The following is a 67,709-nucleotide window of genomic DNA, read 5'->3' as shown; positions in this document are numbered from 1 at the left end:
TAGGGTTATTATCTTCTTGAATGAATGTTAGTAGTTTGTATCTTTCAAGGAATTTGTCCATTACACTTAAGTTTTTAGATTTGTTGGCATAAAATTGTCCACAATAGTCCCTTATAAGTTGTGATTTTTACCGTATGTAAAATATCCTTCAATAAAGCGGAAAGAATAAAATGTTTTAAAAATCTTTTTCTTATTCTCTTATGCCTGTAAAAGCTGTAGTGAAATTCCTCTTTCATTCCTGATAATGGTGATTTGTGTGCTTTTTCTTATTTTTTTTTTCTGTTTGTTTTCTATTTCTATTCTAATCTTTCTGTTTTCTGTTTCATTAATGTCTGCTCTTTCTTCACTATTCCCTCTTTTCTGCTTACTTTGGCTTTAGTTTCTCCTTTTTCTAATTCTGGTTTGAGACATTTCATCTCTTATATAATTATTAAATGCTACACATTTCCCTTTAAACATTGCTTAGTGGCTTAAAATAACAATGAGTGGATTGAATTCCTTAGTTTCAACTTGAATTCATAAAAGAAAATTTCACTTCTTCTTTGTACTCCTCCACAACTTTCCAAGGTGCCACCTGATGGGAGATACTGGGAGGGAATATGCAAACTTGGAGACAGGAGCTGAGGTGCATGGCAGATGGATGGTGGATGGATAAATGGGATAGAGAGATAAAGTAAGATATAGGAGGGGCTTTACAACCATTATAATGTCTCCTGAACTGGAGAACAGGATTAACTCAACTCTGCTGTGGTTAAAAAAGAAGTCTGCTTCTTGCATTAGGCTGAGGTGGTGTAAGTCTGGGGAGAGGAAATCCCAGGGCAAAATACCTCTAAAATCAAAACCAGTCAAAGGGAGAAATAAAGTTCAAAATCTGTTTTCTGCTTACAAACTGCAGTCCAGGCCCTTCTCTCTTTCCTGCTCCAGCAGAAGCAAAACTGGCCCTCTGCTCCCTTCTCAGGTACAGACAAGCCCTCCTTGCCCAGGTCATTACCCATTCATATGGAGATGAACTTCTTTCCACCCCTGAGGAAAGATGCAGATGCACTAAAGCCACACTTCTTACCACCTCTGAACGCCTGTGGTATGCACATGTACTAAAGCCAGGCGAGATATTCTGGAAATGTTACAGTTTCACTCACAGGCAGTAAACAACATCAGAGGACTGTGACTGAAAACAAGAGTATCTCCCACATCCTGTGGCCTCAGGATAGCTGTGGTGTCCTCTTCACTCAAGGACCCAGTGAGATGGGGACCTTGAGTGCAGTCAGAGTAGGGTGAGGACCTCTGGAAAAAGCAAGCAATAAAAGCCTCTCCCTGGTTCTCCTACCTTGACTGTTTGCTAAGTTCATTCTTCGACTCCGCAAACAAGAACCCCGGCATCATCTTTGGGGGCTTGTCCGAGACAACTTTGGAGGTGAGTATCGGCATCCGAGCCTGCCTTTTCTCTCACTGTCCTTACAGAAGGAAGCTGTCTGTGGCACACAGCACACAGCATCGGGCGCTCGTCAGCCACTTACATGGGACTAGCCCGGCTGCTGATCTCAGAGTCTCAAGTGACAGGCTCCCCTGCGTCTCCCTCAGTGGATCCCCCGTCTCCCATGGGAGCCGGGAAAGTCAGCTGAGTGGAGGCCAGGATATGCCTTCAGAGGCGTCTCCTCGGGTGCGAGGGACTGAGGAAAGCTGTGGGCAACTGCAAGAGTCTAGAGTGACGCCACACTTCAGCGGCTTCTCAAAGGCCCGCGTGTCTGGAATCAGACCCCGACAGCCCGACTGGGTGTCCGTGAGGAGTGTCTCTGTCTGTCTCTGACTCCCAGCCTGCTTCTTCAGGCCGCCCTGGCCTCAGTGAGGCAGGGGGCGTCCCTAACTCCCCTCTAACTTCATCAATCTCACGGAACCCGATGCTCACCACCGCAAGGTAGGAGATCCACGCTTCGCTTTTATTCCTGACTTAATGCTGTGCTTTTTGTCTCATAAAATGTGTCTGGGCGCCCGTTAGCCACTTAAAAGATGATTAGTGTTGGCTACCAGTCTTAAGTCTCAGGTGAAAGGTCTCCCGGTGTCTGCCCCTCCTTGGTCCCCCGCCTCCAGACGGGAATGTTGGGGAGAGGCTGAGCCGATTTCCTACTTTCCTCTCCTAATCTGCGGACTCCGAGAGCAGACCAGACTAGTGGACAGTGGCCCTGGATCTCAGCTCCGGCTGATTGATGCAGTGGCGCTGAGTGAACCTCGGCTAGGCTGCTGCCTATGCGGGAGTCGCAGGTGACACCTGACCTCTTGTCTCACAGATCAGATTTCTTACAGTGGGTGAGGGGCTAAATAATTCCCAGGCAGTGGCAGAAACTGGTGTTTAAAAGTATAGACACCCCCTAAATGTCCGTGGCAACCACCACATTTTATCTCTGGCCTTGGAAAAAGTTCCTCTGCTCCTCATTCAAAGCAGTCCTCTTAGGCTTGCGCCACTTTCTCCTGTGTGATGTGAATGAGGTCTGTGAAGTAATCAGACTGAACCCTGAGCCCAACATGTAAATGGCTCTGTTCTATTGACCTCCCTTCCTTAGAGACAGCCGTCCTGGGGCTATGGCATTTCCCTACCTGCAGCCCCAGGGAAGCGAAACAGGCTTGTGACTCTGACCAAGGCTCTGGCAGCCAGAGGTCACACAGTCCCTGCGCTTATGGGACAGGCAGGGGGCTCTCAAGGAATGATCCCGAGTGTTCTATGCTAAAGCCCATGCAGAGAAACTAGGGTCTGGATCAGGACTCCCAGAAGGCGTAAAGTAGGAGCACACTGGTGAGGTCCCCACTAGATCCAGGGCTCTGAAGCAGCAGCTCTTGCTGAGCGGGAAGGCAAGAGGGGAACCAAGGCAAGGTGCGGGCCACGCTGGTAAGGAGTGGTTAACTCCAGTAGGCCCGGCAGAGGGGGAGACTGACCACTGTCACCCAGGCTCCAAGGCGAGGGGACGCCCTCGCAGAAAAGGCCGACCAGGAGCTGGACACCCGTCTTTCTCTCTCTCTCCCAGGTGGGAGCTTCCTCTTCAACGTTGAAGCCGGACACACTTCTGGCATGCATTCTGAGGAACTGGGAGCAATTTGATCCCCAGACCCTGAACAAGTGCTTTATCTTCTGCACACAAGCCCGGCCTCAGTACAAACTCTCTGATTAGAGAGGCTCGGCCCCTGAGAGAAGTATGCAATAGAATAAGGTTATGCAGCTGAATTTATTTTGCCACAGGGAAGGAAAATAGTCAAAAGTCCCATGGACTACTGCAATATGGGACTAGTTTTCTAAATTTTTTTGTGTGAAAATCTATTATACTTATTGGGTTCATTGTCTTCAAAAATTGGGAGGTTTTTAAACTAGACTCCCTGAAACGGAAGAAATTTATCTTCTGCAATACAGCCTGACTTAAATAACTGGTGCTAGGATTGTACTTGCATTTCATTTCCAGTCCCCTGGACACACACAGTCCCTATCAGTTCAGAGCATTCATTGGCCCTGTTAGTCTGGGGCCATCTAGACCTTAACCCAGTTATGTAAACTGCTCGCCCTTAGAGTGTATTCTTGGGAACTGTTAATCAAGTAAACTAAAAAGAAAGAAGGCAATTGGATATTAGTAACTCAAATCTTTGTATCAGTTTATCTGTCTGTATATGTTCTTTTATGAAAAGTATTGCTAACTGTAGTCATTACATCTCAATCTGTATGTTTGTGTGTCTAAGCGTGTGAATGGAAAATATACCTCCAGATGGTATTAATAAAAATTGATTTACAGACAAGTGCTTATAAAAATTGGGTATTCTAAAACTTCCAGAAATTCTAATAGAAGATATTAAGCATTAATGCTAATTTAAGTAAAACTGAAATGGTATGTCCTTAAGGTTATCAGCTGCCTAAGTTTACCTAAGGTCATTTAAGTTGATGTTATCTTTTAAATCTTTCAAGAATAAAATGCTTAGACACTTGACTTTGTCTAATGTTTGGTAAAAGTGTTGTAAGTAATCCAGCATAGTTGTTAGGAATGAGTAAACTAAGTAAGTGTAGCAAGTGAACACCTTAATAATCGTGTGTTACGCTGTGTTACAGTGTGTATACCTACCTACAGCCTGAGAATTTTTGTAGTAACCTAAAATCTGAACATTTTGCTAAGTTAAGGAGACATATTTTGTGCTTAGTGAGACTGTGCTGCAAAGCACACGGTTCCAGAAATTACAAAATGCGTTCATAAATTTGTCAATCTAAAGAATGCTAGTGTGACAGTTTACAATAGCCTGCTTCTGTGTTCACTGAAAATTAAAGTTCCAAATGGCTTTAATTTCTAATTAAAACTACTTGAAATAATAAAGAAAACATTTCTGCATGCTAAAGAATGTGTCTTTTGATAAAAGAAAGTAACTTTGTTCTAAAGTACAGCTGTTTATTTAAAGAGGGAGAACTCTGTAAAAAAATGGTAGAAAGTTTGTGGAAGAATCGATATGGTCATGCTGTGTAAAATTCGAGCAAATGAGTCTTGATATCAAGTACACAGAAAATTAGAATTTTGTTTTCAGTTAAAAGGACAACATTTTCTTAAATTGTTAGTCTGCTTTTAATGTTGAAAGATTGCAAAAGGTTTTCTAATTGTTTTATCAAAGCAGTTTCTCATGCTTAAAGTCTCAATGAGTTGTCTGAGTATTTAAAAAAATGAGATCTTAACATTAAAAGGACTAAAAGCTAAACTTTGCTAACAACTGTAACCTTCTGTATTTGCCTTTGAGGTATTCTGTTGTCATTCTGGTTAAATGGGTAAGTATTGCTTCATGGCAACCCATAATCCTATTTAAGCAAGTGCCAAAGAAACTTTCTTCTGACAACTTCCCAAAATCAAATTCAAAAAGGTGCTTTTACCTCTAGTTAATTCTGATATTTTCCAGAAGGCCCCTGGAACATGTCAGAGGAATTTTTTCTCATTGGGGGAAGTATTGGTCTAATTTGGCTTATTTATCTGATATATATTTACCTGCTTAATTACCTGGAAAGCACTGTCAAAGGGAATGATGCTAAACTTTGTTACTAAATGTTTTGTTACAGAAATATCCAAATTTCCTTATGTCAACTGTCTTGCAGTAAGCTCTCATCAGATCTTTAACCACTGTCATTTGTAAGTCTTTCCTCATTTATAGTCACTGTTTAATTACTCCTAAACTAGTAAAGAACTAGATTTCAGCAGAACAGGTATTGTTTACATAGGATTAAGTAAACTAAGGAAGATGATTTTGTGGCTTTTTGTTTCAAATGTTGCTGATAAAGTGTTTAAGCTTTTTCTCTTAAGCTGACAACAGTTTAGTAAATGACAATACCTTTATAAGCAGAATTGAAACTGATCTTTCTCTCTACCTGATCCCTCCAGAATTTAAAAATTCTCAGTGACTATTTTTATATTTCATGGCGGTATGTTTATTTGCATAAGTTCAATAAGAACCTGCTTTCCTTGTAAGAGGACCAATTAAAATCACTGGTTATACTACCAAGGCTTTGACTGGAACGTCATACCTGAGAGACACGTGTGTAAACTCAGATATGAACAGACAGCTTTAAGGAACTAAGGTTGACTTTATAAAGCCAACAAAGCCCCTTGGAAGAACTGGCCTGGTACCTTGCTTACAGGGTTCCCAGCAGCCTAACCAGGTGAATAAGGAAGGTCACTTCCTGGCAGGTGCAGGAACCTCAGGATGTCTTGGAGACCTTGAGAAGAGAGGAATTCACCCAAATCTACAGGTACTGCAGGCAAAACCTGATGGCAAGTCTGGCTTGGTTTTCTGGCCTCGAGAGGGCTTTAAAAGTCCAATCTGAAATTCCTTATCAAAAGTTCCAGCAAAGCACATTTAAAAGAGTCTATGTAATCAATTGTTCTTCTTGCTGCACTTTATGCAAATTATAAAGCTAAGTGTTAATTATTTTCTTAATTTGATTACTTCTAAGAAAAATGAGGGTGATTTTAGAGAAAAGTTTTGTTTCAATAATGCAGCCTTATCTATAGTAAATCCTAATACTAGTCATTGGGACATAGACTAGATCCAGAATTGTAGTTTCTTCAAAATATCTATGATTCTCCAGGTGTTTTAGTTTTCTCCCATCATTTCAATTAAAGTTTGACTATTTCTAGTCCTCATATTCAGCCATGCATTCTTAATCTCGTCAAGTTGATCCAAAATGGGAAATCCAACTCCAGATGTTGCTACTTAACCTAATAACACGACTTGTTCTATCTTGCCTAGAAGCCATAAAACTGCAAATAGTAATAAAAATGGAACCCAAGATGGAAGCGCCCACTTCCCAAGGCCTCTCGACCCATCAGTGATGGAGACCTAGCTGCACCCCTCACTGCGCCCCATCTCAGCATGAAGCAGTCAGAGTGGTCGTCGCCCCCTTTCCCTCGCAGGAGCTATGGTCTCCATCTGTAGAGGGGGATGTGAGACAGGGACCGTGGGTGTAGTCAGAGTAGAGTGAGGGCCTCCGGAAAAAGCAAGGCAGGATATTTACAGTCAGAGCAATGTAACAATGTAAAGTCCCTATCGAAACTCTGGTGAGTATTATGCAAAGTCAAGGTCACACTAATTCTCTAGGGTAAAGATCCCAGACTAGGAATATAGACATCTTCAGTGAGATCAGTTAAAGCTCAAAAGGCAGGGAGCAACTTGGCCTGGAATGTTTGAGTGTGCTGCAAATGAAGAAGGGTATCTCAGCATAACCTGTGACTTCACTGTAAACAGCCCTGGCAAACGGACAACCCAGCCCACCTTAGGGGCAGGGCAGGTGGTACAAGTCCACACCCTAAGCCCTCAGTTCCCCAAAAATCCTCAATCACCTTATAAATCCCCTAGACAACGCACCACGCCGGGCTCTCTTGTCCCCTCCTGGCGTGAGCCAGCAGCTCTGTCCTCCCACTGTATCTCTAAATGAAAGCCTCTCCCTGGCTCTCCTACCTTGGGTGTTTGTTAAGTTCATTCTTCGACTCGGCAAGCAGGAACCCCGGCATCAGCAGGATGAGGGTGCAGACCGTTTGGAGACGTGATGTTCTCACGGAAGAGAGGTGAAGGGCGGTGGCAGATCCATCCGGTGGCCGTTTAGAGGCGGCCTTCTTGCTTCCTCCCACATTCCATTAGCCAAAGCCACAGGCCATTGCCTGGGGCCGGTCGTGGGGATGGAGGGGTGGCGCTTAGGATGGAAGGGTGGAGCTTAGGACTGTCAGCCCTGGTCCGTTGAGGGAGTGTTTTTCCTGACCCCAGGGGCCCTGACACCGCCTTACTTGGCACTGCAGTTCCCTCTGAGAAGACTGATCCTTCAAGCAGGGGCGTTCAGGCAGCGCACCTTGGGCCATTTCTGTCTCAGTAGCCACACATCCCCTCTTAAGGGGGCCCTTTGTGCTTTTTCTGCATTCAACCTCTTAGTCCCGCTTCACATGGGAAGTCTCACTTTGAGACGCCAGCCTTGGGACCTGCCAGGCTGAGAAACAGGATAAACAGGGGAGCCAAACGTACGGGAAGTCCACCCCACAGTGCCCGCAGTGCTTCACCCAAAGCCCGGCCACCAGGTGCCCTGGATGTTCATAGGGCCAGGTTTTACTCAGACATCTATCCTTTCACCAAGTAGCCCAGGTAACTCAGCAACAGGGACCCTCCTGCTAGTTCACAAGCTACTTGGGAGCTTCCTGGGTATAATCTGAAGCCAGGCCCCAAACCCGGAGGGCAGGGAGAGACCGAAGAAAGGGCAGGCCACTCCGGGTGGGTAGGTGGCAGGTGTGATAAGCAGGAGAACTTACAGTAGAGGCTTGTCCTGGGCCCGCCCACCAGATCTTAAAGTTCATTAGAGGCCTTGACTGGGTTCCGCCATGTGTATCATCCAGACGTCTCAGCACCACATCACCGTGTCAAGGCTTGTCCTTGGGGCCGCCTCTGCAGCAGGGAAGGCAAGAGGAGCCCACCTTCCAAGGATGCGGAGAGTTTGGGGAGCTCTGATCGCCTACGTCCAGTTCTCTGGTCAAGCTGTGGCCACCTCCTCTTGGTGACCTCCTCTCACACTCTACCAGCTATAGAGGTGTCTCTGATTAGCCTGAACCAGGCAGCAGTCAAGGACCAGGAGGTGAATAGTTCAGCCTTTGCAGGCCACATGGTCTCCATTATACAGGCTCAGCTGCAGGCAGTCCACTGTTTGAAGCCCCCTGTGGGCTGCCTCTCCCTGGAGCCCATGCCCTCCAGAGGTCCCTCCACTCTCCAAGGTGGGCCTGCGAGACTGACTGCTGGGGGCCCAGGCTAAGCCAGTCCGCACATGGGGCTTGCCAGCCAATGTCAGTGCTTAAACCCAAAATGCCACCCCCATCAGCAGGGGCCCATGGGGCACTCCTGAAGGGCATAGAGCTGGGGCTGGAGTGAAGCTGGCCCTTCAGCCACAGGGACTGACGTCTATCCCTGTCCCCCACCTTCTTGAGCAGTTTGTTGGATGAGATGACACACTTCCTTTCTCTTTAAGGCAGTTCGTGCTGACTCCTGCTCCTGTCGTGGCTGCTCCGCGCAGGACTTGGCCACAGCAGTGAGCACCCGGGTGGCCAGGCGCTGACGCACCCCTGCCCACCCCAGCAGCTCCCCAGGCACCTCTAGCTGCCTCTCTGAGGCTGCCCCATGCAGCATGACAGTGCTCACATCCCATGAGAGTGCTGGTGGCAGTCCCAGGCAGGAAAACCGCCTCTCCATGCTCAGGGGCAGGGTGAAGTGGGGAGGCCCCCCCGGCACCTGAGCAGCTCCCTGCACAGAAGCAGAGGGGACATGAGCACAAGTCTAAGGCCGAGGCCAGCTCAGCTCCAGCTGCTGTCTCCAGGGGGCGAGCTTGGACTCAGGGGTGCCAGGGGTGTGGGAGACCACGCGGCCTTGGAGAGTGACATGCCTGTCCACGGGCCATGTCCCGCTGGAGGGCCTGGTGGTCAGAACTGGCCTTGTAGGGGTCACAGCCGACGTTTAAATAACCACAATGGTGGATGTTATGTCAACTTGGCTGGGCCATCGGGTGCCGAGATATTTGACTAAATATTATTTCTGGGTGGGTCATGGAGGTGCTTCCAGATGAAATTAGCATTTGAATGGGGGACTCAGTAAAGCAGATGCCCACCCCCAGTGTGGGTGGCCCTGTCCAACCCTCTGAGGGCCCCAACAGCACTAACGGTGGAGGAAGGGAGAGCTCAGACCTCCGTCTCCTGCATGGATGCCCGGGCCTCTGGCGTGCCTGCAGCAGACCATGGGGCTTCCCAGCCTCCAGAACGGCCTGAGCCGATTCCTTAAAATAAACCTCCTCCTCTCTCTGCACTTCTGGTCTGATTCTCCAGAGAGCCCTGACCAGTGCAGCTGAACTCTGGTGTGCTGACAATGCTCTTACCCTGCAGGTTATAGAAAGCTGCTCAAAGGGCTGAAGTGAGGCAGGCTCCAGCTCCATCCCCCCAAGTTCTCAGGCTCTCCCTTCCTCTGCGCTGGGCTCGGCTCTCATACTTGCTTTCCCAGGACGGCTGGCCAGAGGGCAGCCGCTGAGCAAGGCAGAGGGTAAAGCTGTCACCTGCCCGTGTGGGCCAGGAGTTGCTGAGAGATCATTCGCGGGGCTCGGGTCTGGCCCCAACCAGTTGCAGGCCAGGAGAACAAGGTGCGTCTGGCTTAGAGCAGGCCAACCACCGTCCACAGGCCGAACCTAGCTGACTGCCTATTAGTCTCCTAGGGCTGCCCTGGCCAGGCACACTAGACAACAGAAGTTTGCTGCCCATCAGTTCCGGAGGTCAGAAGTCCAAGCTCAAGGGCTCTGAGGGGGAACCTGTTCCAGCTCCCGTGGTGCCGGGCAGTCCTCGGCGTTCCTGGGCTTGTAGATGCATCCGGTCTAAGAGCTCCAGTCCCTGCTCCAGCCCCAAGGGCCTTCTCCTCTACCTCTTCTCACAAAGATGCCAGCTATCGGAAGTAGGGCCCACCTAGTCCAGTATGGCTTCTTCTTAAATAGGTTACATCTGCAAAGACTTCATTTCCAAATAAGTTCGCATTCCAGATTTCAGGTTAAAAAGACAACAGGCAGCCTTATTCACCACAGCCTTCCTTGTTACAGTTTTATACAGACCAGACAAACCGCCGTGGTGCGGAGGGGGTGCCTGCTCCTATTTCCCTGCCCCCCTGCGAGCTCCGTGAGACCCTCTAGCCACCCCACAGAGGACGAGTGCTGCCCGGCTGGCAGTCACAGCCATTGATTCTTTTTTAGACCGAGCAAGGTAAAATTAAAATTCTGTAAACTGGAGGGACTCCATCTCTTCCGCCCTCTTCCCCTGGACTTGGGTCAGGTCGGTAACAGCCTGGGTAAGTGAGGGGTGGTCCCGGCTCTGGCCCAGGAAAGCAGGCAGTGTCAGCAGGGCCACCAACACACGAGGCCACACCTTCTGGAGCGTTGTCAGCACGAAGGGCCTCTCCATCAGCTCCCACCTGCTCAGAACTGGGGCAAAGAACTGGGCACCATTTCTTTCCCTCAGAAACATCCTAAATGTCCACGAAGAGGACATAAATCACACAAGCATGGAACCTCCTTATTGTGGAATCCTGCAAAGCCACCAGAAACGGTGACAGGCTGATGACAAGAAGACGCGTCCGGCAGTCCCGAAGGGCTCGTCCACATATGCAGAGAGGGGTCTTCCATCACCAGCAGACGCGAAGCTCTGGGATGGAACCAGCAGCCACCCGCGGACTCGTCACGCCTGGGCCTTCAAGGCGGGCGAGGCTGGGCTCTGGCCCGAGCTCCAGAAATGTACGTGGTTGTGTGCTACATCTAACATGTTCCATCTCAGTTGAGGACGTGCGTCCTATTGGGAGGTGAAACGCTGGGAGCGCTGTGTCCGATTCCCCTGTGGCCCCTGGACTTGCCTCCGTGCCCCCGGACCCTCCACTCTGCCCCGGCCACCTCCACCCGGCCCACCCGGCACCGACCGATCTCTTGCCAGGGGAAGCCACACTCCCCCTCCTGACTAGCTTTTCCCGCCACTTCCCGTTATGGATGAAACGTCTCCCCAGGGCGTGGGCATCTGGGTTTCTGAATCTGGGAGTGGCCCCTGAAGGTGTGGGGGCCCATGGCACAAACTTGGGCCAGTGGGAAGCAGGAGATGGGAGGGAGCAGAGAAAATTCCCACCCTGGCCCCCTCCCTCCATTGCTGCTCTGAGGGGTGGCTAAGAAGGCACATGGGCCCAAACCAGGCTCGGGGAGCTCCAGGTCCTCCCCAGCCCCACCAGCGGCCTGGGATTGTATCTCCCTTATGAAGTGTTCACACGTGAGCCATGCCCCAGGCTCTGTTTACTAGGGCATCCAGGAATATCAGTTACCTTTTGCTACATGACAAAATGCCCCATAACTTAGTGGCTTAAGCAATTTCATTTGCTCATGATTCTGTGGGCTATTCATTTGGGTTGGGCTCAGCTGGGCAGTTCTTCTGCCAGGTCACTTTGCACAAGGTCAGCTGGCAACGGGCCTGGGGTGTGCAGTCCGGATGGCAACGGGCCTGGGGTGTGCAGTCTGGATGGTCACTCGTGAGTCTGGCAGCTGGGCCAGTCCCTGGCTGGGGGGTCTAGGAGACTTCAGCGCTCCACGAAGCCCCTCTTCTCCCCTCCCCCCCTGCCTGTAGCTGGAGGCAGCCTCACCAGGGACATTCAGCCACAAACCCCCCAAATTGCCCCTGGGGGCACCACATATCCTGCTGGGATGGGACCACGGATGCCCAGGTCTCATCAGAAGGAACGTGAGCTCTGTGCCCTGGCCCTGCTTCTGCCCTTCATGCTCCTGGTGGCAGCTCCTTGGGCCACATGGCACTGACCCTCTGACTGCGTCCCCAACAGAGGCATGTGGTCCCAGAGTTTGCAGGTCCCCTCACTGCATGCTGGGGCCTCGGCACATCAGGACCTAAGTGTCCTATGGACATGGTGATCACAAAATATGAGCAAGCAGGTTCTAGCTTCCCCTGGATGCCATTCCCCAAACACGGAACTCAGACCTAATAGTGTTCGTACCCCAAGTTTCAGCTCCCCTACCAGGTCAGCACAGACCCCAAACAGGTGGCTGCATCACCACCCCATCCTCTAATCCAGGGAGCAGTGACCTCCGTGGCCTGTTGTCCCTGGGACCTCACTGTGCGCATGCCACAGTCTGTCACCATTTCTGTCCCGAACAACAGGGCAAGAACCTTGTTGGGAGAAACACGACAGGGCCTGGAGGCGCTGAGAGGCTGTGCCGGAGTCAGGCAGCCGGGGGGTGGGGTGCGGAGGAGAGCCCGGGGCTGTGGGTGCTGCCCACCGGGGCCAGCGTCTGAAGGGTCTCCCCACCGGCCCAGCTCCCACACTAGCACTTGACCTTTCACAGAGGAGACGCAGCAGTTAATACCCCTCCTGTCTCCTTCCAGTGAAATCCATCTTAGGGATGCACCAGGTCCTAAAGGATGTGTCCCTTTCTCTGCAGAGCAAATTTAATGAGATTTCGGAATGTGAACTCTGATTTTTTCACCCTTTCATCTCATGACTGGTTAATTTTAAATTCAGTGCATAATGCTCCTTGTGAAATTGTACCCTCTACACAGTTTGGGACAAGAAACTAGAATTCTCTTCATGTAATAGCTATTTGAGACATAGTCCTATAAATGGCTCGCAGGATGTGCTTGCTAATTTTAAAATTCCACTCATGATGAAGTAAAATTAACAGGAACGTAGCAAAGGAGCAACCCCATCTCTCCTCAAACATCCCCTGGGTTCACCTGTGGAGAAGTTACCCATCGTAGCTGATAGGCCCTTGAACACAGGTGTAGGTCACATGCACACTCACAGGTGAACCTCCCAGGTGTCACAAGTATACTACACAGGTGTGCCTCGCAGGTGTTTCACAGGTGTGCCTCAGAACCAAAATTCAGACATACCTCACAGGCACATCTCAAAGGGGTAGCTCATAGGTATAACCCACTGCCCCACCTCGGGTACATGTAAGTGGTAGACCTCACAGGTGCATCTCTCTAACTGTGCCAAGAGTCCACCCCTTTGGGGCCACTCAGGGGCCCCAGCGGGTGTACCAGGGAATGAGATGATGGGAGGAGCTGACACAGAAGGTGTTGGTGAGCAGTCTCCCCCACCCCACAGGGGAGGTGGTTGGGGCATTTACATGCCACCCCACTAGCCAAGGCTCCTCCAGGGTGGTTGGTGATTCCTGGCCAAGCACTGCAGGCTCCGGGGAGGGGAGACCCACAGGGGGAGGGAGCAGGTGCACAGGGCCTGTGCTGAGGGAGGGCTGCGGGGCTGCCCCTCACTCTGGGCACCCTCAGCTCCGGCCATCACCTGTGCTAGCGCCCCACCTCCTCTGCTGCCCGCCCACTGCACCAGCCCCTGAGCGTGGTGGCCTCTGAGCCCACGGCCCTGCCACCCCCACCGCTGTGACCTCCTGCAGCTTCCAGAGTGGGTGTGTGCCTCGCTCAAGGCCCTCGCCTGCCCTATTTCCTCAGCCCTGCTGCAGGGGTCACTGGCAGGAGTGGGGAGCAGAAGCAGGGAGGTGGGCCCCAGCGGAGTGAGCTTGGGGAGTGTTCCCCACGGGCCCCTCTCCTAGGCCTCCCGGCCAGATGGCTGCCTCATCCGAGGCCCCATCCCCATCACACACAGGCCTCATTGGGACTCAGCTCGGCATCTGGAGACAATGCTCTGGAAGCTGTCTGGGCTGAATTCAGAGCAGCATGACCCACAGCATTGGCCCCAAATCCTCCCTCCACTCGCATCTCATTCTCCCTGGCCCCCCTTCAGAACTCACTATTTTTAGGAAAAGTGGGAGATCTCACTGGGGACAGATGCCTGCGCCCAGCCAGCTGGGCCTGTTGTGGCCGGCACTGCGTCAGGGCGCCTACCCAGAGCCACACCGAAGGGCTCTGAACACCAGACTCGTGCTGAGAAACTCGCCTGAGCACAGAGGCGGTTCACGTCATGTGTGCACACACACGCATGCTCATGCACAGGTGCGCACACAGTTTTGCCCGTGTCCTGGGTAAAAGTAAAGTGACAACATAGACACAGGCAACATGGGGGCAGGGAGGAGACACAGAGACCTAGGGTGTCCCCTGGGCCTGCGGTTCCTGGTCCTTGGCTCGGAGGGGCCCCCGATCCTTCTGACTAAGTTCTGCCCCTGCCTCTGGCAGGGCCGCCAGCACTGCAGCCTGGCTGTGGCTTCAGAAGGTGCAGCCAGGCGCCCAGCCGGCCTCTGCTGAGCAGTGTTGCCTGGTAGGTAGGAACTAGGCCAAGGAGAGAGATGCCTGGCGGAGGTCCACCAAGGAACCTCTGAGGGCACAAGCTCTTAGCAGAAATGCATCTGTGCCCTTGTGCAAGCCCCACCTGTGGTCCCACTTCTATGCTGGGGGCTGGGCCACCTTGCTCATGTCTCCCCACTTCCCTCCATGGGGATGGGGCCAAGAAGCTGTACCCACCGACCTTCAACACACTAGGGTATAGCCCTTCCCTGCCCAGGGCTGGGTCGCATCTCCTCCCCGGCACACCCAAGCCCTGGTCTGGGTACCAGAAGATCTGGGGCTGCTGTTAAACCATTCCAAATCTTTGGGCAGCCCCCGAAGCAGAAAGGGTCATGGATTTTGTGGGATTACCACCTCCAGGGGGCTGGGTGTGAAGGCCTGACCCACCGGAAGCCAAGTGCCTGCCCCCAGCTGCCCAGGACCCCTGCCATGGGCAGGAGCCCCCCAGCTGTTACCCAGCTGCCCCCTTTCCAGGGGGTGCACTTCTCCAGCATTGGCAAGTCCAGGATCTAAGGCATGGGTGGGTCGCCTGGCATCCTTCCAGGACTTGGTAATCGTCACTAAGAAAGGCTTTGCTGATGACAGTGTTTTCTGGGAGCCGTGTGTGCCTGGAGACACACAGCTTCTCAAGACAGGCAGGGGGACACCATGAGCCTCAGCGAGGGGCAGGTGCACAGGTTCCTGGAAGAGAACCCCAGCTTTACAGACTGGTACTTTGGGAAGAAGCTGAGCCCCGAGAATGTGGCCAGCGCCTGTGAGGAGAGGCCCCCCGTGGACTGCACCAGCTTCCGGGAGCTGTGCCAGGTGGAGGAGAGCGTGGCGCTGTTTGAGCTGGTGCAGGACATGCAGGAGAGCGTGAACATGGAGCGGGTGGTCTTCAAGATACTGCGGCGCCTCTGCACCATCGTGCGTGCTGACCGCTGCAGCCTCTTCATGTACCGCCAGCGCAACGGCGTGGCTGAGCTGGCCACGCGCCTCTTCAGCGTGCAGCCTGGCACCGTCCTGGAGGACTGCCTGGTGCCTCCCGACCATGAGATCGTCTTCCCCCTGGACATTGGGGTTGTGGGCCACGTAGCTCAGACCAAGAAAACGGCCAATGTCCGGGATGTGACTGAGGTGGGTGAGGACCCCACGGGCGCCATGGGGCAGGCCATCCCCAGGGTCTGTGAGGACACCCAGCCTTCAGGAAGGAGGCCCAAGGGCCGGCCGGGGTGCACAGGAAGGAGCCCTGAGGTGCCTGGGAGGGTGGCCTGGGTCCCTGAATGGAGGACAGACAGGAAGAGGCCAAAGGCCCGGATGGAGGAGCTGATGGAGCTGAGCGTCAAGCTTGCAACCCCACAGGAGACCATGATGCTGGCCAGGGTGGGCAAGCTAGGGTGTTCAGGGAGCTGGGGCTGGTGGGGCAGGGCGGCGGGGCAGGCAGCGTGTGGAGCTGAGATTCAGGAGGAGAGAAGGGGCCGGGAGCGCAGCAGCCCTGCTGGGCGTGGGGCCTGCACGGGAGCGTCCCCCCTGCCCCCCAAAGACCAGTGGAGAACAGGACACGGGTTTGGGGGAAGGTGAGGTCGGCCTGGGAGGCACTGAGTTTGAGGTGCCTGGTGAACGTGTGTGAGGGTGGGGTCTCCCACAGCGATGTCCAAACGAGGGGCTCCCAAGGAAAGGAGCCACAGCCTGTGGCAGGAGGGGGTGCCAGCCAGCAGCCCCCTCCTCTCCCTGCCTGCCAGAGGCCGGAGCCCCTTCTGCTTCCCATGCAGGAATCTAGAGAGGCTCACCCACTGGGCGGGCCTCCCCCGGCACAGCCACGGCCCCTCATCCTGGAGACGCACGGGCTTGTGTGCAGACCCCTTGGGCCCCTGGCCCCTGGGGAGGAAGCAGCAAGGCTGCAATCCTCTTAAACGCACCTGCCCCAAACAAGCCTCAGTCCCCCGGCCTGAATATAGTAAATCTCTGGGATTAGCTTCATCTTTACTTCCTTTTTAAGAAGTGGGTCACCCATGAACTGGAATATCAGGAGCATGAATTACCAGGAAGAGAAGAATCCTGGCAGTTGCGGCCTGCACTGCGCACCTCCCCCAGCCCTGGCCCCTCCTGGCCCCTCCCCACGCCTCGCTGTCACCTGACTTGACCTGTGCCTTGCTGAGGGTCTGCTTCCGCAGCATGGCTGTCCTGGGCCCCCCACAGGGTGGTCCCTCCCTGGCCTGGGCTTCTCCCTTCCGGCCGCCCTCAGGACGGCCTCCTCCGGTGTCTCCCCAGTTGCCCAGCACCGCTGGACGCCTCCTCAGTGGGCCAGGGACATGGCACCAGCCCCGAGCCTCAGGGCGGCCCTAGACCTTGTTCATCTCAGACCCAGCGGGACGGAGACCAGAGTCAGAACCAGCCAAGAGGCGAGTCCCTGTCAAGCCCCCAGGAAGCCCTAACATTGCCAGGAGCCAGGCTCCCAGGCTCACGCTCGCTTTGCAGAGGGGGAGCCAAGGCAGACAGAGTTTGTTCCTCCTGGAGGGCCGAGCAGCGAGGGCCTGCGGGGCAGAGAATCCTTGCACGTGGAGATGGGCATGACCATGACCCTGCCCCACTGAGGCCCCCAAAGCTCAGAGGGCTCACAGCCAGACCACCAGGCAGAAGGCCCTGGCAGGCAGGGAGGGGATGTGGCTCATCCACAGCCACGATTTGCTGGGCAGGACAGACCCAGGTCCTGGCTCTTTGGTGGTCTCTGCCTTCCCCACTCAAAGAACTGTGGGCCCTGAAACACCTCGTCATAAGGGTCCTGCATTGCCCAGGAATCGTAGCAGCCCTTTATGGGGTTGGAGGGAGCAGAGCTGGCATCGGGGCATGGCTGTGCAGAGGTGTTCTGGGGTGCAAGGGGCCTCAGACCAGGGAGAGGGCCCAAGGCTGGCAGCCACGTGGAGCACAGATGGGCCAGAAGGCAGGCGGAGACCCAGGCCTAGGGTGAGAGACCATGTGGGCGCCTAGGAGGAGCCACCGGGCTTGGAAACCCAGCGGGGTGCCAGAGCGACACAAGGGTCACCCTCGTGGGTGGTGGGTGCAAATCCCAGAAACAGGGGCACAGAGGCAGCGTGCATGGGAAGGGGATGCTGGGTGCAGCAGGCCTGAGGCTGCTCCCACTCCAGTGCCTAAGGCTGTCAGCGCCTCCCAGGCTGTGGGCGAGAGTCCCGGGGAGACAGCAGAGCAGAGGCTGTGCGGGAGGCAGGGGCAGGGCGTGGGGACGAGGAATGCAGTGCCACCCACAGCTCAGAGGACCCTCAGGGCTTGTGGCTGGTCCTGAGGTGCAGGGGACCCCTGGGCTCCAGCTGGGGGTCACCCATCCTTCAGCCAACACTCACCTTTTGGGGAGGAGATACGGACACTGGCCCAAGGGCAGCTGAAGTCCAGTATCCTGGACTAGGGACCCAGGTAGTGGCAGTTATGGGACAACCCAGGTTGTCCACCACCCAGGGGGCTGCAGGGCAGGGAGGAGCCTGTGAGGACGCAGCAGAGACTGTGGGTTGAGAGCATGGGTTGCCAGCTCCTAAGTGGGTGGGGGGCACTAAGCCAGACTGGAGCCCTGAGGCAGGCCACTGGCTGCCTGGCTCCAGATGCATGGGGCAGGACCACCTGGTGCCAGCACTGGTCTGGGCAGTGGCCTTTGTAGAGCTCAGTGCCAACAGGGTGGGGTGTCAGGGCTCAAGGCCTCCTTCCCCCTTGCCCTCAGTGCCCCCACTTCAGCACCTTTGCCGATGAGCTGACTGCCTACGAAACAAGGAATATCCTGGCCACTCCGGTTATGAACGGCAAGGACGTCGTGGCTGTAATCATGGCCGTGAACAAGCTCGACGGCCCATATTTCACAAGTGAAGACGAAGATGTGAGTGCCGGGGAGCCCCTGGCGTGCCCCCGTGTGCATGCGGGCTGCCTCTGTCCCTTCGTCTTCCCAGGCCCTGTGGGGGGCATGTCTGCTGTTGTCTGTGTGTCCTTCCTCGGCTCAGCTCTGCAAGCTCGTCTCCACGTCTGTTTCTTCTTTGCTTCCCTGTGCACCTTCACGTACACGTGTCTGTGTGTGCAAGTCGCAGGCCCGCCCATGCTGTGATCTGTCCTGCGGGGGGGCCTCCCTCCAGCTGCTGGGTACCTCTCCCAAAAGTGCGAACTGGGCATGCTTCTGAAAGGATTTTAACTCCTGATGTCACAACTCCTGTTGCAGGTTTTCTTGAAGTACCTGAATTTTGGCACATTAAACCTGAAGATCTACCACTTAAGCTACCTACACAACTGTGAGACGCGCCGAGGCCAGGTACAGCCACGCAGCCCTCTGAGAGCGCAGGGTGGGGCTCATCTCCAGCTGGGTGCATCCAGCACCCCCTGCCCTGGTCTCTCTGGACAAAGATGGGCGGTGGCCCAGGGCTGGCGGCTCCAGGGAGGAGGTCCGCGGCCTTCATATTTCTGGGGTGTGACGCCGTGAGTGAGCAGACCTGCAGGCAGGGAGTCAGCACGGAGCTGTCCTGCCTCATGGGCCAGTCCCCCTGGGGGTGGAGCCTGGGCCTGTCACTCTCTGCCCCCCTGGTGGTCATGTGGGTGTGAGCACCTCTGTCCCCCACCCCCAACCACCTTTGGAAGGAGCTGGAGTCAGTTACCAATGGACAGTGGGCCAAAGGGCCCCACTGCTCAAAGGCTGGCCCCTGCAGGGCTTCCAGGCCTGGAATCTGCCAGGGGGGCTGTGTGAGGGCCTGGCGGGAGCACGGGAGTGGTCGCTGTGGGAATGTGTGCAGAGCTGGTGGGGCACCTGGGGACGGGACGCCTCTGCCTCGAGTGCCCGGGCCCAGGAGCCCTGCGTGAGCGGCGAGGGCACTGAGAGGGTGGGCAGAAGGGCAGCTGCCGTCACTCTGGGCCTGGGGCTAGGGAAACTGCGCAAGACACGGCCTTTGGGGTAAGCCTCAAAGAATACTGAGGGTGACCTAGTCACCCCACACCATCCCCACTTTCTGTTCTGTCAGCAATGCTGTCTGCGTCTGGTCACCCTCTGTAAAGCTGCTGAAAGTGACGAAGGGTCCTGTGCTTATCTGGCATCCAGAGAGAGGGGCTGAGCTTGGGGGCCCCTTCCTGAGCCCTGGGCTGCACGAGGGTGGCCTGGTCAGACAGGCCAGGGGCTGCCCCAGGCCAGCCCCACTGATGGGCGGCTGTGATCAGCCGTCCAGGAAGGACACCCGCCAGCAGCCAGGGCCTGTGCGACTGAGGCCACAGCCTGGGGCTGGGAGGGGAGGGCCAGCCCTCCTGTGCTGGTGGTGTGAGCCAGGCAGAAGGGCTGTGGGAGGACCCCAGGGGAGAAGCAAGAGGGTGCCCCACGCGGAGGGAAGGCGTGGCAAGGGCCTGAGGCTGGAGGACCCACTCAGCCCCAGCAGGGCTGCCCCGGGAGGGCGGCAGGCCCGACCTGTGCGTGGAGAGGCCTTGTGGGAGGAGGGTGCCGTGAACCCCTCACTGCAGGACCAGGGTTCGCACAGAGCTTGGTCTCCTCCCACCCATTTGTCAGTCTATGTGGTCACTGGTTTCTGTCAGCCTGGACTCGTGTGTCCACACTTTAGGCTGTGACCCAAGGAGAGCCCAGCCTGTGGCCACTGGGAGCCTTGGAGACCTGCCCTTTGACACGCCCGGTCAGCCTGGGTTGTTCTCGTCGGCGGGTGGGTGGGCTGTGGCTCTTGGACTGTGTGCATGTCTTCTTTTTCTGGCACTGCAGGGTGCTGCAGGCTCACTCAGCGTGCTCTGTTCTGTCCAGAACCAGCCACCCCTCAAGGAGCCTTGGTTCCTTCTCCCGGAGAATGGTCTTAGGAACAAAGGTCCGGGTGCTAGGGTGCTTCTTGCTACTGGGGCGTCTGTCATAGTTTCTAGGCCTCTCGGTCGGCAGGGCAAGGAGAAATGTGTGCATAGTAGCCTGTGCATATTCACATCTGTAAATATTTCTACACCCACACATACCCTGTGTTGAACATGAGATCTTGCTCATGTCTCCACCTCCAGTCAGTCCATCATGCACCCATCATTCTGGCCCAGCCCCTCACTGGGATGCAAATTTCCTCCCCAACAGTGGAACCCCTGGCTCCTATCACCCCATGTCTGCTTACTTAATCTTTCGGTCCCAGCATATGTGTGCAGCAGCGTCAGAGCTGCTGACCTGCCTCCCCAGGGAGGGAATCTCACCGACCACAGAGCAGTGCAGCTTCTCTGGCCTCTGGTCCCAGAGACTCGTTCCCAAAAACGCTTGGTCAGTGAGTTTGTGATAGGGTTTTGTGCATATCAGTAGAGTTATTAGATTATCTTCTCACAGTCTGCGTGTTCTTGGAATCCCCCAACCTACTAAATGATTATTTTATTTGCATACATTATGGTTCATTCTTTATGCTATAAATTTCTGTACCTCTTGACATCATGACATGTGTCCACCATCATGCCTTAAAAATCCCGTGCTCCACCTTTTATCCCTCCCATCCCGCGCCACCAAATCCCTGAGGACCCCTGACCTTTTCACTGTCTCCACAGTCCTGCTTCTTCAGGTGTTATGCACTTGGAATCACAGTGTGTGGCCTCTTTCCCTTAGAGTTATGCATTGAAGGCTATCCAGGGCTTTTCATGACTTGATAGCTCATTTCTTTTTAGTGCTAAATAATATTCCATTGTCTGTTTATATCAGAGTTTATCTGTTCACCTACTGAAGGACAGTTGATTACCTTCAGTTTGGGACAATTATGATAAAAGTGCCTTAAACATTTGTGTGCAACTTTTTGTGTGGACATAAGTTTTCGATTCACTTGAAAAAATGTCAAGCAGCGGGATTGCTGGATAATATGGTATGACTATATTTATGTGAGGAACTGACTAAAGTGGCTGTGTCATTTTGCATTCCCATCAACAACAAATGACAATCTCCTTCGCCCTACGTCCATCTGTGCAAGTTTTCGGTATTGCCACGTATTTGCATTTTAGTCATTCTGATAGGTGCATCTCTTGTTTCAGTTTACAAGACAAATGATGTTAAACATCTTTTCACACACTTGCTTGCCATCTACACATTTTATTGTTCAGTGAGGTAGTCTGTTCAGATCTCCTGCCCATTTTTCAATTAGATTGCCTGTTTTCTTATTGTTTCGTTCTAAGAGTTTTTTTATGAATTTTGAATATAAATCCTTTATCAGATGTGTGTTTTGCAAATATTTTCTCCAGGGTGTAGCTTGTTTTTCATTCTGTAAAACAGTGCATTTGGAAAAATAGAAGTTTTAAATTTAATAAAGTCCAGCTTATCAATTTTCCTTCCTGGACTGTAGCTGGGCGCTGTACCTTAAAGCTCAGCACAAAACCCAAGGTCACCTAGATTTTCTCCTGTGTCATCTGCTAGAAGTTTCCCACTTTTACATTTTACACATAGCTCTGTGAAATATTTTTTGTGACAGGTATTAGGTCTTTCTCTTGTATATGGATGTCAAATTATTCCAACAGCATCTAGTGAAAAAAACTACTCTTTTCCCGTTGGATTGCCTTTGTTCCTTTATCAAACTGTGTTGACTATATTTATGTGTGTCTGTGTCCTGTTCCATCAAGCTATGTGTCTATTTTTCTCACCAACATCACACTGCCTTGGTCACCAGGGCTTCATAGCCTGGAAATCCTCTGACATTTTTTTTAACATTCTGCCTGATCTGCTTTGAGGTGTTTTTTTTGCCTTTTCATATAAACTTTAAAATCAGTTTGTCCATATCCACAAAATAGCTTACTGATATTTTAATTTGGATGGCACTAAATCTATACATCAAGTTATACATATAATTAAGATATTTACAATAGCGGTTTTCTAATTCCTGAATAGAGAATATTTCTCCATTTATTCAGATCTTTGATTTCTTCAGTTTTATAGTTTTTTCATATAGATCCTGTTCATATTTTGTTAATTTATACTGAGGTATTTAATTTTTTATGCTAAGGTAAGTGGTAATGCATTCTTACCTTCAAGCTCTGATTGTTCATTGCTGGTATAAAGGAAAGCAACTGACTTTTGTATGTTAACCTTGTATCCTATGACCTTAAGATAATCACTTATTAGTTCCATCAGGTTTTTAAAAATTGATACCTTGGTATTTTCACATGGATGATAATGTCATCTGCACACAAAGATAGTTTTATTCCTTCCTTCCTGATCTATATACATTGTGTTTCCTTTTCTTGTCTTATTGCACTTGCTAAGGCTTCTACTACAATGCTGAATATGAGCAGTGGAGAGGGGACATTCTTGCCTTGTTCCCAGTATTAGGGGTAAATATCCAGTTTCTCACCATTAAGTATGACATTTACTGTAGGATTTCTGTAGAATTTTTATCTAGTTGAGGAAATTCCTCTCTATTTCTACTTTGCTTAGACTTTTTATTCTAAATGAGTGTTGGACTTTGTCACATACTTTTTCTCCATCAATGATATGATCATGTTATTTTTTTCTTCAGCCTGTTAATGTACTGGATCATAATAACTGATTTTCAAATGTTGAACCAGTCTTGCATACCTGGGATAAATTCCACTTGATCATGGAGTATAATATATATATATATATATATATATATATATATATATATATATATATATATATAGGATTAGTTTTATTATATTTTGTTAAAAAGTTTTCCATCTATGTTCATGGGAGATATTTTGGTCTGTTTTTATTTCTTATAATGTCTTCATCTGGTTGTGGTATTAGGATAACACTGTTCTCATAGAATGTACTAGAAAGTATTCCCTCTGTCTCTATTTTCTACAAGAGATTGAAGTGAATTGGCAGAATTTCTTGCCTAAATGTTTGGTATGATTCACCAGTGCATCCATCAGGGACTGGTGCTTTTTTTTTTGGAAGTTTATTAATTATTGATCCAATGTCTTTAATACCTATAGGTCTGTTCAGATTATTCTAACTCTCCTTGTGTGAATGTTGGTAGTTTGTGTCTCTCAAGGCATTGAAAATTTCATTTCATCTAAGCTATGTTATCTAAGTTAACAAATTTTAGGGCATAGAATTGCTCTTAATATTTATTATTTATTTATTGTTTCTTTTTTCTGCTAGTTCTAGGTTTAAACTCATCTTTTCTAGTTTCCTGAGATTAGATTATTATGGATGTCTCTTCTCTTCAAGTATGTTCATTCAATGCCATAAATTTCCCTCCAGGTACTGTTTTCACTGCATCTCACAAATTTTGAAAAGTTGTTTTTTTCATTTTCATTTAGTTCAAAATCTTTATAAATTTCTCCTGAGACTTCTTCTTTGACCCATGAATCATTTAGAAGTGTATTGTTTAATCTATTCTAATTTAATTCCACTATGGTATGACAATATATATATATTTTATTCTTTTAAATATGTTAAGATGTGTTTTATGGCCCAGAATATGACTTGCTCTGGTGCATGTCCATGTGACTTGAGAAGAGTGTGCCTTCTGCCGCTGGATGCGGTAGTCTATGGAGGTGCATTATATGAAGGGCTGTTGGCTCAACTATTTTCTTACTGATATTCTGCCTGCTGGATCTATCAGTTAGATAAAATTTGAATCAATTAGAAAGGAGAGCACGAAAGTTTCCAGCTAGTGAACTTATCTATTGCTTCTTGCAGTTCTAGCAGTTTTTGCTGCATGTAGTTTGATGCTGTGATGTTAGGTGTCTACAGAGTGAGGAAGGTTGTGTCTTCTTGGAGAAATGACCCCTTTATCATTAGGCAATGCCCCTCTATACCCCTGTTAACTTTCCTTCTTCTGAAGTCTGCTTTGTCTAAAATTAATATACCTATTCCAGCTTTCTTTTGATTGATATTAACCTGGTTATGTATTTCTCTGTTCCTTTACTTTTTTCTAATTATTTTTATTATGGTAAAATACACATAATATAAAATTCAATGTCTTAACGAATTTTTTATTATGGTATCATTGATATACACTTTTATGAAGGTTTCACAAGAAAAACAATGTGGTTATTACATTCATCCTTATTATCGAGTCTCCCCCATACCCCATTGCAGTCACTGTCCATCAATGTAGTAAGATGCCACAGAGTCCCTATTTGTCTTCTCTGAGCTACACTGTCTTCCCCATGACCCCCCACACACCATGTGCACCAATCATGGTACCCCACAATCCCCTTCTCCCTCCCTCCCCACCCCTCCAGATTGGTAACCACTAGTCCCTTCTTGGAGTCTGTGAGTCTGCTGCTGTTTTGTTCCTTCAGTTTTGCTTTGTTGTTATACTCCACAAATGAAGGAAATCATTTGGTATGTCTTTCTCCATCTGGCTTATTTAACTGAGCATAATACCCTCTAGCTCCATCCATGTTTTTGCAAATGGTAGGATTTGTTTTCTTCTTATGGCTGAATAATATTCCATTGTGCATATGTACCACTTCTTTATCCATTCATCTACTGATGGACACTTAGGTTGCTTCCATTTTTTGACTATTGTAAATAGTGCTGCAATAAACATATGGGTGCATCTGTCTTTTTCAAACTGGGCTGCTGCATTCTTAGGGTAAATTCCTAGGAGTGGAATTCCTGGGTCAAATGGTATTTCTATTTTTAGTTTTTTGAGGAACCTCCGAATTGCTTTCCACAATGGTTGAGCTAGCTTACATTCCCACCAGCAGTGTAGGAGGGTTCCCCTTTCTCTGCATCCTCGCCAGCATTTGTTGTTCCTAGTCTTTTCTATGTTGGCCATCCTAACTGGTGTGAGGTGATATCTCATTGTGGTTTTAATTTGCATTTCCTTGATAATTAGGGATGTGAAGCATCTTTTCATGTGCCTATTGGCCATCTGAATTTCTTCTTTGGAGAAGTGTCTGTTCAAATCCTTCGCCCATTTTTTAATCGGGTTATTTGCTTTTTGGGTGTTGAGGTGTATAAGTTCTTCATATATTTTGGATGTTAAACCCTTGTTGGATATGTCACTTACAAATATATTCTCCCATACTGTAGGATGCCTTTTTGTTCTGCTGATGGTATCCTTTGCTATACAGAAGCTTTTTAGCTTGATGTAGTCCCATTTGTTCATTTTTTATTCTGTTTCCCTTGCCTGAGGAGATGTGTTCAGGAAAAAGTTGCTCATGTTTATATTCAAGAGAGTTTTGCCTATATTTTTTTCTAAAAGTTTTATGGTGTCATGACTTACATTCAGGTCTTTGATCCATTTTGAGTTTACTTTTGTGTACGGGGTTAGACAATAATCCACTTTCATTCTCTTACATGTAGCTGTCCAGTTTTGCCAACACCAGTTGTTGAAGAGGCTGTCATTTCCCCCATTGTATATCCATGACTCCTTTATTGTACATTAATTCACCATATATGCTTGGATTTATATCTGGGCTCTTTATTCTATTCCAATGGTCTGTGGATCTGTTCTTGTGCAAGTACCAAATTGTCTTGATTACTATGGCTTTGTAGTAGAGCTTGAAGTCAGGGAGCATAATTCCCCCTGCTTTATTCTTCCTTCTCAGGATTGCTTTGGCTGTTCGGGTCTTTTGTGGTTCCGTATGAAATTTAGAACTATTTTCTCTAGTTATTGATAGGGATTGCATTGAATCTGTAGACTGCTTTAGGCAGGACGGCCATTTTGACAATATTAATTCTTCCTATCCATGAGCACGGGATGTGTTTCCATTTATTGGTACCTTCTTTAATTTCTCTCATGAGTGTCTTGTAGTTTTCAGGGTATAGGTCTTTCACTTCCTTGGCTAGGTTTATTCCAGGTATTTTATTCTTTTTGATGCAATTGTGAATGGAATTGTTTTCCTGATTTCTCTTTCTGCTAGTTCATTGTTAGTGTATAGAAATTCAATAGATTTCTGTGTATTAATTTTGTATCCTGCAACTTTGGTGAATTCAGATATTAGATCTAGTAGTTTTGGAGTGGATTCTTTAGGATTTTTTATGTACAATATCATGTCATCTGCAAATAGGGACAGTTTAACTTCTTCAATGCCAATCTGGATGCCTTTTATTTCTTTGTGTTGTCTGATTGCCATGGCTAGGACATGTCTTAACCATTTTTAAGTCAACAGTACAGTGGCATTAAGTACATTCATATTATGCAAACATCACCACTATCCCTCCCCAGAAATCTTTATATATTCCCAAAATGAAATTCTGTTCCCATTAAACAGTCACTCCCCATTCCCCCAATCCCCAGCCACTGGCCCCCACCATTCTAATTTCTGTCTGTGATTTTCGCTACTCTAAGTACCTCATATAAGTGGTATCACACATGATTTACCTTCTCGTGACTGGCTTATTTCACCTAACAAAAAGTCTTCAAGTTTCATCCATGTTGTGGCATATGTCAGAATTTCCTTCCTTTTATGGCAGAACAATATTCCATTGTATGGATAGATCACATCTTGCTATCCTTTCATCATCACTGGACACTTGGATTGCTTCCACAGTTTAGCTAATGTGAATAATTCTGCTACCAACATGGGTGTACAAATATCTCTTTGACACCCTACTTTCAATTCCTTCAAGTATATACCTAGAAATGGAATTGCTGGATCTTGTGTAATTCTACATTTAATTTTTAGAGGAACTGCCATACTGTTTCCCACCGAGGCTTTTACATTTTCACCACAGTGAACACTTACATTTTGCCTTTCACCAACAGTGCACAAAGGTTCCAACTTCCCCACATCCTCACTGACACTTGTTATTTTCTGTTTGTTTGGTTTTTTTCATATTAGCCATTCTAATGGGGGTGAGGTGGTATCTCCCTGTAGTTCTGCTTTGCATCCCACTAATGACCCGTGATGCTGAGCATCTTTTCATGTGCTCACTGGCCATTTGTATATGTCCTTTGGAGGAATGTCTATTCAGGTCCTTTTCCCATTTTTTAATCTGATTTGTTTTGTTGTTGAGTTTTAGAAGTTTTCTGCATATTCTAGATATCAATCCTTTATCAGATATATGATATTCAAAGATTTTCTCCCATTCCATGAGTGGCCTTTTCACTCTATTGATAGCATCCTCTGATGCACAGAAATTTTTAATTTTCAGGAAGTCCAATTTGTCTGTTTATTCGTTACCTATGCTTTTGATGTCATATCCAAGCAATCATCACCAAATCCCATGTCATGAAGATTTTGTCTTGTGTTTTCTTCTAAGAATTTTATAGTTTTAAGTGTTGCATTTTAGGCCCTGATCCATTTTGAATTAATTTTTGCATATGGTGGTAGTTAAGGCTCCAATTTAATTCCTCTGCATATGGATGTCCAATATTCCCAGCACCATTTGTTGAAAAGGCGGTCTGTTCCCCACCGGATGGTTTTGCCACCCTTGTTGAAAATCATCTGACCATATATGAGATGCTTTATTCCTGGGCTCTCCATTCTGTTCCGTTAGTTTGTATGTCTGTCTTTATGCCAGTTCCATGCTGTTGTGATTAAGGAAGCCTTTGCAGTATGTTTTGAAATCAGGAAGTATGAGTCCTTCAGCTTTGTTTCTCCTTTTCAAGATTGCTTTGCCTATTTTTTGGATTTATGGGTTGGATTTTTTAATTTCTGCAAAAACATCATTGAGATTTTGATAAGGATTACATTTAATCTGTAGGTCACTTTGGGGAATATTGCCACCGTAACAATATTAAGTCTTCCAATTCATAAGCAAGGATGTCTATTTATGTCTTTGTTAACTTACTTTGGCAGTGTTTTATAGTTTTCATCATTACAACAATACTTGTTTATATAATTGCCCATGCACTGTTGACCCTTAAACAACATGGGGGCCAGGGATGCTAATCCCTTATGCAGTTGAATATTCACGTGTAATCTCCCAGCTCCCCAAAAACATAACTACTAGCAGCCTACTGTTGACCAGAAGGCTTACCAATAACAAACAGTCAATTCAATCTCTAAACATATTTTGTATGTTATATGTATATTTTATTCTTATAATAAAGGAAGCTAGAGAAAAGAAAATACTTTTTCAAATTGTTACAAATCTCCCAAAACTTTGCAGTGTATTTACTGAAAAAAACCCACATAAGTGGACTTGTACAGTTAAGACCATGCTGTTCAAGGACCAGCCGCATCTGCCTTTGCTGAGGTCTGTGCTTGTCTGTCTGGGTCGGTCTAGTGCCTCTTGCCGTAACTGCAGGACCCCCGGAGCATTTCTTCCAGGACTGGTCTGTCGATAACAGACTCCCTCAGATTTTCTTTATCTGGGAATGTCTTAATTTCTCCCTCAGTTTTGAAGGGGAGTTTTGCTAAATATAGGACTCTTGGTTGACAGTTTTTTGTCTTTCGACATTTTGAATATGTCTGCCTACTGCCTTTGGGTAATTTATCGAACACCCCTGCATGTGACAAGTCACTCCCCTCTCCCTGCATTCCAGATTCTCTCTGGCTTTGTCTTTCAGCAGTCAGATTCAGCGCGTCTCAGGGTGGGTGTCTTTGAGTTCATCTTAACTGGAGTTTATTGAGCTTCTTAGATATTAATACTCATGTCTTTCATCAAATCCAGGGGTGGGGGTCTCCAGCCATTATTTCTTCAGTGTTCTGTCTGCCTGCCCCTCTGTCCTGGGCAGGATCTAGCACACCTTCCTGGGGCAGGGAGGCGGTCCTGCACGGCTGCTCGGCTGGGAGCGGGGAGTGCTGTGCCCTCTCTGCCAGGCCCCTTAATTTATTGCTGTAGACACACTTCCCCCAGTTCTTACCATCAGCATTTCCAAAACAGTGGCCTCAGGCCAGGATTCAAATCCAACCCCCAAACCCCAGGTAAAGGTCTTGGGAAGGCAAGTCTGGGGGCATTTTCTGGGCTTTGCCCCACCACACACACTTCCCCCAGGGGTCTCACCCAAGGGGGCCATGTTCCCTTCAGCAAAATCACAACTCAGGAGAATCCAGGCTTTTAATTCCCTACGTGTGGCACACCGAGACCCACCCCCTGCCCAGCTGACCCCCCTTGCTGCTCCCCGCACACCACACACCCTCTCAGCATGCTTCTCCTTCTGCACCTCGTCAGTCCTCCCGACAAGTCAGAGCCAAACTTGAAAACTAAGGTCGAGTCCCTGGGTGGCCTTCAGGGCCTCTCTGCTGTCCCCTGCCCTCATCCTTGCTCTCCCCACACCCACGAGGCCACCTCACATATGCCCTCCCACAGGGGCATTGCACTTGCGGGCTCCTCTGCCAGGAGCACTGTTCCCACGCACCTCACGGCTCCTCTGCAGAGAGAACGCCCCTTCCCTGAACACCAGTCCCTCACGCTGGCCCCGTATTCCTCCCCAGTCCTGCCTGCTGAATTCCTTTCCATTGACTCATCTCCTTGTAACGAGCCATATAGTTTGTTTGTTTCATTCATGTTCTAGCACACATACACCCCAGAGGAGAAAGTGAATGCTAAGAGTAGATGGCTCGTATCTGTTCCATTGTCAAGTTACCCAGTCCTAAACCAGACAATAAATACCATTCCAGCTAAGGAATTGCCAACACTTAGAAAACCCAGACTATCTGGAAATGCATCGTTTCTAACTCCTCAGCCTGCATGTGTGCATAGACAACTCTTAAGTGGGAGTTCTAACATAGACCTTCAACAATGGACATACACATCTCAATTAAGTTCTTTGATTGTCCACTAAGATGTCACCTAGTCCTAGTAAAAGCCTATTTCTGAGACCTTACTCTCTGAACAGCATTTTTAAGAAGCCCAACTAATTTGCAGAAAGCACAGGGCTCTAGCTAATAGATCTTTTTGAAAAGAAAAGTCCAAAGTGAACAAAGACAGGCTCCCACATTATGCAGTTAAGTCTGATGCCCACACCTTGTTTAGCACAGGTGACCGAGAATTAGAGCAGGTCTCAGCAAGGCACTCACCCGCTCCGTCTTGCAAAAACCTTAGCCACTCTTCAGGGTCCTAATGCCAAATGACCCCTCAGCAGGGCTCTGCCTCAGACCCTGCTGCCCTCCACCCCCCAGTCAAGAACTGCATTCAGTCCTGATTACCCTCCCCGTGGACTTGGGCTCGGCTCTGGGAGCATCCAGGCACTTTGGTCAGAGGCAATAGAAACACCTAGGAAACCAAAAGTTTGGCCCCAGGATGTTGGAATTTCCCTCCAGTCTACCTGTCAAGCTGACCGGTCAATTTTAGCCAAGTTATCACCGCTGCTCAGCAGTCGGTGCTGCCCTGTCAGCTGGATGAGGGGTTCCACTGGCGCTGGACTTCTGCCTCCCCCACCTTCCCAGCTGTCCAGGCATCCACGGCCCTCCGGCTCACCATGAAGACCAGCGACGTGTACTGACCCCTCCCAGGACAGGGCGGGAGGCCTTCAGGGTCAGAAGGCCACGTAGAAAGCGCGCCTGCTCAGCTGCTGGCCTCGTATTCTCGTTACATGCACAGTGGAAACAGGGGTCAGGAGGCAACAAGGAAGGCCGGCGCGCCCTCCGCCCAGGGCAGTGCCAGCTGTTTTCTGTCAGTGAAGCTCCCGCGGTGACGTCACTGGGCGCAGGGTTGGGCAGAGATGTGCCATAGTGTGGCTCTCCTCTCCACCATGAATAACCTCAAGAGAATGGATAATGGCGAGCTGTGAAATAATGGGGAAATGGTGAGTTTGCATATTTATTACTTTTGTTTTAATACAATTTTCTTAATTTTTAAGCTTACATTATTTAACTTTAACAATGGTTGTATTTAACAACTGCCTCTCAAAATTCCTGAAGGTTCAACAGCAGCTCTTGGGAGCTCATCACCAAATAAAAACCCTGGGAGCCACAGCCACCCAGGACCCAGTGGGGTCCCCTTCCCGTCTGACCCCCGCCCATGGGGCACCTGGACACCTCCCTCCCATAGTAAGAGCTATGGATGTAAGGTTAGGCCTCACAGGCAGCCTTCCCCCTCCAGGGAGCTGTGCAGGCCCTGTGCTGTCTGTCCGCAAGCCCCCGTTTCCAAGATCTCCAGGCGGCCCCTCACCATCACCCCTAGCATCCGCCCTGGAGCACTAAACCAAACACACACTCCTGTCTGTCCACCGCCCACCATGTCCACAGGACGCAGTGGCCCTGGGCACTGTGGTGCCGATGACAGTGGGGGCACGGAGGGGTCTCTAATCTCTGGGGAGGGGCCGGGGCCCGGAGACTCACAAGACTCCCTGAAAGAGGGGGCACGTGTCACGTGCTCACAAGGCCCAAACAATGCAACATTTCTAATATTTTTAGTTGCGGTTTTGCATGAGAACCTTGGGCTCTAGCTTCCCTAGGAAGTCTGGGTCCCATCCGCAGCCCCCAGGCTGCCCCCTGAGGATCCGGGCCTGCTAATCTCCAGCAGGCCACACAGAGGGCATCCACGGGGCCGACGTTCCCTGTGGTCGGGAGCTAGGGGCAGAGGGAGGCTGCCCTGGGGAGAAGGTGAGCAACCAGCGAGTAGGGGGTGCTCAGAAGGCCTGAGGGTGGGGTCCAGGTGAGGGTGAAAGGGTGTCTAGGAGGCCCCCAGCCGAGCACCTGGTCCGTAAGGTCAGGACAGAAACAGCCCAAGGCCACCACAGAGGAGGGAGGGGCAGAACGCTGGGGGTTCGGGAAGACCCCCCTCAAGCGACAAGAGTAAGTGCTGTGAGGAGCCACTCAGATGAACCTGCCCGATGTTCCAGGGCCAGCAGTCGGGACAGCTGCTCCACGAGGGGCCAGGGGCGTTGAGGGGGCTGTGCAGAGGGCCTGGGACGCTCTGAACCCTGAGCACACAGGCTCATGTGATGTGAAAACCCATCCACCGCACTGAGGGTGCCGGCTCCCCACTCGCTCCCTGGGTACCCCAGACTCGCCTCAGAAAGTCAAGGAAAATGGAGATACGAAGGGGGAGGGAAGGGCAGACGCCTGGGGCCGGGCTGCCTGACCTTCTGAGCCCACAATCCTCAGGGCCATGACAGGACCTGCTTCAGAGCAGGGCAGCCCTGGCGACTGTCCCTGGCCTCCCAAGGCACAGGAAGGGCAAAGGTGACAGATGCAGTGTGGGGGACAAAGGAAGGGTGGGGTGGGGAGCCTGGTAATGCCAGGGCTCTTGTTTGCAGAGTCGAAGAATGACCTTAGCAAACACCCAAGGTAGGAGAGCCAGGGGGAGGCTTTTATTGAGAGGACAGAGCTCCTGGCTCGTGCCAGGAGGGGACAAGAGAGCCCATAGTGGTGCATTGTCCAGGGGTTTTATAGGCAGTTGAGGATTTTTGGGATCGTGAAAAAAGGCTTAGGGGTGTGGACTTGTAAAGTGGTCCCTGAATATTTAGAATTAACTTAACACAAGGAACTTCCTGCTCTGATTTCTCCCTGGGATACCCGGTGTCTTGGTGTGGGAGCAGGTCAAACAGGGCTGCCTGCCCAGCCCCCAAGGTGGGCTGAGTTACTGTCTGTTTGCTAAAGAGTCAGTTAAGAATCCGACTTCTTAACTTCCTGAGTATTAAAATGCAATCTTATTTTTATGGTGGAATCCTTCTTGCGTTTTACTATGTTGTTTACAGCTCGGTCTGCATGCTAAATTAGTTGTCCAGTTTGCAAATCACCTCACCAGGTCTGAAGGAGGAAAGACAGCACAGGGGCCTGGGCCTTTAAGCATGCTAAAGTGAATCTTACACATGATTACAAATGATTAGCATAATAAAAACATGTGCTACTCTTCTTTATCTGGGGAATATTAACTGATCTCACTGAAGAATGACTCTAGAGCTGAATGTTTAACACAGAGTTTTGGTAGGGGGGCTTTGCTTGCATGTAGTTACGTTGCTCTGACTGCAAATATCCTGCCTTGCTTTTTCCGGAGGCCCCCACCCCACTCTGACTACACCACGGTCCCTGTCTCACTGGGAAGGTCTCAGCTCTCTGAGTCCATCTCTTCCTCACTCAGTCCCCTCTTGTGGGGACTGAAGTCCTTAGATGGCTCAGAACTTAGATGTGCAGCCGGACATGCCCTTACCTGAGCTCTGAAGGACCAGTGACAGCTGCACGTCATGGCTGAGCCCTGCCTCCCTGCACTGACGTCACTGATGTGGGTTCTGGTCCCAACCAGGGCTTCCCACGTGGAGTGTGTGTGTGCGTGCACATGTGCAGGGGAATGTCATGGGGCGATGCACAGTGATTGACACACTCATGTGCACGCACACTCTCCTCTGAGACCCTGACCCCTGGTCCACCTTTAACCCTCCCAGCATCCTGGGGGTGGAGCATCATTACCTCCATTTTACAAGGGACAGGATGAAGTCTGGGAGTCAGCAGATCACAAGGCCACAGAGCTGGGGCTCCTGCCCACCAAGCGTGGGGACAGGGCTGAGTTCTGAGCCTGGCGCTTTAATTTCTGGGCACTGGGCCACCAGCTGAATGATAAAGGAGACGCAGGGCAGTGGGTACAGGTACCTCAGAGACCCACCCGCCCACAGGTGTGCAGACCTCCAGGGGCAGCTGCCGGGCCAGGGTCACAGTCCTCCCAAAGCTGTACTGTCTCAGCCTCCTCTGTCTTTGGCCGGCTGCCCAAGCTGCTCCTCTGACCCCACAGGCTTGCGGTCCAGTGGGGACAAGGAGAGGGCTGTACGTCCAGGAGGCCGATGCGGTTTGGTGGCTGCTCAGGGCGGGCTGTCTGGAGGCTTTAGGTTGAGACTTGAGGATGAGAAAGCACTGGGGTGAGGGCTGTAAGGACAGGACAGAGCGTGGGCTGGAGAGACGGGCAGAGAGGAGGTGGCCAGGTCACTGGGACCGTGGTGGAGAGGGCAGGGTGGTGAGTCGCCTCCTGGTGAGAGGACTCCAGTGCAGGGGAGTCCCCAGAGTCCATCCCAGCTGGTGACAGTGGGGTGGGGCCTGCAGAGGGCCCAGAGAGGGGCTGGCAGGAAGGAGACAGGAAGGAGTCAGGGTGGAGGACGGGCGCTCGGCACCAGGCAGCACGCATGCCAGAGGCGGTGAGTGGTGGGGCCTGGAGGCACCAAGGAAACAGAAAGGTACTGGGCAGGCAGGTGGGGAGGAGAGCGCCAAGGGCCGGCCTGAGTCTGCACAGCCCGGGCCTAGCTGGGGGCAAAGTCCTGGGGCAGGTCAACGCATCCCCACTCCAAGCTGGCTTTGCTGAGGCCGCAGAAGGAAGCACCTGGCATTCAGAAAGCAGTGACGTCGTAGTGACACTGAGGGCTGGCTGGGCCTTGCCTTTCCAGCTCAGGACAGGGTCCCATTCACTTGCTGGCCCAGCGGGAGGCCAGGCCCAGGCGGTGAGTGGCAGGGATGAGGCCAGCCCGGAGGCCCTGCCTCCAGTAGATCAGGGAGCAGGTAGCCATGTTCTCGGGGAAAACACCGGGCAGTGATGGGGCCATCACGGTGTCCCTCGGGAGCTCCGTGCGTGTGCGCGAGGCCAGGGGCCCACAGGCGTGCTCCCACTAGGTGCTGCTGTGGTCGGCCAACAAGGTGTTTGAGGAGCTGACAGACGTCGAGAGGCAGTTCCACAAGGCCTTCTACACTGTGCGGGCTTATCTGAACTGTGACCGATACTCGGTGGGCCTACTGGACATGACCAAGGAGAAGGTGAGGCCTCAGCGCTCCGCGGGCCGCCTGCCAGCCTCGTCCTGCTCCTGGGCTGACGCACGGACTCGCTCCCTTCTCTGCCCAGGAATTCTTTGACGTGTGGCCCGTGCTGATGGGAGAGGCCCAGGCATACTCAGGCCCACGCACGCCCGATGGCCGGGTGAGTCTTGGTGGCAGAGGCACAGCCCACGCCTGAGTTTCCCAGGCTCCAGCTGCGGCGGGGGAACCCTGCCCAGCCCCACCCAGGTGGAGAGGGTGGGGGAGAGGAGGGGTGTGGGGGGTGTGGCCAGCCTCTGTGACCGCTGAGGCTGTGAGCAGGGTGAGCCTACGACGGCTGTTTTGGTTGGTCAGTCCTCGGCCACCCCCTCTTTAAATCCTTGTAACAACCCCCACATGGGTCCATGTGTGTGTGTGTACGTGTGCACATGGGTGTGTGCATGGTGGCAGCAGTGTGAACAGTGGTAGGAGCATGGGAGATGCCTCCGCCATTACTACGCACCCAACCGGGACACATCACACAGCCCTGGTGTGCCTCAGTCTCCCCATCTGTCTCACGGGGGTGACAACAGTGCCTCCTTGCAGGGCATTATGAGGGCTCAGTGGGTTCTGGGCACTGAGTGCCTAGAACAGTCCCTGCCCGAGGTTGGCTGCAACCACACCTGCCACAGTCACATGAGTATGTGTCACAGCACACAGGCCTGGGAGGGCAGAGTGGGTTTGTGCAAGGAGCTGGGGCCCAGGCGTGTTAGGTTTGAGTGGGACACAGTGGGGACAAGGGCAGGACAAAGCGCACAGTGTGTGTCCCACGAGTGTCTATGGGGGCCTGGGTGTGTGTACATGAAGTGCATGTGTGCACATGTGTGTGTACCATGCACATATGTAGTCATATGCAACTGTGTGGGTGGGTGTGCACACGTGTGTAGAGCAGGGCACCTGGGTTCCTGGGGGAGCAGCTCACAACACCTGTGGTCCGTGTCTCAGGAAATCCTCTTCTACAAAGTCATCGACTACATCCTCCACGGCAAGGAAGACATCAAGGTCATCCCGTAAGTGCACCAGAGGCAGGGCCCTGCACCCACGCTGGCCAGCTCATGGGGAGCCTGGGCCCCTGGCACCATGGGGTCCCCTGCGCTGTGGGTCCAGCTGGGTAGGTGGGGAGGGGCTGGTGTGCTGATCTGGGAGAAAACAAGTGGGGGCTGAGGAGGGAGGCACGGCGGCCACGGCGCGCGGACTCCATGTGTGCACCCTGTGCCGGCATCCCCACCCACGTGTGCACCCTGTGCCAGCATCCCCACCCATGTGCTGACCCGCCTAGCCAGCTGGGCAGGCAGGGCTCTAACCCAGAGAACTGAGGAGCGGCAGCCGGCCACTCCCAGCCCTGCAGCCACATGGCATGTGGCCTCATGACCCCAGAAGCCTGTTGAGACCCCACCCACCCAGGTCCCATGCAGGGACTGAGGTGCTAGGCCAGGACATAGGTCAGTGCCAGGCCTGCAGAGCAAAACCTATGCTGAGCTCTGAGGACTGGCATGAAGCATGTGGCCCCAGCAGGGAAGGGGTTTCCTACAAGGCAAGGGGTGTCAGCATGGGCAGAGAGGGAGGAATGAGCCACCAGAGATGCCCCCAGACTGCATCCCCTCCTCTCTCACCCTCCCCGGGTCCTGGCCAGCACGCCACAGCCCACTAGCCTCCCCTCCCCACAGTCCGTAATTCCCGGCCCACCTGGAGCTCAGAGAAGGGAATAAACACACTGCGCAAAATCTCCGTGCACGGCCGTCAGCCGAGCATCTGCTTCTCTCTCCCAGCACACCCCCAGCTGATCACTGGGCCCTGGCCAGTGGCCTTCCGACCTACGTGGCAGAAAGTGGCTTCGTGAGTCCGTGGGGCCCCCTTGCCTGGTGCCCGCTCTAGATCCCCCATGCCCGGCCCTTCCCGCCAACCTGTGTGCCTCTGCCAGCTCCCAGCTGCTCGCTTGGCCTGCTTAGAAGCTCGTGGGGTTGGACGGTCCTTTTAGAATCATAGTATCTGCCCGGCTGTCACAGGCAAGACTGTTTTCCTGATCTTTTTTCAGATCTGTAACATTATGAATGCCCCTGCTGACGAAATGTTCAAATTTCAGGTATTTGTCTTCACTAATAGAAAGTACACTGTACTCAGGAAAGAAGATACTATGGTTCAGAAACGAGGGACTGAATTGATTTTTGCTGCTTGAGAAACAACCTCAAAATCTCAGTAGCTAATAACAAGAAATGTGCGTTCCATGTGTCCGGGTCCGCAGGCTGGCTGGGCCCAGGGCTGCAGGTCTGGTCCTTGCTCTTTCCTCTGGGGACACGTCACCAGAGCTGCTTCTTTCTGGAGGAGGCTGAGGCCAGGCTGACTGGAGGAAATGGGCTTTGTGTTCACAGGGCTCCACCAGGAACTGGACAGTGTCCTTATTTCACAGGCTGGGCATCAGTTGCGTAGTTTGTAGAGCCTGGTGGGTTAGGAATGTGAGGCCCCTGTTCACAATTACTAAGAGCTTCAGAATGCATGGTGAAGCACTCAGCCAAGCTATCTTAAGAGCAGGACCCTGAGGCCACCTTGGTGGGAAAACACCCTATTCTCTAGGAGAGAAGACACCACACAAACCCACAGACAGAAAGCTGTACGCACAGGGGGAGTGAGCAGATGGGGCAGTGACCCAGCGGAAGAAATGAGGCTCACACCGGGTGACAAGCCTGGGCCAGCCCCAGAGCAGGGTCATCTCTGCACGCCTCTCCCTGCAGGAAGAGCCTCTGGATGACTCTGGGTGGGTCATCAAGAATGTCCTCTCCATGCCCATTGTCAACAAGAAAGAGGAGATTGTGGGGGTTGCAACGTTTTACAACAGGAAAGATGGGAAGCCCTTTGATGAGCAGGATGAAGTCCTCATGGAGGTAAACACCTGTCACAGGTGTGGCTCTGGGGGTGACACCGTGTGAAGGTATGGGAGACGGTGACTCGGGATCCCTCCCCACCATCTGCTTTCCCCTGACCCAGCATGAGGCCTGGGCAGGGAGGGGACAGGAGGGGCTGTGGGCCCGTTCCTGGGAGCACCCGAGGCCCCGTTAGCACTTGCTGCAGTGGAGTGGCATGCCTGGGGCCTGCACTCAGGGCGCAGGGCCTGGTGTGCATGGTGCCCTGGGTGGGTGACACCGCTTTCTGCAGTCCCTCACGCAGTTCCTGGGCTGGTCTGTGCTGAATGCCGACACCTACGACAAGATGAACAAGTTGGAGAATCGCAAGGACATCGCCCAGGACATGGTTCTATACCATGTGAAATGTGACAAAGATGAGATCCAGGCCATCTTGGTACCATGCCCACCAGTCCTGGGCCCCTTCTTTGCCCAGCAGTTAGGGTGCACCCTGCAGTCCGGTGGCAGGGCTAGTCCTGGAGCCCCACATGCTCAGCACAGCCAGGGTCCCTTCCCTGCACCTCAGTCTCCTCGGCCGAGAGCAGGGAGAGCAGAGCCTTCCCAGTACTGCCCTGCGGTGACACCATCAGCCGTCCACATGGACAGCTCAGCACAGTGCCCGGGGAGCAGGGGACACAGGACACATGAGCTGCCCACACACACCACTTACCTCGGAGACTGAAGGCTCCAGCTGGGGCTTCCCAAGGGGGTCATTATTCCTTTGTGCCAGATGTCACCTTGTCCATAATCAGAGGGGTGGAGCCAATGCTGTCACCTTGTCCACAGGCAGAGGGGTGTAGCCAGCACTGTCACCTTGTCCACAGTCAGAGAGGTGTAGTTGATATTGTCACCATGTCCATAGTCAGAGGGATGTAGCCGACGCTGTCACCTTGTCCCCAGTCAGAGGGGTGGAGCTGTCACCGTCACCTTGTTCACAGAGGGGTGTAGCTGGCACTGTCACCTTGTCCACAGTCAGAGGGGTGGAGCCAGCACTGTCACCTTGTCCCCAGTCAGAGGGGTGGAGCTATCACCGTCACCTTGTTCACAGAGGGGTGTAGCCAGCATTGTCACCTTGTCCACAGTCAGAGAGGTGTAGTTGACACTGTCACCATGCCCACAGTCAGAGGGGTGTAGCCGGCACTGTCACCTTGTCCCACAGTCAGAGGGTTGTAGCTGACACTGTCACCTTGTCCCACAGTCAGAGCGTTGTAGCTGACACTGTCACCTTGCCCACAGAGGGGTGTAGCCAGCACTGTCACTTTGTCCATAGTCAGAGGGGTAGAACCGATACTGTCACCTTGTCCCACAGTCAGAGGGGTGTAGCCGGCGCTGTCACCTTGTCCACAGTCAGAGGGGTGGAGCTGATGCTGTCACCTTGTCCCACAGTCAGAGGGGTGGAGCCGGCACTGTCACCTTGACTCATATCACACCTGTTTTCTCTCCTAGCCAACCAAAGAGCACCTGGGGAAGGAGCCTGCTGACTGTGAGGAGGATGAGCTGGGGGAAATCTTGGTCAGAGGCTGGCTCCTCCCCCCAGGTGGTACTGGAAGGGCCTGGGGGTGGGGGGCAAGGGAGAAAGATGGCTGACCCAGCAGGGGATGTGGGTGTCCCAGGCTTCGGGCCAGAGGGACTGGAAGGGCAGGTATCACCGGACACCTGCAGCATGTGGGGCTGGACAGAGGGTCCTTGGGAGAAGGAGAAAGAGACAGGGCAAGTGAAGGGCTGGTTGGCGGCTCCTCAGTCCCGTGACGCCTTCCACAGAAGGAAGTGCTGCCGGGGCCCAAGAAGTTCGACATCTACGAGTTCCACTTCTCTGACCTGGGGTGCACAGAGCTGGAGCTGGTCAAATGCGGCATCCAGATGTATTATGAGCTGGGGGTGGTCCGCAAGTTCCAGATCCCCCAGGAGGTGGGTGGTTGCGGCTGCAGGTCCCAGACCCACCAGGAGGTGGGATGGGGACTCATTTCCGGGTCCCAGATCCCCACAAGGCAGGAGAGAGGTGGTTAGCGGCCCCAAGTCCTGCAGGAAGTTTGCGGGCAGGCATTTCATTACAGAATGGACAGGCAAAATACACGCAGCAAATATGCCTAGAATAAAAATGACTGGATGGATGACTGGATGGGTGGAGAGTTTAAAAAACAGGAGTTCTAGGCAATGTGATCATCAGGCCTCACTGGGCAATAGCGGGAGTCGGAATGGCGGAGAGGCGGCCGCAGCAGCCCGTCAGCGCGTGGGAGGCACGGGCATGCTGTGGGTTTGAGCACAGAGCCCCTCGGAGGTGTCCCAGGAGGAGGGGGCGGCCTTCCTGCCTCCCGTGGCTTTGTGGCCTCTGCCCTGCTTGCACCTTCACTCCTCAGGCAGCGCCTGGCACCCCACAGCCCAAGTGAGGGAACCCTCTTCCCCCAGCTCTCCCGCAGAACAGGGGCTGCTGGCCAGCACTTTCCAAAGAAATCTTACTCAGTACTAAAGGAAAACACAAAAGAAGAAAATTCAGAAAATATTAACAGTAAAATAATCTATGTCCAAATAATGGTCTGGCCCTAAAAATCACAGTGGAAGCAGTAAGCGGGTCCCCTGGCCCACATTCTGCCGCCCGGGGGATAACCGCCCGGCAGGAAAAGGCCGGCTCCCCAGCTGCCTCCGGGCTCCAGCCACCGTGTTTTTGCTCCGTCGCCCAAGCGCGGTGCCCACACATGCCACCTGCTTGCATGCCCGTCCCTAAAACGGACCCTGTCTTCTACGCTGTCCCAGAGGCCTCTGTTTGGGTCGAGCCGCAGGACCAAGGCCCCAGGCCGCAGCGAGGCTGGAGCTGTTCCCAGCCTCAACTCTTGCCCCCCCCAAGCTGCCCGCGCGCCTCTCCCACCCCAGGGCCCCGACGGTGCTCAGGGCGGGGAGGGGAGCGTGGCGGCAGGGCGCAGGGGCGCAGGGGCGCGCCCGGGAGCGGCCCAGAGCTGTGTGCGCTCGCCCCGCAGGTCCTGGTGCGCTTTCTGTTCTCCGTGAGCAAAGGCTACCGGAGAATCACCTACCACAACTGGCGCCACGGCTTCAACGTGGCGCAGACGATGTTCACGCTGCTCACGGTGCGAGGGCCGCGCTCCCGGGGCCGCCTCCGCCAGCGCGGTGGGTGGGGGGACGCCGGGCTGGGGTGGGCGGCCGGGGTGCGGCCGGGCTGCAGGGCGCGTCTCCCTGCAGACCGGGAAGCTCCAGATCTACTACACGGACCTGGAGGCGTTCGCCATGGTGACCGCCGGCCTGTGCCACGACATCGACCACCGCGGCACCAACAACCTGTACCAGATGAAGTAAGCGCCCCGGGCCCGCCGAGGGGGCCGCCCGGCGCGCTTCCGGCGGTTCTCATGAGCCCTCCGCCGCAGGTCCCAGAACCCCTTGGCCAAGCTCCACGGCTCCTCCATTCTGGAGCGGCACCACCTGGAGTTCGGCAAGTTCCTGCTTTCGGAGGAGGTTCGTGGACGAGGCAGGGCGTGGCCGCGTGTTCCCCGCCACCTGACCCGCGTCCGGGCCGCGCCAGCGCCGGCCGGGTGTCCTGACCGGCGCGCCAGGCCCGGGGCCCTGCGCCAGCGGCAGGATCGATTCGCGTTTGCAAATGTCCCCGCGGGCCGGGCGGGTAGGGCGGGCCCAGGACCCGGGACCTGTGGGAGGGGCCCGGCCTGCAGCGCCCGCGGGGCCGGGGCGAGGGCGGCTCTGCGACTGCGGCCCCTCCCGCAGACCCTGAACATCTACCAGAACCTGAACCGGAGGCAGCACGAGCACGTCGTCCACCTCATGGACGTCGCCATCATCGCCACCGACCTGGCGCTCTACTTCAAGTGGGTGCCGCCCGCGGGCACCGCCGAGGCCCACGGGGGCCCCACTGGGGCCGGTGGGAGCCTGGGGCCCCGCAGACGCAGCCACGCTGCGGGCTCCCCTCCCGGAGGGGGTCAGATCAGGGAGGACACCGCGGGGTGAGGGGCTGGGGGCCGACCCGCCCCCTGTTCTTGGGGTTCAGGAAGAGGACCATGTTCCAGAAGATTGTGGACGAGTCTAAGAACTACGGGGACAGGAGGAGCTGGGTGGAGTTCCTGTCCCTGGAGACCACGCGGAAAGAGATCGTCATGTGAGCCGGCGAGGCACCCCCCTGGTCCCTGGGGTGACCCTGAAACCTGCCCGCGAGAGCAGGAGGCCCGGGGTCACTGATGTGCCGGGCGAGGCAGCCTGTCCAGCAGCTTGGATGCCTCCATCGTACTTGCTTCTCATTTTCAGAAAGACAGTGTGAGATTAGGGGTGGGAGGGGCCACTCCCAGTCTGTGACTTGGGCAGTAATCTGCTCACTTGATGAGCCTCCGTTCCTTCATCTGCATGAACTGCTGTCCTCCCTGGGCCTGCCCCCGACACAACTGTGGCAGAGATACTTAGTCACTTTAGTTAGTGCTGTGGGGGGTGGCGGGTGCGCAGGAAGACCAGCCCCACTGGAAGGACAGGCTTGGCCTGTGCCTTGGGGTCTCCGGGGGGGTGCTGGGGCGGGAGGGAGGCCAGATGGGCGTGCCTGGAGCCCCACCTGCCTGCAGGGCCATGATGATGACGGCCTGCGACCTGTCGGCCATCACCAAGCCCTGGGAGGTCCAGAGCAAGGTCAGCGGTCATGCAGGGCCCAACCTGCCAGCACTTCCTGGGGTTACACGGGGCGGGGGGCTGAGATGAGGGACAGACCCATGTGTCTGCATGTAGCAAGGGGGGCTGCTGCCCTGCTCCAGGGCCAGGCCGGCCTGAGTAGTGGGGGCCCCAGGCCTGGGGCAGAGAAGTCTGCGGGCACAGAGCCTGGGGGCAGATTCTCAGGACAATTTCTGGCCAAGTGCTGAGCTCCACTGGGTGACTGCCTTTTGTGTGACCCCAGGTCGCTCTGCTGGTGGCAGCTGAGTTCTGGGAACAAGGTGACTTGGAAAGAACAGTTCTGGATCAGCAGCCCATTGTAAGTGTTGCTTCCAGAATATTCTACTCCCATGACAGTCCTTGGAGCCTCAGGCTTGGCTCTATGCATACAGGGGATCCCCAGGAGTTCTGGGGTCCGGGGACCTAATCTCACTTTGTGAGGTCGTGGGACATGAGCTCAGGATCTGGGTAAAGGTGTGGAAAATACAGGTTTGGGTAAAGCTGTGTGCCCATGCAGAGGTGGAAGGTCGTCACGGAAACTCGCAGGCTGTCGCTCATAACCAAGAGCTTTCATGGGTCCAGCAGCTCTGCAGTGACGCCCAGCTGGGCACGAGCTGCTCCAGGAAGGGTGCCCGTAGGGAGGGTGCCAGGCCTGAAGAAGAGCCAGGGGAGACCAGGAGCCCACCCCACGGTAGACGGATGATGCTTGGGTCTTTGGGTCGGCAATGTGAGGTCAGGAATAAGCTGCTGGACCGTAATGGCACCTGCATGCAGCCAAGGGGACAGGACAGCATAGTGCTGTCCAACAACACGTAGGAGAGAGGGAAAGAGGGTTTCCCTCACAAGTCAGCTCCAGCCAGTGAACATCTGTCTGCACATGGCTGAGGAGGCTTTGGGGCCAGTTAGACTCCAGGAAAGGGTGCCCTGGAAGGGTTCCAGCAAAGTCTTTTGGGGGATGGACAGGCAGCTGGATTGTTCCCTGTGGGCCGGGCCTCGAGGGTCCTGCGTGGCCCACCCTTGCCATCAAGTCTGCACAGCTGAAGATAAGGCTCAGGGCTCCAGACCTCCAGACACCAGGGACGGCCCGTCCAGGTGCATGTGAAGTTTGCCCCACAGGGTCTGAAAGCCAGGTCTTGGGTCGCTCAATGGCTAGCCCCTGGGGAGCTGGAGGAAGGGACTCAGGGAATGGGTTGGTGCTAACCGGGCTGCCCCGAAACCGGGGCCTGACATTCCCCATCGAAGGGCCAGCATCCACCCAGGCAGACTGGGCCCAGGGCCAGGGGCTCCACCTTGGTGCCGTCAGCATTCTGTGAACACACCCAGCCAGACTGGGGCAGGGCTGAGTGAGTCGTGGGGCTCCGATGTGTCAGTACCCTGTGCCTCACCATGCCTCTGCTCCCCCACAAGCCCATGATGGACAGGAACAAGGCAGCCGAGCTCCCCAAACTGCAGGTTGGCTTCATCGACTTCGTGTGCTCATTTGTGTACAAGGTGAGGAAGGTGGTGCAGGGCCTGGCTAGGTTCGCAGGAGCAGGGGCTGGTGTGGGGTCAGCCAGTCCCCAGCACCTCCCTGGCCCCCATCCTCCTCAATCTGAACTTAAAAATCTGAAATCCTCTGTGCTCCCAGCGAAGTCCCCTCCCATCCCCCTTCACCCTGCCAGTTCCTCAGAGGTGCCCTGTGCTTTCCCATGGGACTTCCTGCCTCCTGGAATGCCCTCCCATTCACCTCTAGGTCTCACCTCAAGGTTCCCTTCCCCAAGCCCTATCTAGGACACCGCAGCCTGACGTGCACGTTTTTTCGTGTACTGACCACTGTTTATCATGGGCCCATTTGTTCAGTGTCTGTGAACCCTGGGAGTACCGGGAGGGGCCACCTGTCACAGCTGGGGACACCTCACCAGCAAACACGTCATATGGCTAACAAGTAGGTCCCATGGCCGGAGGCAATGTGACATTGCAGCTCAGGGGGCTGGCCAGGCAGTGAGGGGTCTGACAGCAGAGCCCCTCCCCAGGGATGCCCCGCTAGCCGCCTGCTTTTGGGCTGCAAGGCAGACAGTGCACCCAAGGAGATTGTTTGGATCTGAATGAAGTCATCCCTGACTGCACTAGTTGCACCCCAGCGCAGCTCCCATGCCACCCTCGCTCCATTGCTGAAATACCAGCTGCGGGAATGTCGGTGCTGGAGGAAGGTGGGGCCAGGATGTGCACCCCAGTCCCAAAGGTGGTGCCCATTGCTGCACTCCCCCCACTGCCCGAGTGTCCATGTGTGTTTTCATGCGTGCCTGTGTACAGGTGATCCGTGCACGGAGCGATGTGTGTGAGCATAGTGGGATGCATGGTGTGTGAGATGGGGTTGGGGGGGTGCCGTAGCACCTGTGGATCTGCCTGAGCCCCCTGCCCCTGCCAGGGTCTCCCCTTCTGCAGTTAACATTTCCTATTCTACTCTTGGGGTCCTCACCCCACTAAGTCCTGTGTCATAAGCATCCACACCCCACAGCTCCCATTCTAACCTTAAGAACACAAACCCCACTCCCCTCCTCCCTTTCCAGGGCTTTGCTGGGAAACTGGCATCTCGGAGGTCTTCCCTCCTCTGCCCAGGCAGGGCCCCTCACGGGGTCCTCCAGGGGCAAGTGAGGCAGGTGGCGGGGACCTGCTGGGGCCAGTGAGGGCCAAGCCATGGGGAAGCCACCTGTCCCAGCCCACCCGGCAGCTGGGAGGTGTCTTCAGTCAGGAACCTCTCGGTTCCCTTTCCAGGAGTTTTCCCGTTTCCACGAGGAGATCCTGCCCATGTTCGAACGGCTGCAGAACAACAGGAGGGAGTGGAAGGCCCTGGCTGATGCTTACGAGGCGAAGGTGAAGGCCCTGGCGCAGCAGGAGGAGGAGAGGACCACGGCCAAGAAAGGTGTGGCTTTTTCTGGCCTCTGCTCCTGCCACCGGAGCCTAGTGGGAGGCAGCCCTTCGAGGGCAGAGCACTGCGGTGACGAGCCGGAGGACTAAACAAGGGCTACATCTGGGGGAAAGGCAGGTTTCAGGCCTGTGGTTGGTTCACTCGGTTCCTCACAGCAGAGGCACTGTGGTGGGCGGCCCGTGGAACCAGCCTGCTGGGTCACCATGCTGACAGGCTGGGCAGAAGGATTTCCCCTTGTTCCTGGCCAGGGAACTGCTTTTCTCTAAGAAAGTAACGGGCTTCAAGTAAGGAAAGCATGCTGAAATGCCATGAACCCTCAACGCTTCTCGGGGTCAATGTCAAGCTGCAGTTTCCTCCTAAGTAACAAAGGAAACACATCCATACTGCCATGCCTCCCTCAGAAACAGAACAGCAGACCTAAAAAGGCAGACAGCTGGGAAGGCAGGAAAAGGGCAAAGAATTGAAGTGAGCCGAGTCTGGCGTGGTGACATTTCCCCCTGTGCTGGGCTCCAGAGCATTTCCACTCACCCTAGAGGCTGGAAATGTGGCTCCACTGTAACCAGCCTGCATAGCCCTGAGTCGGGATCCTAGGCTTCTGCCTTGGTACCTGCCCAGGATGGGCCACCTTGGGCCTGGGACTGTTGTTCTTCCATGCAATTCCCTGCTACAGGGAGGAAGCCAGTGTAAGCAAGCGGGCCTCTGGGTTGTGGGAGGTAGAGACCTAAAGTATCACCAAGGGCTGAGGAGCAGCTGAGCCCTAGCGGCTAATGGACTTGGGTCAACCAGACTCTGCACTCCATCCTTCCTCCTGTAGGTTGGGCAGGACACCCAGAGCCCAGGGGAAGGGTGGGCATACGGCTCTCACTCAGTCGTGTCGTCTTTTGCAGGGGGCACAGAAATTTGCAATGGTGGCCCAGCACCCAAGTCTTCAACCTGCTCCATCCTGTGAGCCTCCAGAAGGAAGGTTCCCTCCCACCACACGCCCACTGGGACTCAGCCTCTAACCATTTGGTGCAAGAGGTTAGGACACCCAAGAAAATGACTGAAGAGAATTTTGGCTAGTTTGAAATTTTAAGGTTTGTGTTTTTATTAACTGAAGCCAACTACAAATGAACAGATAACCTTACACTCACCCGCCTTCTGGACAGAGACCTTGAGAAGCACCTGTGAGCTGTGTCTGCAGGCACTAGGGGACAGCATGCACAACTGCACACGTGATGTACATATAGATGCTGTCTCTCATCTGACTTAAGAAAAACACAAGACCAGAAATTTAGAATAAAATGAAAAGGAAACAAGTTGCCTTCTCTTATATGACAGAAATTATGGTGGAAGGTGTGTCATTTTAAGACCCATCAGAAAAGTCTGCCAAAAGGTCGGGGTCATGAGTAGAGCCACCAGACATGACGTGTGCAGAAAATAGTCTGTTATAGACACTGTACGGAATTGCTCTGAACTCAGTGGCCCCAGAGGCCAGGGTGGCCCTCCTGCCCACACCTGTAGCTGCCCAGGGTCTTCCTCCCCACTGAGGCTTCCCTCTCAGCAGCAACCACACTTCCAGTGACTTACTGTGAGCTGGGAAGAGACAGACCCAAACCAGGAGACACAGGTCTCACACGAGGTGGGCACTATTACCTGTAGAAATTAAGGAGTTTTAACTAGTGAGCCCCACAGCATTTGTTCCGGACACTTGTGCTGGACCCCACGACTTCCCTCAGGCTGGTTTCTTAAGGCCACTTCAGTTGCCACAAAGGCCCTCCCCAAGATCTCCTGTGGGGATGGACATGCCCCATATGGCCCTCTGCTCCCAGTTCTTTCCATGTCAGCAGTGGCACCTGGCCACTCGGGCCTGTGACTGAGCACAGGGACTCTTTCAGGTTCCTGCAGGGGCTCAGCGCCAGCCAACCGCTCTAGACTGGGTTCTCCAGGAGATACTCTAGGACCTGGGTGGGCTCACTCAGCCCTCACCTGAGCCAGGAGCAGGGCTTTCAAGGGCTCATCTGCTGCTGTATTTTCTTTCCACTTTTGTGTCACAAACCAATATGATCAAAGCCTAGGAAACGGGCTCAAGGCAAATGGTTGGGAGAGCAACTTTCCACCACCAGGCTGTGGGGAATGGGCGGGCAGCCAGCAGGGGCAGAACGTGGCTGGCTGCTCAGGCGTCTGGGCCCAAGCCTCCTGACAGGCAACGATGCCCCAGCAGGTCCTCGGGGAGCCAAGCGCCTCTGGGGTCAAGGGAAGGTGTCAGCCAAGCCCCACCCCAACATGCACAGCGCCTGTCCAAGGGTCTGGGCCAGGGCCGGGCAGGAAGGATCAGGCAGTGCCCACAACACCATGCTGGCTATGTCTCTGCTATAAACTGCAGCCGTCGGGCTCCTCACCTGGGCACCCGGGGAACAGGGCAGAGCTTCTGTGCTTCCTGCCGTGTATACAGACATCCTGGGTCTGTGGTGCACCATTAGTTCTGAAACCCCCACCACACCCTACATAAACCCAAGGAGACAAAGCACAACTCCTGAGCCCCAGTCCAGAAATCAGACAACTGGGGACAGTAAGGAGAGCATCAGGCAACACAGAAAGCTTTATTTGTCCACACCACTCAACAGAAGCAGGTTCACTTCAGTATGCTGTCATCCTGGGCTGAAAGGTTGGACAGAAAACACACGTTACTGCACGCTCAGGCAACACAGAAGGACCACTTAAAACTCTTCACTGTTAAAGACTCCGGTATCTCATTCCAGTGGAGCCCAATCATTCTCTGCTCACTCCTGCCCTTGGCCTTCCTCACTCCTGACATTCCGGTGGGGACCTCCCAGGACATGGGAGGAGTGTGCCTAGTTCTGGTCCTCTGGCCTCTCTAAAGGCGGCACAGACATTTACGTTTCCAGACAGTTAACCTCCAAGTCTAGGGGCCTGGGCCTCACCAAAGGCAAGGTGTTAGTTACCGTGTCCCCAATACCCAGGACACCACTCCACCTCCCCACCCCCCATCGGAGGGCCCACGGGAGGCGGCCTGTCCCCTCCCCAGCGGGCCTCGCTTGCAGCAGCTGTTTGCTTCCTACAATCTGTAAGACTGTGACACAAGTACCTTCCGCCAATTCTCTCTCGATCCGTTTCAGCTCATCCTGCTTCTTTTTCTCCTCAGCGGCTACCCTTCTGTCCTCTTCCGCCAGAGGTTTCAGGTAACCTGTTTATGGAAAGCAGGGGGTGGGGACGTGCTTTCAAATAACTTCTTCACTGGGACCCTGCATTAGACTTCGGCCCACATGCACAGCGCTCGAGGCACACCTGCTGACCACTCTTGTTTATGTCAGGTGAAGGGCCTGACCTTCACCCCCGCAAAGCGTCCAACCCAGAAGGCAGTTACAGGGCCCCCGATGCCTTCCCAGGCACCTGCCACCTGCCACACATTTCCTCGCCAGGCCCTTTGTGATAAGGAGCTGCCTGGCTGTCAAACAGCTACACTCAGATAACACCCCCACCAGCACCAGTTTTCAACAAGAACCACTCACTTTCCGGTCTGCAGGATGGTGCCCAGCATCAGGATGTACTCTGGGTCCTGGCCACCTGAGCTGATCCCAAATCGACCTACACTCCCGTCCTAGCCCCGCTCAGGGGTCAAGCTGGTCAGGTTTCTGGGTCTGGCGCCTCCCACCCTGCCTCTTTACTGCCCTCGGTGAGTTTATCTCGCAGGGGTTGACTAGAGGCACTGGGAAACCCTAGGCGGGCTTAAAAAGCCCCAACACTGCCCTGTCGGTGGGGTCAGCGGCGCCCGCGGTCGGTCACTCACTGTAGCGCTTGGCTCCGTAGGTCACGCCGAGGAACAGGGCCGAGTAGCGGCAGAGCTGCAGGAAAGGCGATCAGGCGGTGGAGGCAGGACCTGGGCGGGGGTTTCTCGGTCCGCGGGTTACATGTAGCGGGCGCGGAGGGGGAGAGGGTCGCACCCGCGGGGACGGGGGCGCGATGGAGCCGGGGAGGGGGTCGCACCCGCGGGGACAGGGACGGAATGGAACCGGGGAGGGGGTCGCACCCGCGGGGAGGGGGCTCTGGGGGCGGGCCAGGGATCCGGGCTCCTCGGGGTCGCACATGTGCGGGCCCAGGCGAAATCGAGCACCGGACGGCGGCTACGAAAGCCTCGTTCACCTTGATAAGCGGAGAGACCTGCACCGGGGGCACCATCTTGTCCGTGACCTCCACACCGGAAGCACAATCTGGTGGGCGGTAGTAGAAAACGCCAGGCCCGGAAGGCCGTGGAGACAGAATTGAGGCCCCTGGCGAGCGCAGGCGCCGTTGGCGGCGAGCTGGCTGCGGCGGCGCCCCCTGGCGGGAGGCTGGAGAACAGCATGCGCCTTGCGGTGGGGTGACGTCATCGGGCGCACGCGCGCGCGAGGTCGGGGGAGCGGGTAGCGACTGGCTGGGCTCGTGGAGGGACCGCGCAACTTCTGCTCCTGCACCCCAGACAAATCGCGTCTCGCCACCGTAGGCCCGAATAGTTGAAGAGCGTACATGAAGCTTATAAAGTGCAAAGCAGCGCGCTCCACCCTGCCCTGGGCGGTTCCTGACCCGGCCGGGAGCTAGGGAGCCCCGCCCTACTGCTGGAGGATGGCCCCCGGCCTCGTCCAGGCCTGGCGAGCAGCCCCCAGAATGGCCCGGGGAAGGGCCCTTGGGGGCCTGGGAGACCTCGAGGCTTTGGGCGGTGAGTCTGGTGTCCCGGCACTAAATGTGACCCGAGGAGCCCCTCCAGCTGAGGGGCTGTGGGCTTCCTGGGAAGATCACCCTGGCAGGGCCCGCACCCGGATCTCTGACCGCTATCTTGGGGACCCTGCAGTCCCAAGCTCCAAGGTCCACCTCAACCTGGGCCTCGGGGGCCGTTGAGCCCCGAGACTAACCCTCGCTCATTTCTGCTGCTCATGGCGGGTCATATCTGTGAGGTACTCTGTCCCCGTCGGAGTATCCCCCGGTCTCCCCCAGCCCTACAGTGAGCCCTTCCAAAGAACCAGGCCAGCCCCGGGTATGCAGAGGGGCCACCCAGCCATCCAAGTGTCCCCTGTGTGCTGACAGACGGGTCCCATGGCAACGGCACCCTGGGCTCTGCTGCTCCTGGCAGAAGCTCCCCGAGAACCAGGGCTGGGGGCTCACTAAGGTCCCCGCTCCACGGGAAGGGAGCCCCTTCTCCCTCTTCCTCATCAAGTACATCTGATTCCAAAGAGCTGAACTATGAATCTAAAGTGAATGGAAAGGAGCGCCGAAAACGCCAGGACACAAAGCAGTTGCTCAGTAAATCTGCAGGACGGGACCCAGGAACCGTTTCCAGGGGCCTGTGAGAGCCTGCACCCTCTCAGGCTTGCTCTGAACTCCTGGCTCTGGGCCTCCCGGATGGGAAGCTGGAAGGTCATCGGTGCCATTTCCTAGGCTGGGGGTGGGAACGTTGAGGATTATGCTATGGGGCTGTGAGCCCTTTTCTGAGCCCTCTGAGGAATCCTGCCTGACAGGGGTCCTCTGGTGGGCTCCACTGGACCTGGGGATGGGGCAGGCCTCCCCCAGCCCCTTCATTGCTCCCTGAGGAAGCTGCAAGCACACACTGACCCCACAAGGCACAGAATAACCCCCCAACATGCCCCATCACAGTACTGAGCACGCACCCCACCCCACTTCCCCATTCTTGTCCTTGAGCAGCTGGGCAGATGAACTCAGATGTCAAACGTGTTTTCCCTTCCCCGGATTTGAAATAAACCAGATTCCTCAGCAACTCCTGCCTCCACAATCAAAAATAAGTGTCTGGGGCTGAAGGTGGAGCCAGAGCGCCGGTGGGGGCCATACAGCAATAGCTTCCACTGTTGGCAGTGGGAGTGGGGGTGGGGGACAGGAGCAGAGAGGACAGGACGGGCACAGCTACACACGCACACCACCACCCAGGGAAGAGCCCTGAAGCCATAGGGGGACCCATTCTGGGCCCTTCCTGAGGGCTGGGGTGTCCCACGTGGCTCAAGACACCGGGCCACCTGCAGATGCCCTTGCACCTGCCAGGGCTAGCTGTCCATGTCGCTTCCCAGTGTTCTCCACGGCTATCTTTAGTGTTGTCTCAGTCCCCAGCCGACCTAGGAACCCTCCCCAGGGGCTCTGCTGGCGTCTTCTGGCTCCCCTGCATGAGGGGCATTCCAAGCACAGATCCCACATGCCTTCCCCTCTCCTTGTGGCATTCCCCACCCCTGGCCGGGGTCCCAGGCAGGCCCTGCCTAACCGGGAGTAGTGGGGTCCTTTGCACAGAGCCGCCCAAGACTCAGCCCCCGACGTCAGTCATGAGTCCTCCCTCTGGAAGGCCTTCAGGCAGAGCCCCCATGAGCTTCCAAGTCCCTCCAAGTAGGCCACGCCTCCCCAGGTTCCTCAGGGTGTCTTGTCCCACACTCACTAGGTACAGACAGATGGTGAGCTGGGCCTGGGATCCTATGTGGCAGGACCTCAGGGGTACCACAGGATTGAAGGTGTGTGCCCCTGGAGACCAAACCCCAGCTGTGGGGGCACTCACACAGAACCTCTCCTCTCCCAGCTGCAGCAGAGAGGTGCTTCAGAGATGTGTCCGGGGGTCCTCACCCCGTTCTCGCAAGCTGCGCAGGCTCATGCCAACTCCCTCATCCCTGTGGCACCAAGGCCTGCTGCTGCTGCCTCCCACCCAGAAGCAGGCCCTGGGGGCTCCAGGTGTGCAAGTAGAGGCCTGCCTGTCCACCTAGCTTTACCCACTGGCCTCCTCCTGAAACTTGACCTGCAGTGCCCCCATTCTTCCTGCCCTCACCCTGCATTCCCCCTGACCTGGACCCAGGGCATCTGGCCCCTAACTTTGTGACCTCTGATGTCTGGCGCCACCAACAGGCATGTGGGCCAGGTCTGCTCCCCAGATTCTGCCCACAGGGCCATGTTGCCATGGGAAGACCTGGCTAAGTGCTGGCCCTGGCTCAGCCCACTGCAGTGGACCCCCATCCCAGGAATGTTATTCCCCCCGTGTGCCAGGCAAGTAGCTCCCTACCATGGGGATGGGAGAAATGGTCAGGGTCAGGGGCCCTGGGGCTCCTCTGCCACTGAAGCAGGGAGGTGAGGGCACACAGAACGTGCACAGTGAACACTTCGTGAGCAGCCACTGGGACTGTTCACAGCAACTTTGTGCAAATGTGAGACAGGAGCCCTTTCTCTGGCTCCTGCCGCACCCCCAGGTCCTCTGCGCACAAACAGGCAGTCCTGGGCGTGCACAGAATCTAGAAAACAAAGGCTCCTGGGAAGCTGGGCACCCTGCTGGGCAGGGCAGGGTGGGGCGTCTGAGTCACTGCTGGCACGGAAGCTCTCTGCAGTTGTCTGGTCCCCTGGGCAGCCCTGAGCCCATCCATGTACGGGTTGACAGCAGGTGTCCGAGCAGTCCTGGGGGACTGGGCAGGAGTTTAAGATAGGCAACAAGGGCAGGGAGGGCACAGACCATCACATCAGGCAGACTGAGGCATGGTGAGTGTGTGCTGCCAGGCACAAGTGTGTGCGTATGAGTGTGTGCATGTGCTTGTGCATGACTGTGTGTGTGCATTGTGCATGCACACAAGTTTAGTTTGTGTACGTGTGTGAGTGTGAGGGGGTTGGGGGAGGGGGCAGCCACCCATGCCCCACAGCTGTCCCAGTAACGATCTGGGGCTGGGAGACAGAGGAGGGTCCTGGCCTTACCCTATTGGGAACCCCAAGACAAACCCACCCTCCTGCACAGTCCATTTGCTCCTTGGATACTCAAAGGCCCAGCCGGACCCTGGCTGGATGCAAACAAACAGGCAAATTCAAGGCAAAGCCTGGGCACCATGTCCTGTGAGGCATTTTCTGGCCTTCCTGTGCCCACACGAGCACCTACATCTGCCCCAGCCCAGGGACCCAGGAGTCACGTTCCAGAATGCCTCAGTGCCCACCAAGGGTACCCCTAGTCAGCCTGGGGTACCCTCAGCACCGGAGTCCTCATCTCAGGGCAGCAGGAAGACCAAGGAGGGCGTGGCCTTCAGGCCCAGAGAGTCACCCCATGTCTTCTTCGGCTTGGAGCAGACCCAGGTCCAGGAGTTTAAGGAGGTGTGGCTTTGCTCGTGTACCAGGACATCCCGGCCCCGAGATGCTCCTGCCTGAGTGGGTGCCCTCTGATGAGGCGACTGTAAGACCCCACAGGAGCCTCGCCCCAGAGCCGGTAAATGTGGGTGCCTGTCCTCACACGGTGTGGCCTGGCAGGCAACCGGTGACCCTGGCCTCGGTTCTAGGCATTCACACTAATGGATCAGAACCAAGATGGCTTCATTGACAAAAAGGACCTGAAAGACACATACGCCTTTCTGGGTGGGTGCCCCGGGTAGGAGTGCTACCACTGCCCACCACAGGGTGTTCTCTGCCCCAGAGCCTCACCCTGCTCCTTGGCAGTAAAGCCTAGCCTAGTCCCAGGGCTGTGAGGAGGTGGGCTGGGCCTCCCCTGGAGGAAAAAGTCCCCTTTCCTTTGGTCAGGAATGGCAGAGGGCATCACCAGGGACAGAAGGGATGAGTGCACAGCACAAGCATGGGTGTCCTGGAGAGGAGGCTGGGCTGGGCCTGCAGGAACGGACACCCCACAGGGACACCACAGCCCAAGGGAAGCCTGCCTCCCAGCCAGTCAGGAGGCCCAGGGGGCAGGTGTGGAGGCCTGTTCCTGATGCCCTGAAGAGTACAGCCCGGCCTGCTGGCCTCCCTGTCAATGCCCCATCTGGGGACACACTGTTCTCTCCCTGAGGCTGTCCTGCCCTTGGAGCTGGGGGGCAGGCTTGTTTTTTACAGGGGTGAGGGTTCTGCACAGACCAGCCTTCCCTCTGGGCCCTGACAGCCGAGTAAGCAGATCCTCTTCCTTTCCCTCGGCAGTCCACCTCCCTTGGGCTCAGAGCTTGGGGTTCTGCTGAGCTGCAGAAGCCATACCCCACCTTGCCTGAGCCTAGTGTTCCCCCTCCCTCCCTCCCTCCCCTCACCCCAACTTCGTTCTGGGGTCACCTGGAGAAAGACAGAGGTGGGCAGCCCCATGGGGCAACCCCCAGTGGGAACAGTGGACACATCAAGGGCCACCAGGGCAAGGATGACATTTCTGCCCAGTGACCCCCGCTCTGCGTCTGCAACAGGCAAACCAACGTCAAGGATAGCGGGCTGGAGGCCATGCTCAGGAGGCCTCTGTGCCGTCCACTTTGCCATGTTCCTGAATGTCTGGGGAGAAGCCGACTGGTGAGCACAGGCTGTAGGCTGCAGGGCAGGCCCTTCCCAGGCCAGGCTGTGGGTGTGCGCATTTAGCTACCTCCTAACACTTAGAAGTCCAAACATTTTGCGTAAAAGCCCAAATTTTCAGAGCCCCTGAAAGCCTAGGGCCTGTCTTCCTGCACCCCACACCTGTGGGACCCCTATCAGCAGCACAGGGCGTGTGAGCTCGCCCCACCTCCTGTCTGCCTGTGGCGTTTGCTGGCCTCTGTTCCTCACTCATGACCGCTCGCCCCAGCTCTGGGCCTGGGCAGGACCCCGAGGACCCCAAGCAGAGCTCCCTCCAGGGCGGGACCTGCATGGTCTCAGGAGCGGGAGGGCTGCTCAGGCTGAGAGCACAGAGTCAGCAAGGCATGGAGCCCTGGGGCAGCTGCACCGGCCTGGAGCCATCGACGCCAGGGCCCAGGGCCTCCTGCGGGCAGGCACACTTGCTGAGGTGACCATCCTGAATGCCTTCAAGATGCTGGACACTGACAGCAAACGCAGCACACTGAGTGGCCTGGGCACTGGGGACCTCCCCCAGGGGTCTGAGGGATGCCAAGCCCACTTCCCCAAGGTATCTGGGTCTGGAGGGGCCTGCCTGGAGAGCTCACATCCCTCAGGGTGGCTGAGGGCAAAATGATCCCCATGCATGCAGGGCTGGGTGCCCGGTGACCAGGTGGTCACCGCTCTGGGACTGGAGGGTCTTTGGCCTGTGCGGCTACTTCATCAAGCACTGGGAGCCATGCATTTGGTGTGCCAAGTGTTGCCCTTAACATCCTTCAGTCTGCCCTCCGGGAAGGCCCTCAGAGTGGAGACTGAGCAGGTGACCCAGGAGAGGCTCCCTACAGACTGTTCCCCAGGGACCAGCTTCCGAGGGGCATGTGTACTGTGAGCAGCGGAGGAGCAGACCCCACCCCAGGCATCCTGCCCCCCCTGACAGAGGGGCCGACTCCCCGAGGCCAGGCCCTCAGCAGTCCAGGACTGAGCCTTCTTCAGAGCAGCCCAACTGGGCTCTTCCCTCCTGGTCCTCAGCCTCAAGCGGCTGCTATCAGCCCAGGCCGACAAGGTGACGGCTGACAAGGTCTGGCCCAGGCGGTCCCTGCTTCGACCCCTGCCCCTCCGGCCTCTCAGAAGCCCAAGCAGGGCGCTGGGGTCAGTGGGGGTGTGCCCCAGCCCCAGAAGCTGTGCGTTGGGTGTGCGGGCGCCAAGTGGCTGAGCCCTGGCCCAGCCTCTGCTCTGGGGAGTTCCCCCGCCTCCCTTTCCCCACGCCCCCAAACACAGAAACAAGGTGAGAACCAGCTGGATCAGTGCCTGTAATTCAGGGCCGGCTGGGGCCCTTGGACACCCTGTTGCTGCCTGCCCTCCAGCCTGGTCTGACGCCCGCCAGCAAACCGCCGCTCGCAGGCCAGCCAGATGTTCCAGGTCGCCAGCATGGGTGCTGCCTCTGCTACCAGGCCCTGGGCTGCGTGCTGGCCACAGGGCAGAGGAGGAGGGGTGGGGCAGCCCCAGGCCTGGCCAGCTCGATAGACGCACAGCCACGCCCTGCCTGTCACCGTCTGTGGAGGGGAGGCAGCGTCCACAGGGTGGGGCCGTCCCTCACGGCCTGGGAGGGTCCGGAGCGGGTAAGGGGTCTGGAGCGGAGTGTCTGCCTGCAGGGCCCTCCCCTGCTTCCCCGTCCACGCCCAGCCCGGCTCCACCTGCTCCCCCCACCTGGCCTGGCTCCTGTGCAGGGGGTCTGGCCTCTCAGTGGTCTGCAGAGATTGAGAGACTCTGGGACAGGCTACTTCAGGGGAGGCCTGCCCCGTGCCTGTCCTCTCCGGACTCGGCCGGGCTGGAGGCCTTCGGACCCTCCGACCCATCCAGCTTCCCCTCAGCAAATGCCCCTTATGCCAGGCCAACCCTTCCATATGCTGCGCCTGCACCAGCTACCCTGGGCCTGGCCTGGCCCCTGGCGCATCCTGCCTGGTCAGTGGCCACTGGCTGGTACACAGCAGCTCTTCTCGCAGCGGGAGAGGCCACCATGCTGTGCCTTGAGCGTGCCCAGGACAGAGTCCCTGTGGCATCTGCAAGACACCCTATCCCAGGCTCGGCCATGGTGGGCACAGCTGAGGTGACGGCGCCTGCCTCTCCCTGACCCCTGTCACATCCCAGGATACTTCTTGACGTGCTAACTGCCCCCTGGGCCCCTGCAGGGCCTGTGGTGTCTCTTACGTTCAGGGGCTTTGGGACTCGGGGCTCCTAGGAGCAGGGAGGCAGGGTCAGGAGAGCCGGTTCCAGCCATGAGCTTTGGAGCGGAGCTGCCCCCACGCTTCCTGCAGGAGCTGTGCGGGGCTCAGAGGAGCCACAGGGGGCGGCGGCCGGGTGGGGTGTGCGGTCTGTGGCTGCCGGGCTTACGTCCTCCTGGACTGAGGGGCTTCCGCTGGCCTCGGCCTGCAGGCGCCGGTACGGGGTGCGGAAGAAGAGGACCAGGAGGCAACTGAAGAAGGTGCACAAGCCGGCCATCAGCAGCACGGACACTGGGGAGACACAGCCAGCTCAGTCCATGGCCTGCCCCTGCTCCCCATGCAGGGCCCAGCTGGCCGTGGAGCCAGCTGGCCCTGCTACCCGTGGCCACTGTGTGGCTCCAGGCAGCCCCATGCCAGCCCCCAACAGGCCCCAAAGGTTGCTCCCAGACCCAGGTGAGCTCCAAGGACACCAGCACCAGTTGTCAAGGTGTGGTTGTGACACCCCACCACTCTGGTGGCCGTCCCCACCTGTCTCTTCCTCTCTCTGTCTCTTTCTCCTTCCCTGATTCCATTTTAAAATGACTTATGCAGGAGGTTTAGAGATTGGACTTCCATCAGGGCCTCAGGGCTGTTTCCACCACGCACGCTGGGCCTACGGGGTTCTGTCTGTTGCCCTCTGACCCACCCTTGCCCTGTGGGTACACTGCACCCACTCTCCAAGGAGACCAAAAGGCACCAACAGAAGGGGCCTTGAAGGGAGGTCCCCAGGGCCGGAGCAGCGGGTGGGAGGCCCCAGTGGGCGATCAGGGCCCCCTGTGGGCTGGCCACTCACCCTGCCAGTCTAGCGGGTCCTGGCCGTCATGGCAGGTAGACACAGATGGCTGTGCACGGCGCACAGGCAGGGCCGTCAGCAGCACCACGATGAGCATGCCGGCAGCCTGCCTGGACAGCCACAGAGCCCTCAGCCCCGGCGCGGCCCCCCGTCCACATGCCAGCAGCCACTTTGAGGGCGTGCTGTGCAGCCTGTGGGGCAGGGGGCATGGGGTCCCCAGGGAAGCGGGAAGGACACTCACCCCAGCACAAAGACCAGGCCTGCGGCCGCACCCTCACCCACAGGAAAGGAGCACTCGACTGCCAGCTCCATGGCGACAGGTGCCACCGAGAAGCCAAAGAGCCCCAGCAGTGAGCAGGTGGCGGCCAGCGCGAGTTTCTGGTCCTGCAGCTGGGACACCTGGAGCAGTGAGCCGCACGGGTCCCACAGTCAGATGGGACGCAGCCCTGGGCTTCCAGACCCAGCCAGGCCCTGCACCAGCACCCTGTCTCGGCTGAGCAGAGGCAGGGCAGTGCCCAGTGCCACCCCAGCAGGCAGTGCCTGAGCCCCAGAGGGTCTGGTGTCTGTTCTGGCCACACTGCCACCCGCCCCACCCTGGGCGTCCCACTCCCACACCTGCAGATGGCCTTAGCTCGAGGGGACTCTCACCACAGCAAAGGCCGCACAGGCCATGGAGGTCAGGCAGAGTCCAATCTTGAGGGCTTCAGTGAAGCGCTTGGTCTGGTCTACATACAACCCGAGAACCAGTGCCCCCAGGATCCCAAACACAATGAAGAGAGCCCCACACAGGCCTGCAAATTCCTGGAGGAGAAAAGGCCAGGCACCCAGTCATGGGCATTCGGTGATCCCCTGGGCGAGGTGCTCATCCTTGATGTACGCCATCACCAGGGAGCCAGGACAGCGTCACTGGGCAGCACCCAGGTGCAGGCAGGATGACGCGGAAGGCTTTGCTGTGGTGGGGGGTGTCCTACCCCAGAGGTCCCTCTTCCCTGTGTCACTCCTGCCTCAGGGACTCAACAATTGCTAAAGGGAAGGTCCAGTTGCTGCAGACACCCCTCAACACCTGTATGCCCCTCAAGAGTCAGGAACGTGCCAGGCCCGCACCCACACCCAGGGCCGATACCAGACAGCAGACGGCATGGCCGGAGCTGAGAGCTGCAAGGCCCTCCCAGTCTCCACTCCCAGAGGCAGACTCTTCTGGAGCAGCTTGCAGGGCTAGGGGTGCCCAGGGAGGTGCAGCGGGAAAGAACGGGGAAACCACCATCCGAAATCCCAGGGCGCTCACGCTACTCCCACCCTCCCAGTGCCCCCCCCCATCTGCACCCTCTTTGGCATAGGACACGACTTCCCACACACTGCATCTGAATACTGCCACCGTCCCGCTGTGGGCGGGAGGGCCCAGCTCCAGGGCCCCACGCGAGAGCGGCAGTGGACAGCCTGGGCAGGGAGCAGAGGGCCTGGCACTCACATTGGAGTAGCCCTTCACGCAGAGGACCTGCTCCAGCAGGGCTGAGAAGCTGGTGAAGACTCCGATGCCACCCCCGAAGCCCACAGCCAGGGTGACGTAGGCCTTGTTCCTTGTGAGCTGCAGGGCAGGGGGGCTCAGTTGGGGGCCTAGCAGGAGGTGCAGGGGCTCCAATGGGGCTTCTCCTGCACCTCCCCACACACGTCTTCCCTGCCCTGAATCCCACAGCACTGACCAGCTTCAGCCCATCCAGGAACTTCTCTGAGGTGGAGCGGGCGGCCCCGGCAGAGGGTGGGGTGGGGGGCACGCTCTCCCAGAGGCATGCAGTGGCCATCAGGCAGGCGAGGCCGGCAGGGATGATGTAGATGCCCAGCTGGGGAGAGGGTATGCATGGTGCACATGTGTGTGGGCATGCACAGGCCCTTGCAAAGGCATGCAGGGTGCCTCCTGCCTGCTGCTCTGGGCTCCAGGGGGCCCATTCCCCTTGCCAGCCACCCAACACATGTGCACCTCTCAGGCTCCCTCACCATCATGGAGATGTCTTCCTCCTTCTTCACTAGGGCAGGTGACAGCAAGTTGGCCACCAGGATGCCCAGGGGGTTTGCTGGATGGACAAATGGAGGATGCATCAGCTTGGCTGTGGCTAGGCCTGGTCCCCAGCCCACAGGTGGAGCCTTCCGACTGTGAGCCCAGAAGTGCGAGGCACTAAGCCAGAAGAAACCATCAGCCTCACCCGCAAGACTCACACATGGTGCCGATCATGTTGGCCGTGGCTCGTTGGTGCTCAGGGAACCACAGTGCAGCCAGCTTGGCTGGAGAGAAGATGACCAGGGTCTGGGCCAGGGCACAGAGGCTCTGCCCACTCATGAGGAAGGCAAACGGGTCCTGGACCTTGACCAGCATGCAGGGCACGGAGCGGAGCACACTCCCAGCAAAGTTCAGCCACGCACACAGGACGGTCTGCAGGGGTGGGGTCAGGAGCACTGCCTGGCCAGCAGACTCCCCTCCCAACACCTGGCCTCTGCCCACCGCCCCAGGGACTCTGCCTGGGGACCCTGGTCAGGGGAGGAAGCCCACACTCAGGGACCCCACCCTGTCCCCGAGAGGGCCCTGTGTGGGGTCTGACTCACAGCCCAGCGGAGCCCAACGGAGTCCAGAAACCAGATGGCTGCCACACCAGACGGGATGGACACCACAAGGTAGACCATTGAGAGCCAGTTGATCTGCTTGGTGGAGAGGAGGAAGCGCCGGGCAGTGGTGTCAGCCACGGGCGCGAAGCTGAGCCACAGCTAAGGGATACACACGGTGTCAGCCCAGGAGCCGGTGCCCAGGCACCGCAGCCCCGGCTCTCCCAGGCTTGGCCAGCCAGCATGGCCAGCCTGAGGGAGGGGGTGGATCCGGCAGCCCCACAGAGGCCATGGTCTTCACTCAGTCACCCCAAGGGCGGGGGCTCAGACAGCATGCCTGGGCTGTGGGCCAGCACGATCTTTGAAGGAGTGGTCCTGGGGTGGGTGGTAGACGGACGCCAATGACCTGGTCAGGGCCAGGAGCCCCGCCAGGACTGACCCTCCAAGGAGAAGGCCCTGAGGGCTTCAGCAGGAGGCAGGTGCCCACTGTGTTGGGTGGCAGGGGGCACTGTGTGGTGGGTGGGCATGAAGGGGCCTAGATTAGGCACTGGACAGCACTGGAGCACAGGAGGGTGGGAGGGGTCAGGATGAGGGGAGCTAATGGCCCTGGACCTCAAGTATATGCATGAGTAGTTTGCCCAGAAGGGCTGGGAGGAGGAGCAGATTTTGGGGGACACCCAGTTCCTGTGGCAGACACCCAGGTGGACAAGGGCAGGAAGGTGGGATGACCCAGAGCCAGGGAGGGGCTGAGTGGGAGAGATGTTTCGAGGGGTAGGGGGCAGAAGGGAGCCCAAAAAGCACCTCCAGCCTGTCTGCAAACTTGGGTCCAGGTGGGAAAAACCTGGATTGTGGGCTGGCCCTGCCCACGGCCAGTCTGACCGCCTTGCAGGAGACCCAGGTGTTGGGAGATAAGATCCTCCCCAAAGCAGGTGACATTTCCCAGCTCCTGGCGCTCAGGTGCCAGGTCTCAACCCCACAGACTGGGTCAGTGGGGAAGGTTCACAGTGGAGGAGGTGACAGTGTCTTGCCCCTGAAGGATGGGCTAGAAGGCCAGGAAGGTCTCCCCAAAGCTTACTGCAGGAGAGGGGAAGGAGGTGGGCCAGGGAGGGCCAAAGACCAGGGTGTCACACATCAAAGCTCACGGTCACTCCAAGTCAGAGGACCCAGGAAGGTAGGAGCTTGCCTGAGGCCACAGCCTCCCGGAGAAGCCAAGACCCAGCCTTCCTGACCCACGCAGAGCTCTGACCACAGAGCCTCACATGACAGCAAGCTTGAGCAACAGCCCTCTCTTCTTCCTTTTTTCCCACGACAGAGCAGGGACAAATCTCTCAGGTTCAGAAAGAGCCTAATGCAGGCCTGGCCCTGCAGAGAGACAGCAGGCTGTCTTTCTCCAACCCTGCCCTTACCAGCAGCGCCCCATCCTTGTTCCTTGCCAGAGCTGGAGCTGTTGAGGCAGACGGGTCTAAAACGCGCGAGGCAATGTGAGGATGGCAATCTGTCCCCATTGCACAGGAATCCCCTTCCACATGCCCGGCCTTCCAGGCAGTGCCTCATGTCCCTTTGGGCATGAAGGTGGTTGCCCCCAAACCTGGCTCTCCCTGACTGCTGGGCTGTCTCCTTGAGCCTCTCCAGGGCCACTCCAAGGACCGTCCCACCTGCCGCTCACACTGCCCTCTCGGAACCTGGGAGCCCTGCTCACCCAGCTACGGCGGGCTAAACGAGGAGCTAATTGGACTGGCTAAGCCTGATGGTCAGGGCTCCCTGTGATGCCCAGAACAGGGGCCTGGACAGCTGCTGGCGATCTTCCTGTTTGTTCCATAATGACTTGTGGATAAAGGGGGTGCAGCATGACACCGCCGCACTGTCCAAGGAACTTCTCAACGCCGCCACAACGCCTGTCCTCAGATTCACTGAAGCAGTTCCAAGGGCCAAGGAGGCCCCCTGCTCTGCACCCTCAGACCACTGCACCCAAAGCCGTGCCCACTTCCCCACAGCTAGACAAAGGGACCTGGGGGCCAAGCCACAGCAATGAGTCCGTGGAGAAAAGAAGTTTCTGGAGTCACGGCAGTCCCCAGACCTGGCCACAGATGCTGCCTGTCCGAGCCCAGGGCTGGCTCCCCACACCCTGTCCAGCAGGGACAGGTGGGAAAAGGCCCTGAGAAGTTTGGAATGATGTCCAAGAGTGGCTGCTGCCCAGAGTGTCCCGAAGGCAGTGTCTGCCAGGACTGTCCACACCTGCCCGCCCCACCCCTGTGCCTCCTGACTGTCCCTCTGCTGCTCAGCACCCTCCCCAAGTTGCAGGTCCTGTGCCAACCACCAACTTTACATTATGTGGTTGCATGGTGGCCAAATGCTGCCGACGAGTCCTGGATTCTGTGGGAGACTGAGGAGTCACCTGCATGAGAGGCAGCGCCAGGGAGGTGAGACGTGGGGGTGCCCAGTGGGGCCCTGTGTGAGCAGCACGTAGCCTGACTGCTGAGCCGGCAGCCCTGCCTCCTCCGGCGGCTCCCAGCCCCACCATCTGCTCACCTGCCTGGAAGAACCTGTCCAGGGAACACGGGGCTGAGCCCACCTGTATGTGATGGGCTGGGAAAAGAGGGTCCCAAGCCTCTGGGCAGAGCGACTGGGTGTTGCGGGGAGAGTACGGGAGAAGCAGGCTGGGAGGGCCGGGCCCCAGGGCCTGGCGGACCTGGCTCTCCCTTGCCAGGCCCCTGCTCACCAGCTGGCTCTGTGCAGGTCTCAGGGCTGTGGCGGTGAACACAGCCGGGTCCCTGCCAGCAGTGGGGACAGTCCTACAACAGGTAACAGGTCACCGTGGACCCCAGCAGGGGAGAGACTGTGGGTGCAAGGAAGGCAGGCCTACTGTGAGGGGCCTCAGAATGGGTCAGGACCCCGGGGGGCGGGGGTGCTGCGAACAGGTTAGCAAAGGTCATGCGCCCTATCCTGCCCCGGGGAGGGTGGCTGTGGAGAGGGGGAGAAGAGCCCAGGGGAATGAGGGGCCGCCGGAGGGCCCCTTTCCAGCCGTCCAGTGACTCCTACCGCACCCTGTCGCTGGAGAGGGATCATCCTGAAGCCACCATCAGCCGCAGCCAGGAGGGGCTCTCCGTCCCGAGACCGCAGGACTCGCCCGAACCCGACCCCGGCCCCACTGTCCGGCCGGAACTCCCGGGGTCCCGGTCGGCCCGCACCCTGCCCCCGGGCCGCCCCTCCCGGCCGGTACCGTGGCGTTGGAGCAGCTGAGCAGGCTGAGCACCAGCAGGAACACCCAGCGGCGCGCGTAGGCGCGGTACCCCCGCAGCGCGCCCAGGGCGGGGGTCGCAGGGGCCGCCGGCCGCGCCATCGCCGCCGCCGCCGCAGCCCAGGCGCCGCGCGTGGGCCGGGCCGCCCCAGGAGGGAAGGGACCCGAGCTGAAGCTGGATCCCGCCGTCGGCGGGAGGCAAGTCTCTGCCACAAAAGCAGGGACAAAGTCCCCTCCAGGGGCCCAGACGGCCGCGGCCTCCGCGTGGGCCGCCCCCGCGGGCGGGCGCGGGACGAGTCGCTGGGAGTTGCTCGCTTCCGGACGGGGGCTGCGGAGACGCCCCTCGGCCAGGCCCACCTCCGGTTCCGACGTGCGGGAGGCGGCGAGCAGCAGGGGGGAGGCGGGAGTCCGGGCGCGAAGGGCCTGGGATCGGGGAAGCAGGAACTGGGGCGACGCGCAGGGCGACGCCCGGCCAGGGCGAGGGGCGGGAGGCGGTGGGCGGCCGCGCCCCGGCCCGGGGAGGGCGGCGCCGGGGCCCAGCCGGGGGCCGGGCCGGGGCCGGCATCCTCCCGCCGGCTCGCTGTCCGCGGTTCACCCCGCCTGTGAGCCGGAGGGCGGAGAGGAGCGGCGTGCGCCCGCCTCTCCCCCGCGAGGACACCCGTGCGGGCGGGCTGCGCCCTCCCCGCCCGGGGCCCGGCGCCTCCGCCCACCGCTCCTCCAGCGTGACTTCCTGCGGCCCCTGTGACCGCCTGTGCCAGACCTCCGCCCGCCGCCACCTCTGTGACCCTCCTGCTCACTAAAGTGGGGAGCTTCCACTGCGCCCCGCCAATCACAGACCCCAGCTGAAGGGTCACGGCCTCAACAGGGAACGATGCCCAGCATCTCCTGCAAGAAACTGACCACCGGGGCCACTCAGCCGGGGAGACGCCGCCACTACCGGGAACTACAGCCTTTTCTCCCAACGAACTTTCCTTCAGGACCCCTCCCAATTTCCTCCTTCTCCATAAAATAAGGGTCCTCTCCTATGTTGGTTGGACTAGCCTCTGGTGTTTGCCATAATTTGCTTGTCTTTAATTGCAATTCTCTGCTATTCTTGAGTAAACCCATTTTTGCTGGTGAATAAAATGAAAGTTCCTGTGTCCAGGATTCTCACCTGGCCCTGGTTGGCTAGCTCACTGCACATGTGTTGGCAATACGTCGTTATTGACTCTATAAAAGAGCTCTGCCCAGTGCTCTGGGTGACACGGTGGCATGGCTGCAAGGCTGCAGGAGAGCAGAGCAGAGGCTGGAGTGGTGGCAGCGCCGAGGAGAGAGACTGAGACGGTTGTGCGGACAGAGGGGCCCAGAGGCAGAGACTGGCTTGCTGCATGTAGACTCGCTCTGAGTGAACAAGATTTTAGTGATTGACCTGCCACCGTAGGAATAAAGTTGGATATAACCTTTTCACCACAAGAACATTCTACTGTCATTTCTTTGGTCACACTGAATCCATAGTGAACTTGCCCAGGGCTGAAACCCACTGGCAAGACAAATAACTTTTATTTTTTAAGGTCAACAGGCATAAACTTAGCAAACTGTGTACAATTATGCAACACTGATGAAAGAAATCAACAAAGACCTAAAAAAATGAAGACACACACCATGTTTGTGGACCAGAAGACTCAACATAGTAAAGATGCCAGTTCTCCCCAGACTCATCTATAGGTTTAATGCAATTCCTATCAAAAGGGTTTTGTTGACATAGACTGTTAGAAAATATTTAGTAAACTGCATATCCAACAAAGGAATGGGATCTAGAATATACAAAAAGCCCTCAAAACACAACAATAAAAAGTAGACAACAACAAAAGTCCAATTAGAAAATGGAAGACACATGGTAAGACATTTCACTGAAGAGGATATATAAGTGGCAAGTAATGATGAATGGCTACTATCAATAGCCATTAGGAAAATGCAAATTAAAGCCACAATGAGATATCACCACATACATTTCAGAATGGCTAAAACAAAAAACAGTGACATCAAATGTGGTGAGGTTGTGGATAATTGGGTCACTCATACACTGCAAAGAATGTAAACTGTGCAAAACAGGTTGGCAGTTTCTTACAGAACTGGTAACATGCTACTATCAGATGACCCAGGAATTGCACTCTTAAGCATTTATCCCCGAGAAATAAAAACCTATGTTCACACAAAAATCTGCATCCAAATGTTCAGAGCAGCCTTATTTGTGATAGCCAAAACTGGAAACAACCCAGATGTCTGTTAGTGGGTGAAGGTTCAGCAAACTGGGGCATCCACACCATGGAACAGGGCTCAGTAGGGTTGGGCTGCTCATACATGTAGCAGCCTGGGTGATTCTCAGGGTAATTATGCCAAGTGGGAAAAAAAGCCAAGCTCAAAAGCTTACATACTCTATGATTCCATTTGTATGACTTTTTTGAACAGATGACAATTTAGAAGTGGAGAACAGATTAGCGGTTTGGGGGGTTGAGGGAGCAGGAGGGAGGTGGTTCTACAAGGACAGGAGGATCTTTGTGTGATGAAAATACTCTGTATCCTGACTGTGGCCTGGATACAAAAACCTACACATATAATACAACCACGTGAGGGTAAGCACACCTGAGAGAGTGCGAGTGAAACCAGAGAAATATGAAGAAGGCTGTGGACTACATCAGTGTTAGGAGTGGCTGTGGTCTTGCACATTTCTGTTTTGCAATTGCTCTCCTTGGTGAAAACTGGGCAAAACATGCAAAGAATCTGTTATTTCCTACAACTGCTTTTGAATCTATCTCAAAACAAGATAAAGTTTTAAGACTCATATCATGTGGAAAGTACACTTACTTGGAAATAATGACCCCCCCAACACACACACATTTCACAAAATTATTTTACCTAAATATTGGACAAGCATCTTCAACATAAGCATGTAAGCTAGTCAAGTTCTGAATCCAGGTATATAACACCATGCACAGAAATGCCCTTCTGAGCCCAGGGTCCATCTGCACACCTTTGGGCCCACCCTGTCATGAAGACATCCTTTAGTGATCTCCACACAAAAGCCACCTAATATCTTGCTTTTGAAAATTATCTTTAAAGGATTGTTTAAAATAACATTTAACACTTACAATTATGACTAAATCTGTTTCAATTTCTTACCTTGCTTTTTCTTCACCAAATATAGACTCCTATCAGTGTTCCAAAATAGCATTAAAGCTTTTTCACATGACTGTGTCTCTCTAAACGGTATCTTGCTCAAAGTTAAGAACTGAGAGCAGTTACTTTGTCGAGACCTTTGCTGAGGACACACTGAGGAAGAACCTCACCGTATGTGATGAGATGGTCACAGCCCCATCTTGTTTGTTTGTTTGTTACTGTTTTTTTTTTTTTTTTGCTGCTGCTGTAAGAGAATGTCAGCTACATGAGTGCAGGAGCCAGTCCTTCCACACCCAAACCCCTGGAGCGGGATGGGGCTGGCATGTGCTTGCAGGTGAAAATAGAAGTGTGTGGGTGGGTGGCCTCTCTGTCTTGCACCCCTCCAGGGTAGTTCCTGCATCTCCAGGGCCCCTGGCCTGCCCAGCAGGTTCGCCTCAGGGTGGCCACTTCTAGGGTGCACACCCTGAGCAGCAGCCTTCTGAACCTGCCTGATTTGAGGTGCACCCCCTGCCCTTCCCGGGTCCCCACCTTTACTCATGCCCACCCTGGGCTGTGTTCTTCGAGTTCACAATTGCTGAAAGCCCACACAGACCCAACCACCCCACCGTGGGGAAATGAGTAACCAAAGCAGAATCCGGATTCTCAAATGGTCTCAGAAAGGATGTGACTTCATCCTTACCCATGTGGGAGGCCAATCAGGGAACCCATCACTGAGAACAGTTTGCAGATCTGCCCTGGGATGTGACCTGTGCTCCAGGCGGCCCCAGTGAGGAGGCCCTTGGAGCCGCCCACTCTGCTGCCTCCCTGCATGGCAGGGGCTCCCATGCATCCCAAGGTCAAGGCAGCATGTGTCTGGGACCCAGCTTGATGGCCCCCTCCCATAAGGACACTGCGGTCCCATTCTCTTCCTGCCATCAGACCTATCAGCCTATTAAAAAAGTGGAAGGATCTGGTTTTCTTGCCTCTTTGTGGGTATATAGTGTGACATGGGCAATGTTTCCTGTGTGCATATGTGTGAGGTGGTATCTGGTGTGTATGTGTGAGAGAGAGAGAGGTGGATATCTAATGCTGTTTAGGGTCTGATGGTCATCTATTTTGTGCATGTGTCTGGT

The 67,709-nt window shown here is 55.3% G+C and overlaps 3 protein-coding genes, 2 long non-coding RNA genes and 1 pseudogene across 24 annotated transcripts; 1 reads left to right on the top strand and 5 right to left on the bottom strand.

The window, feature by feature from the left end:
• LOC118930218 (syntaxin-17-like) overlaps positions 1-3,067 on the bottom strand; it is a 6,904-nt pseudogene extending 3,837 nt beyond the window's left edge.
• An 11,880-nt stretch (positions 3,068-14,947) lies between these two features.
• PDE6B (phosphodiesterase 6B) lies at positions 14,948-47,721 on the top strand. Of its 3 annotated transcripts, XM_036921177.2 has the most exons (22): positions 14,948-15,419; positions 18,010-18,162; positions 18,496-18,585; positions 34,671-34,811; positions 34,897-34,971; positions 35,793-35,857; positions 36,617-36,683; positions 36,883-36,930; positions 37,577-37,726; positions 37,998-38,141; positions 39,191-39,256; positions 39,506-39,652; positions 40,717-40,824; positions 40,937-41,046; positions 41,119-41,206; positions 41,471-41,571; positions 41,751-41,858; positions 42,310-42,373; positions 42,636-42,710; positions 43,799-43,882; positions 45,146-45,293; positions 46,187-47,721. In XM_036921177.2, the coding sequence occupies exons 1-22, from the start codon at positions 14,952-14,954 to the stop codon at positions 46,246-46,248; spliced, it is 2,562 nt and encodes an 853-aa protein (XP_036777072.2). In that variant the 5' UTR covers positions 14,948-14,951; the 3' UTR covers positions 46,249-47,721. The 3 variants fall into 3 exon arrangements, with proteins under 3 accessions (XP_036777072.2, XP_057358068.1, XP_057358069.1); XM_057502085.1 differs by lacking the exon at positions 41,119-41,206 and having other exon boundaries at positions 40,717-41,046; XM_057502086.1 differs by lacking the exons at positions 41,119-41,206; positions 43,799-43,882; positions 45,146-45,293; positions 46,187-47,721 and adding an exon at positions 43,634-43,787 and having other exon boundaries at positions 40,717-41,046.
• Positions 34,998-36,917, bottom strand: LOC130683763 (uncharacterized). The gene is made up of 3 exons (XR_008997674.1): positions 36,752-36,917; positions 36,534-36,661; positions 34,998-35,986 (listed from the first exon to the last, which is right to left on the bottom strand). It is a non-coding gene; the product is annotated as an uncharacterized LOC130683763 (long non-coding RNA).
• Positions 36,994-41,145, bottom strand: LOC118930223 (uncharacterized). Of its 9 annotated transcripts, XR_008997671.1 has the most exons (5): positions 40,967-41,145; positions 38,970-40,207; positions 38,892-38,930; positions 38,415-38,705; positions 36,994-38,041 (listed from the first exon to the last, which is right to left on the bottom strand). It is a non-coding gene; the product is annotated as an uncharacterized LOC118930223 (long non-coding RNA). The 9 variants fall into 9 exon arrangements; XR_008997672.1 differs by having other exon boundaries at positions 38,415-38,557; positions 38,672-40,207; XR_008997670.1 differs by having other exon boundaries at positions 38,892-40,207.
• Positions 47,722-47,855: 134 nt separating the features above from the next.
• ATP5ME (ATP synthase membrane subunit e) lies at positions 47,856-49,649 on the bottom strand. The gene is made up of 4 exons (XM_036921186.2): positions 49,443-49,649; positions 49,090-49,144; positions 48,388-48,486; positions 47,856-47,939 (listed from the first exon to the last, which is right to left on the bottom strand). The coding sequence occupies exons 1-4, from the start codon at positions 49,476-49,478 to the stop codon at positions 47,914-47,916; spliced, it is 216 nt and encodes a 71-aa protein (XP_036777081.1). The 5' UTR covers positions 49,479-49,649; the 3' UTR covers positions 47,856-47,913.
• Positions 49,650-49,729: 80 nt separating this feature from the next.
• Positions 49,730-63,783, bottom strand: SLC49A3 (solute carrier family 49 member 3). 10 transcript variants are annotated; one of them, XM_057502087.1, is made up of 11 exons: positions 63,424-63,783; positions 60,207-60,365; positions 59,823-60,036; positions 59,604-59,680; positions 59,312-59,449; positions 59,080-59,196; positions 58,260-58,412; positions 57,853-58,010; positions 57,612-57,721; positions 56,766-57,070; positions 49,730-49,747 (listed from the first exon to the last, which is right to left on the bottom strand). In XM_057502087.1, exons 1-10 carry the CDS (start codon positions 63,541-63,543, stop codon positions 56,793-56,795), a joined length of 1,524 nt encoding a protein of 507 aa, XP_057358070.1. In that variant the 5' UTR covers positions 63,544-63,783; the 3' UTR covers positions 49,730-49,747; positions 56,766-56,792. The 10 variants fall into 10 exon arrangements, 8 of the variants coding, with proteins under 8 accessions (XP_057358070.1, XP_036777079.1, XP_036777074.1 ...); XM_036921184.2 differs by lacking the exon at positions 49,730-49,747 and adding an exon at positions 62,923-63,039 and having other exon boundaries at positions 55,854-57,070; positions 63,424-63,558; XM_036921179.2 differs by lacking the exon at positions 49,730-49,747 and adding an exon at positions 62,923-62,995 and having other exon boundaries at positions 55,854-57,070; positions 63,424-63,552.
• Between the last annotated feature and the right edge of the window lie 3,926 nt (positions 63,784-67,709).

The sequence above is a fragment of the Manis pentadactyla genome, chromosome 5 (genome assembly GCF_030020395.1).
Source record: "Manis pentadactyla isolate mManPen7 chromosome 5, mManPen7.hap1, whole genome shotgun sequence".
Lineage (NCBI taxonomy): Eukaryota > Metazoa > Chordata > Mammalia > Pholidota > Manidae > Manis > Manis pentadactyla.
Note: the sequence above shows the minus strand (reverse complement) of the source record. Positions and strands in the feature narration are given on the sequence as shown.

Coding starts and splice junctions, on each gene's coding strand:
- PDE6B (XM_057502085.1), top strand. CDS start 14,952: ATGAGCCTCAGCGAGGGGCAGGTGCACAGGTTCCTGGAAGAGAACCCC. Junction 39,653..40,716: donor AGTTCCAGATCCCCCAGGAG/GTGGGTGGTTGC, acceptor CTCGCCCCGCAG/GTCCTGGTGCGCTTTCTGTT. Junction 43,883..45,145: donor TGTGCTCATTTGTGTACAAG/GTGAGGAAGGTG, acceptor TTCCCTTTCCAG/GAGTTTTCCCGTTTCCACGA.
- ATP5ME (XM_036921186.2), bottom strand. CDS start 49,478: ATGGTGCCCCCGGTGCAGGTCTCTCCGCTTATCAAG. Junction 48,487..49,089: donor CTACGGAGCCAAGCGCTACA/GTGAGTGACCGA, acceptor TTCCATAAACAG/GTTACCTGAAACCTCTGGCG. Junction 47,940..48,387: donor CGAGAGAGAATTGGCGGAAG/GTACTTGTGTCA, acceptor CCAACCTTTCAG/CCCAGGATGACAGCATACTG.
- SLC49A3 (XM_057502087.1), bottom strand. CDS start 63,543: ATGGCGCGGCCGGCGGCCCCTGCGACCCCCGCCCTGGGCGCGCTGCGG. Junction 60,366..63,423: donor TCAGCTGCTCCAACGCCACG/GTACCGGCCGGG, acceptor TGTATCCCTTAG/CTGTGGCTCAGCTTCGCGCC. Junction 59,450..59,603: donor AGGAAGACATCTCCATGATG/GTGAGGGAGCCT, acceptor CCCTCTCCCCAG/CTGGGCATCTACATCATCCC.